Genomic DNA, 72,089 nt, shown 5'->3' with positions numbered 1-72,089 from the left:
TATGTATTCAGTAAAACTTCCTAGTTATCATTAGACAGACATAAACGCATTATACATCCCACAAGTGCACCTATAGCTCCCCTCCACTTGTTCTGGTCATCAAATTTGTGGGCTCCATCTTTATATACAGTCTATGAACTGTAGCTACTAAATATAATGGAGGTCAATGTCACTAACATTGAACGTTTTTTAGGTTATAATAGCCAATGAATAAAACACAAAAATCATCATTCTACTTTTGAGTGGCAGTTTTCCATAAATTAAGCAGCATATGCAAACTGTCAAAACATTTGAAGCATTGTTACTCACATGAACCTGTATTGATACATTTTTTGCTACATTTTCTTATTCCTTCATGAGCTGTGCTGATGTCACTTTATGGCACCTCAGATGTGCTTCATGTCATCAAAGCAAAGATATATAATAGGTTGTGGCCCATTGTACCATCCTCCATTCTCTGCTTGTACTCCTCATAGACCATATGTATTCAGTCAAACTTCCTAGTTATCATTAGACAGACATAAAAAGCCGTGCAGGTGATGCATCATGTCTCAGAGGCAGCTGTTCCACAATGCCGTGCTGCATTATACATCCCACAAGTGCACCTATAGCTCCCCTCCACTTGTTCTGGTCCTCAAATTTCACTGCCTGTGAGATCAAAGAATCAAACTGCTGTAGCGTAATTTACTGATACACGGTCAGCATTGTCCTCTGCAAGAGCACCGCAGCTTATGAGACATTACAGTCATTTTAGCTCTAATCTTTATGGTCATGAATATAAGTGACTTTGCTGTAGCGTTAAGACTGTGAAGTGAGAAGGGTTCATGGGGCACTCTGCTGATTTTACGTATCATGATACGTCTACTAATCAGGAGGAGTTCTACTTGTCCTTTCAGAACATTTGTTATCTGTGGCTCAGGAGGAGCTTTGAGAATAACAGAAAGTAAAACTGTTGCCAATGTTTTGCACATACTCAGGAAAATATGTCAGACATCTCAGCTTCTTTATTTGTCTTATGATGAGTTAATAAGCTATAGTATATTCCAATTAATACTGTAAAATACAGAAACAGATGAGTGACATATTTTACAGTAGTTGATTTTCTAGACACCAACGTGTAATATGTTTTATTTGTAATTTTCTACCATTGCCACACAGATTTTAAGGTTTACCTTAATTTATCGATTGGCTGATAATAATCTGCCGATATGAACCTGTCACAGACATATAGAGCAATATGAAAAAATTTAATTTACAGAATGAACCATGCAGAAAAGATGTGTACATATGTTTAGATTTACATTTTCATAATTCAAGTTTTATATATTTGTTTGTGCTTGTTTTTCATTTCTTCATAGTTTGTTTATAATAACTGTTCATGGTTAAACTGTAAGATATAACATTTTTTGTCAAAAGGGTTTGATAATGACATCACCAAAAACTAATTTTCCCCAACATCACCCACAAAAATCACAAAATGTTGGCTCTGGTTCAGATGTGCATGTCCATACTGTAGTATCAGGTTTATCACAAACCTGCACGGAACCTGTTGGACTGATGATGAGTTACATAAGACAGAATTTTATGTCTTGGGGACACCAGGGGATGATCTCCTCTCATGGATGCAGAGTTTAGGTGTTTATAAGTCTCAGGCCCTGCTGGGTGATTGTTGCTTTGTCATTGTGAGTTATGTGGATCATTTGTGAGGCTTAAAATAACTCAAGAGTCGTCCTTGAAGGCCTTGTGCGTGTGGTAATGGCATAGCAACCCAACCACTGGTAAGCAAATGAAAAAATCTGTGTGTGTGTGTGCGTGTGCGTGCGTGTGTGTGTGTTTTCTGTGAGGCTTAGCATCATTTGTCCCATGTTGCATCTGTATGTCTGACTCAAAACAGCAGGCAAGGTCCACATGTGGCCCTGAAGCAGCAGGCTAGACCGCTCTCAGCTCTGATGATGGCAGGGTCGTCTCTGTGGCAACAGCCCTGACTGACTAGAGAGACGTTTTTTCCTGGGAGGGGTCAGTCAATATCTCTCCACCCAGTGCCTTCTCTCATCACTGCTTTCTACAGCCAAACTCCTTTTAACATAAAAGTAGCTTCCTCACTCCACCTTCAAGCCTTTGCTGTATGCAGTTCAGAGACACAAAAAATCTCACTGTGGAGATGAGTAATAAAGCTTATGAACAAGGACACCTTTTAGACAGCATTATCCCTGCAGTCGCTGCAGGTATTTTTAAGAAACTCTCATGTTGAACAAAGTCTCCTTTAGGAGAATACAGCGTGAGGACACAGATGGGGTTATTGTTCACCTGCAGAGATTTGTGTTCAAGTGTTACAAACAGAGAACAAGCCCCTGAGCGACAGCACATCTGACCATGATGTCTCCCTTGTCACAGTGTCCTACGGCCTCGTGGAGCCATTTTTATAACTGTGTGGGGACTGAGCTGCCAATGTGCAGTTATGTAATTAGCTCATTAATGGCTCACAATTATATTTGAGGGAGAAATTTATGCTGTTGAACATGTGACCATGACAAATCACATGACAGTGACAAAATGATGCTAAGGATAACATGCTGTAAAATCATAGTTTATCCAACTTAAACTGCCTGCTCCCCAAAAGTGAAGCCAAAGCTTCTCGGTTGTTGCTTGGTGGCTGGCTGCAGAACAAATCATAATCTCCACACACTAGTTATCTAATGGGACATGGGCCAAATAAAAGGTCAGAGTATACTTCCCATAAATTGTCAAATAAGGTATGAAGTGCTTATTCTTTCAGTTAGTTTGCTTTAAAGAAGTTATTTGTTGTTATAAAATGAGGTTAACATCATGGCTGACAGCTGAGACTGACTCGTGTCTGTTGAAGACCCTGCTGCCGCTCCTCAATCCCCTCCCTCTCCCATATAGAGGATATTTTAGCTTTGTTTCTGGATAGTGAAAGGAAGTAGGGAAGTGGGGTCCATCTTTATATACAGTCTATGAACTGTAGCTACTAAAAATAATGGAGGTCATGTCGCTATCATTGAAAGTTTTTTAGGTAATAATAGCCAATGACTAAAACACAAAAATCATTCTACTTTTGATTGGCAGTCTTCCATAAATTAAGCAGCATATGCAAACTGTCACAACATTTGTAGCATTGTCACTCACATGGACACGTATTGAATAATTTTTTGCTACATTTTCTTATTCTTTCATGAACTTTCAAAAAGAAACCATTAATAGATGCAGGGATTTTTTGAATGGTTGATGTTAATGAGTGCAAAATTCTGACATTTCTGTCCCTTACACACAGCAGTGTCTACGGTGCAGTGATACAGCAGCAGCTAATGTGTATAACACACACTCTTGGATGTGGACTAGATCTTGAGAAATCAGCCTTACCTTATCTATCTGTGTCATGACATCATTTTTCGGAACAGAGCTGCTGCGTATTTGAGGAACTCGAGGTCACTGCTGTGATGAGTCACTGATGATAGTCACTGCTCCACTTTAGGCAAAGAGAGTATTATTATGCATTAACAGATAATTTATCACTTATGATGTGACACCAATGCAAACCTTATAATTAATGGATTCTCGTAAGAGCAGAGCCTTATTTTTTAAACTAACAACTTTAAACTAATGACATTTATTGTGTCAGGATTTCTGGTGTCAAATGATTGTTTCCCACCTCCTGACTTTTAAAATACTAGTCAATAAACAGCCTAATAAATGATGCCCTCCAGCTTCACCTTTGTCTCTGTGCTCTCTCCAGTCTTCAGTGTGTGTCTCTGTTTCGCCTGGTCTCTGTGTTCTCTCCAGTCCTCAATGTTTATCTCTGTGTCCCCGGGTCTCTGTGTCCTCTCCAGTCCTCTATGTCCCCGGGTGTGGTTCTCTCTTTGGCAGCCGTGCTGCTGTCTTTTGAACCAGAGGATCAATCAGCAAACAGCCTCAGCTGCACTGAGTTTTCCTCTGGTGCAGGTGCGGTAGCTCTCTGAGTCTTCTCCAAGCCCAAAGTTATATGTTTGACTATTCTGACATTACAATTTTTTTTAGTTTTAAATTGTAACTATCCAGTTAAAAATCAGATTTCATGCAATTTACTGGGGTTTATAATTGCTACTGATTGTTACTGTTGTATTTAGATTTTTTCTTTCATTTTATTTATATTTTATTGTATTTTATTGCTTTTCACTTATTGCTCTTGTACTTTAGGTTACCGTCTTAATCTTTCTCCTCGAAATACAGTACTTTATGCATAATAAGCATTAGCTTTTCCCCCATTTTTCTTCGTAACACAAAAGCAAATTCCCTGTGCTGAAAGGCTCCCTGGTAATAAATCTGATTCTTTACGCTACTCAGGTGTATAGGTGATCGTTGTCTCATAAACCTAAACCTACTGTTCAGGTTAATAGAGGTAATCCCAAACTCCATTTTCCTCTATCAGCTCTCTCTTCCTCTCTTCTCCTCATCCCCCTTGTTCTGCTTTGTTTTGTAATTATGGGCATATGTGTGTTTGAGGAGAAACTTGGGTCTATTTTCATCCTGCTTGCTGCAGCAGAAACAGGATATGGGCTTTTTCTTTTTAAGTGAGTGCTTTAATGTCAGCACGTGCGTGACTTTGTTCTTTTATTCACGACACACGTGGCAGACCCCATCTGCATTTTACTTCAACGCTTTTGGTGGGGGACCTGATATTGAACATGATAACGCAGCGTTTTTTGTTTTTTTTCGTCATCAAACATTGCCAAGATTCGCTCACTCTCCCTCTCAGCCCTGATTTTATGTTTGAGCCGTGTTCGCTGTCTGTGTTGAGTCTGTTCCCCTCAGTGGGTCGTTTGCTGCCTGTGTTTTTTCGGCATAACAATAGATTCCCTCCTTCTGAGCTGAGTTTCTGTTGTTTTAATTTGACACATTTACTGGCTTATCTGTCGCCATGTGACAATGAATCATGTAAGCTTGTACCACGACTCCATCTAGCTAATCCGCACCTCCTTCTGACTGAAAAACACCTTGTAGGCTACTTCCAATTCTTCCTTTTTTGTTTAGTTAAACTCGTGCAATGTCAGTTCTAAACCTTTCTGTTAATAATCTTCTGTTTGTGTGGCCTGTGTTAAAGCTCTATGGCTACTTCAGAATTATTCCTTGACACGTCAGTCCTCGTCAAACAGTTAAACAATATATTTTTATTGTTTTTGTGATGGACGTTGTGTGCGGAGCTTTTTACTAACAGTCCATGGTGCAGAGTGAAGTTAGAAAACTTTGTGTTCATCCATCCTGATTTATTTGAAATCAGGATTTTATTTAGCATAAAATGAAACTGAATTTGCCTTATTACAGTTCACGTGTGTGGCTTATAGAGCTTTTATTGATATACCTAACTGCTGTTATTTTTACTTATATTGCATGTTGGCTATTTCAGAGGTCTGCTAAGCAATCTGAACATTCTTCAAACCCCAATTCACAACTTTTCTAAATGACTGCTTTGTAATTTAATTGGATATTATTGATGATAAAAAAATTAAAAATAAAAATATTTTGCTTTTAGTTTGAATAGTAATTGCCAAACAAGGAGAGAATCATGTTTCCATGACAGAGATCATCACCTGTGCTGTTTGTCTGAGTCTGTGTGTGTGTGTCAGTCCGATATGATGAAATCAAAACTATTAGTGCAATCTTGCTACGATTTTGATCGAGTTGCCGACCACTGCTGTAGTTCATCCGAGGACGTAGAAGAAGACATGTTGAACCTGGTCCACAGACTGATGGCACACTGCCTGTCTGTTTCTTCACTTTTACTTTCCCAGGCTATTTACCATACACATGAATGAATGCTCCACATACAGACAGACAGTAGAAAGACGATTGTGGAATTAGTAGGTTGATGAATGTTAGGTTTAAGTGGATCAGTCGATTACTCATTTTATCCCCATTTTTGCTTCTGTTTTGCTCAATTTGAATGCCCAGCATCCATGTGTACACACTGTATATGCCTGTGTTTGCATTAATGCATTTTTCCAACTGTGGTCTTTAGAGCATTCGATTATGCAACATGGTCGATTCAATAAATAAACAACCAGTGAGTAACAGATCCCCCATTTTCCCTCTTTGGTCAGAAAGTAAAGATCAATCCATGGGGGTTTATCCATTTTGAAGGAAAACTGTACGAGCCTAATCCACACAGGGTTATGGATTGAGGAATGGCCCCACCAGGCAGCATGGGAGAGTCGAGCTCAACACCCAATCCCACAAAGCAGTGTAGAGGGATTAATCCAGATTATCTTCCAGTGCTATTCTCAGAAATAAATGAAAAATCTCTGGCCCAGATTAAGGATCAGTTAATGTTTAAAAAAAGAAGCTGATGCCGAAATTACAACTGCTGTTTTAGTGACTTAATGATCAAGACAAAGAAGTCCCTTGATTATGAGATTGGACCTTCTTTTTTTTTTTTAATTGACATTTTTATAGTAAAATATTGAAAAGAAAGTCAGACAATCAGGTTTTCTTTGCCATGCATTCGGGAAAAGTTTTGATTGATAGTAAATTTCTTTCTTTCTCTCACTCTTTTTTTGCCTGATTTCAGTGGGAACACCTTTCAGCACGTTGTCAAATGGCAGCAGTCCTGACCTTAGTGTGGTCAGCAGGTGGCGACAGTGAGAGGAAACGTCTCAATGACTGTCTGACTCCTCTATAGAGGAGCTGTCCGTTCAGCACCACTGTGTTAACTGCTTTAACCTCATCAGGCTAAACAAAGTCAGTCACTATTTTTGACTGAGAGCAGCAATGTGGTGCAGTGGTTATGTCTGCCAACTGTTGTTCTGCATGTTCTTCCCGTGCCTTCGTGAATTTTTTCTGGGTACCCCTGTCTCCTTCCACATTCAAAAAACATGCAGTGGCTCCAGCCACTCCCACCACAACCTTCTTTGATTAAGTGGGATAGATTATGAATGGAATTTTGAGATACAGCAGCATGGTACTTGAAAAATCAAACATTGTCTGACCCATCCTGTCTGCGTTGATAGATTAATTATATAAAGTAAAACAGTATTGACAAAATGTAAACATGCATTCATTGACACTTTAACGTTACTTTATGGCCTTCTGCATGTTTCCAGTCGTGTGTAATGTGACACTGTGAAGGTTCGTCATGGCTCCAGGTATTGTTTTGTGTTTTTTTCCCCTAAAATGATCAGTTCACCTCTGTTAGACGACTAAATGTCCCCTCGCTCGACTGAAGCTCAGGCTACAGCACTCACTGCCTCACCCTGGAAAGGGATTACTGCACTTTCATATCCATGCCTTTTTGCCTACCCTTACCTTTCTCTCCCCACAGTCCAACCGCATTCACACCAGCCTATGGAGAGAGACAATGGTAGCTAACAATAGAGAGAGCGTGTGTGTGTGTGTGTGTGTGTGGGTTTGTGTGTTTGTGTGTGTGTATCCTCCTGTCTTTTTTCGCCCAAGGGGTGGAGATGAAAGATACACTCAGTGGTCCTCGTCCCTCCAAGTGTTTTTTATAATAAAAGTAATCAAAGTGGGGTCTTAGGTGCTTTTAAGAGTCGGCAGCTGTCAGCTCTTGATTACTAGTTATAGCTTGTTGTATGGAGACGTTTGCAAAAACATGTGTGTTTGTCACTTTGGACCAATGCCAACTAAGATGTTGGATACAATATTAAGAATCATGCTAAAATGCATAATAAATTAATAATTTGGAAAAAAAGTGTGCAGTTGTTGGGGCAGTCTTTGGAGATTGTGAACGCATAATCTATATAAACAATTATCTGTTTTATAATTCTCGGTAATCCATGTCTGTCTGTCTGTCTGTCTGTATGTGGACTGGATATCTGGAGAACCTTTCATGTTATCAGAGTCACACTTGTGAATTGTTAACAAATTGCACTGTTGAAATGGGCAATTTCGACACCCGTAGCATTCAGTAATAATAAACGGGTGACAAGTTCTTTAACAGCTTCTGGACTCATGTCATGAACAAGAGCCGGCAACACAAAACACTGAGGTGGTTCACTAATCTCAGTTCTAAACCATGTCCTGAATCCAACATTGGGCCTTAATCTCTGTGACACAAATCTATATCCTCCCAGAATAATATCTTACTGCACTACCTGCTTTCCATTATCTTTTCTGGTTTCTCGCCATCTCTCCATCAGTCAGCACTCTCTCTCTCCTGAAACCATCCTCAGCTGATAAAGCAGAGGGAGTGAATGAAGTTCAGTGAGTCAGCAGGCAAAGCTCACCAGCTATAATAACAACAACTGTATATTGCTGTTACAACATAACTGGTTACTCTGTGCTTTACTGTATGTTGCCTTTATAAAACAAGTAGAAACAAATACCAATAGAATTTTTTCTTATGACAAACAGAATCTGGCAAACCAGACTCTTACTTCTTCTTGACGTAGGACCTAGGTTCCCATTAGCCTTTGTATTAGCCTTCCTCTAATGAGGTGTAATTTGCGTGCAGTGCTCTAGGAAGATTAAATGAGAAGTATGTGCTGCACCCTGACCTGGTGGCTGTGGTCGAGTCAGCCGATGTTTTTGATGACAGCTCCTTTTCAAGTGATCAGTCGGTTGCTCTCTGACCTCCGCGGGTCGAGTTCAGTTTGCATGGTTGATTCATTGGGGGGGGAGGGGTTCTGAGGCCCTTGCAGGTCTGTAATAAACATGACACATCATTTGATTTGGTCCAAATGATTCCTGGCGTACCTGTCTGTCACAATCAACCCACCAGCCTGTGCTCACCCTGCCTGTACTCTGACTGCACATGACCGGAGTCTACTGCTGGAGAGTTGTACACCGGCAGTGATGATAGGCAGAAATTAGCAAAAGAGACACGTAAAAGTTATCTGCTAGCAATTGTCAGGCAGTATCCATTTGTTTTGGGGTATCGTTTTGACCAGAGGGTTCTTTCCTCGTTCCTTTTTTTCAATAACCTTCTCTAATTTGTTTTTCCAGGACAACCAACCATTGCTTTGATGCTGTTACACCTATTAGGGTTTCCACTGTTACACAGCATATAAATTGGGAGGGCGTGTCAGAGCAATGAGGAGATAGGACGCGTCTCGCTGTAGCTCCTACAGATTTACGTTAAAATTACATTTTAAACAAAACCTGTGTAACCTCCGACCTACCGGTTACCGTACTTTTCATTTTAAACTCTCCAAGTGCCCACTGCACAGCGAAAAATGCAGACGCGAGCGGGGAAGTCTTGGGAAACGCCGAACGAAGGTGAAGGCCCGACTGAAGCACCGGTCCATAGTGAGGGAGGAGACCCGGCGCCGAACGCGCCGAACACGCCGAGCACGGACATCCAAGCTGTACTGGCCGCCATAGCATCCCTGCAAACGGGGCTGTCGCAAGCTAAGTCGGATATTTGCAACAAGATTGAGGAGAAGATTGCTGTTGTGAGTACGGCTTTGAGATCTGAAATTGCCGCTCTGAAAGGAGAAAGTGACGCCGCATCTTTAGTGGTAAATGGCCGACTAGACTCCCAAAATGAGACGCTGAAAAGTTTAGAAGCTAACGCTAATGCTACTTCTGATACTGTTGTGGCCCTCGAAGCTACGGTAAAGCAGCTACACACCCAAGTTGAACAACTGTCAGAGAAGTGTTTGGACCTGGAGGGACGATTTAAGCGTCAGAATTTGAGAATCGCGGGAGTGAAGGAAGGGGAGGAGGGAGGCCAGAGACCCAGGGATTTCGTTGCCCAGTTGCTTATGGAGGTTTTACAGTTGGATGAAAAACCAGTGATCGACCGAGCCCACAGAGCCCTGAGACAGCGTCCCGGGGACAACGAGCCACCTCGGCACCTGATTCTAAGGGTGCACTACTGTCACGCGCTGGAGAGCATCCTGCAGAAGGTCATGAGGTCCAAAAGTCTCACATTTCGAGGGCAGCGAATCCAAGTCTTCAGAGATTTCCCACCCACTGTAGTTAAACGCAGAGCCGCCTTCACTCCGGTCAGGAAGTTGCTGCGAGACCAGCCTGGAGTCAAATTTGGTCTCCTATACCCAGCCAAGTTGAGAGTGACACATAATGGTAAAGAGACCACGTTCACAGACCCTGAAGAGGCCCGTCTGTATGCTGAACGCCACTTCGGTCAGGGTCGTACCTGAGGTGCACATCTAAGAGCATGGCCCAGTCACTTCTGATGGAGACTGGAGGTAAACGACATCTAGACCAGAGGAATTGTTAAAACCACTTATAGACAATGACATGATAATAAAATAGCCTCAACCATGGTAATAATATTACTTTGACAGATACAGAGTATTAAGAACACAATGATGCCTTGATATTACAATCAGTATTATTATTCTGACTGCTATAGATCTGGATTTCGGTTCCCCCCCTCCCTATTATAATGTGAAATATTTTTATTTAAAATTATTATTTAGTTTACTTATTTATCTGATTTCTGCCTGCATGTCTGCTAGATTGCATATTTCATTTGGTAGTTTAAGCAATTTCTTTTTTGAACAATTACATTATTTCCGTGGACATTATTGCACAGCAGAGACAGCATGGCTTTAAATCACTCAGAGGAGGGGATACCTTGTTATTTCTAGGGGTTTATGAATAAGTGTAAGCCCTGGAGTTTGTGTTCTGTGTTTATTTCAATAAGGTCTGCTAAGACGTGGAAGTTTACGTATCTTTTCAATGCTGTTAATCAGGGATATTTAATATCTTTTGTAACTGAATAGGTTTTGTTGGGAATTTAATAACTGTAGGCCTACTAGCTATTGTAGGATTAAGAGTTCAACCACAATCGGTTGTTAGAGTTTCTTCTCTGTTAGAGAGGTTAGACTACGCATTTTTGATGTTTTTGTTTTTCTGTTTATCTGTGTCTTGGGTGGGAGGGGGGCGGAAATGGGTGGGAGGGCGGATGGAGTGTCATTTAACTCAGGGTTGCACTTGTCCAGCAGAGTGGGGAGAGAGTCTAAGGATGGATGCCTGCAACCACCCTACATAATGCATAATAATAACAGGATAGATAATATAACATTCTGCTCATGGAATGTTAATGGTGTTAACAAGCCAGTTAAAAGAGGCAAGGTGCTCGCTCACCTCAAATCCATGCAGGCGGATGTCATTTTCTTACAGGAAACCCACCTGAGGAACGACTCGCATGCTAGGCTCAGGTCTAGGTGGATACAACATGTCTACCACTCCAACTTTTCAGTTAAGGCTCGTGGCACAGCCATCTTAATCCGTAGGGGGGTTCCCTTTAAACATCTGTCTACAATAGCCGATAAAGACGGGAGATATGTCATGGTTGTGGGGGAATTCCACTCTACACCTGTAACATTATTAAATATATATGGACCCAATAATGACGATCTAGAATTTTTCAAAGGGGTTTTAAATTTGATTCCAGATGTCTCCAGTACTAATCTAATAATTGTTGGTGATTTCAATCTAGTTTTGGACACTTACTTGGATAGATCTTCTTCACAGAGGGTGGAACCTTCCAAGGCCTCTAATCTTCTGAGATCTTATATTAAAAATATGAATGTTTTTGATGTGTGGCGGCTTTCTAATGCTACTGATAAAGAATATTCCTTTCACTCAAAAGTACATAATAGCTATACCAGGATAGACTTTTTCTTGGTTGATGGTAAATTAATGCCATTTTCCTACAACGCAAAATACCACAATATTATTATCTCTGACCACAGCCCGATATAATTTTCATTACAGCTTGGTGAGAATGCACCTGCCCAGAGAAATTGGAGATTCAATCCTCTGATAAAAGGTTCTGTGAATATCTGGAATCAAACATTAAGTTATTTTTTGAAACTAACGACAATGAAAGCACATCTCCTACACTGTTATGGGAAACCTTTAAGGCCTACTTGAGAGGGCACATTATTTCTTTTCAATCCTCTCTCAAGAAGCGTAACAAGGCAAAACAACTTAAACTTGAAGAGGAAATCCGCCAACTCGATATGGAGAAAGCTCTGCGCCCCTCATTAGATAAACATACTAAAATATCAACTCTTAAATTTAAACTTAACAAGATTTTATCGGATAGGATTTGCAGAGCCTTTATTTTTACTAAACAGTGATATTTTGAATTCGGTGATAAGCCACACAAACTATTGGCGAGACAACTACGGAAACTTGAGAACGACAGGACTATCCACAAAATTAAGTCTGGTTCAGGAAATGTCCTTACATCTCCCAAGGATATTAATGACAGATTTAGACAATTTTATCAAACTCTATACACTTCTGAGGTTAATTCTGTAGGAGAAACAATGCAGACATTTCTAGGTAAATGTGATCTCCCGTCACTGAGTCAAGCGGACCGCGATACCTTGGGGGCAGACATCACATGTAAAGAGCTACTAGCGACCATTGGTTCAATGAAAAACGGTAAAAGTCCCGGTCCTGATGGACTCAGCAATGAGATTTACAAGAGGTTTGGGGGATTGTTGGCTCCTTATCTGCGTAAAATGTACATCCAATCGTACGAGGATGGCATTTTGCCCCAGACGCTGACCGAAGCCACTATTACCCTCCTTCCCAAAAAAGGGAAAGATTTGGAAGAAGTGGGTTCATACAGGCCAATCTCGTTATTAAATTCGGATCAAAAAATTCTAGCCAAGACATTGGCAAGAAGACTTAATGTATTTATGTGCAAGCTGATTCACCCAGACCAAACTGGGTTCATCCCGCAAAGAAATTCCTGTCATAACTTTAGAAGTCTTTTAAATATCATGCACTCTCCAAGACTTTCCCAAAAGGACCTTATTATCCTCAGTTTAGATGCCGAAAAAGCATTTGATCGGGTCGAATGGGCTTACTTATTCTCGGTCTTGCAGAAGTTCAATTGTGGTGATAAATTTGTGTCCTGGACTAAGCTCTTATACAATAGCCCCCGAGCCAGAATACTTACTAATAGAACTCTTTCTGACCCTTTCCGCTTGGGTAGGGGCACGAGGCAGGGCTGCCCACTTAGCCCTCTACTGTTCGCATTAGCCATAGAACTGCTGGCTGAGACCATTCGTTCGCATCCAGATATACATGGTTACAATACAGAATATACCAAGAATAAAATATCATTGTATGCGGACGATATTTTGTTATTTGCCATGCAGCCTAGGATTACAATTCCTTCAATTTTGAAAACTTTTCAACTGTTTGGTAGTTTCTCGGGGTACAAGATTAACTGGGGCAAAAGCGAGCTACTACCAGTACAAATTACAGATCAAGATTGGCTCAAACAGTTTCCTCTCAGAATAGCATCGGACAGTTTAACCTATTTGGGAATAGTAATTACCAAGAAGTATAATGATCTTTACAAGGCCAATTTCCCCATCCTGTTAAATAAGTTAAAAAACAATATACAATTTTGGAAAACACTCCCCATTTCTCTGCTGGGCAGAGTGAATGCTATTAAGATGATTTTTCTCCCTCAGCTACTTTATCTTTTTCAAAATCTACCTATTTACCTTGCCAAATCTTTTTTCATTAAATTGGACTCAATCATTCTCCCCTTTGTATGGAATTGCAAGTCTCATAGAATAAAGAAGGATCATCTTTGTAAAAACAAAACTAATGGGGGGCTGGCACTACCTAATTTTATTTTATATTACTGGGCCACTGGGATACGCTCTATGGTATAATGGTTAGATGACAACCCAATACCCTATGATGGGCTAGAGATGGAACGGGAAGACTGTCTACCTTATACTATTAGAGCGATTGTACTATCTCCCGTTCCAGTCAACAGATCTTGTTTTAAACATAACCCTGTAATTTATTCTTTAATTAAGATTTGGAAACAACTGAGGAATCATTTCAAACTTAAGGCAGTTTCATTCCTGCTGCCTATAACTGCAAACCCCTCTTTCACTCCCTCAGCTCTGGATGAGGCCTTTTCCACCTGGAAACGATTGGGGATTTGTATTGTTGGTAACCTATACATAGAGGGGACTTTTGCCTCCTTCCAGCAACTCCAAGAAAGGTTTAATTTATCGAGGAATCAGTTTTTCAGATATCTTCAGATTAGGAATTATGTCAGAACTCACCTAATTTTGAGAAGGTAAACCCTGACAAGATAGAGAGTTTATTTAATCTGTTGCCCAATCCATGCTACATAGTCTCGCAACTTTATGAGATACTACAAAACTTGTGCCTTCCTAAGATGGACAGGATAAAAGAGGAGTGGGAAAGATAGTTCGGAGCCCTGATACCTCCCAATGTGTGGGAGGAGAGTTTGGAGCACATCCATGAATGTTCTATAAACGCCCGACACTGTTTGATTCAATTTAAAATAGTGCACAGACTACACTACTCCAAAACGAAGCTGCATAAAATATTTCCTGAAGTCTCTCCTTTGTTAGAGAAATGTGACTCCATGGAGGGTACTCTATCTCATAGTTTCGCTCTCTGCCCTTAACTTCAGAACTATTGGCATGAAATATTTGATTTCTTTTCGTTGATTTTGGGGATCCAACTAGATCCAGATCTTATCTTAATAATTCTGGGAACATCTGAGGGGCTAAGGAAGCTAAATAGTGCACAAAAGCACCTTCTGACATATGGCCTTATAATAGCAAAAAAACTGATCCTACTTAACTGGAAGAAGAGAGAGGTTCCTTCATTTAAACATTGGTTGACTGTTTTGACAGACACCTTGCATTTGGAGAGAATTCGATTTATTCTGAAAGACAAGTTGAGGGATTTTGATCAAATCTGGCAACCTTTGGTCTCTCATCTCGAAAGAGAATCTAATTGAGTCCCTGGTTGGATGCACTCCTGGGGGGGGGGGGGGGGGTGATGGGAGGGTATGCACGGTTGTCTTTTTATTTTATTTTTTGTCTTGTCCTTTTTCTTCCATCTGTTTTGTTGATGCAGGGCATTGCTTGTTCACTTGCTATTCTTTTTTGTCATTAGTCTTTTTTTTTGTCAGGGACTACTTTTTCACATAACTGTCGACTGTTAATTTCTCTGCTATGTGATTGGTTTCCCAATAAACATATTTGAAACACAGCATATAAATTATGATAACAGTGATTATGTTGATGATGGTGGCAGATTGGTAATTTTGGCAGCAATTAAGGTCTTAAGTTACACAGAAAAGTAAACAGAAGCAGGAATCCCTTTTGAGCCATTGAACCCAGACTTCGATTGCCACAATGATGAGATTTTACAGATTGTTAGAAATCATTTAAATATTTTAGTCTCATTTACTGAGTCAGAATTTAGAAATCTAAAGTTCAAGTCGGCTGTTCTGGTCAATAAAACGAATGAGAACAATCAAAAAATATCCCAGGTCAGATTCAAACTCTAGATGTTGCGTCAGTATGATGATCATTTGATTCATGTGTTCAAAATAGGTACGCAGAACACAGCCATAAACACAGGGAGTATCCCAGCCCACTCAGTTCATTAAGAGATTAACAAAGAGAGCTGCTGACACTGATCAAGCCAGGAGTCCAATACGAGAGGGAAGAATTGTAGCAGGTCCCCCCCACCACTTAATACCCTTCTTATCCATAGCATTGTAGTCAGAGGTGGGGGTTGGGGGTTATTGCACAGATGATGTTATAGCCAGGGGCTAGCATCCTGCTCTTTTCCTCCCCTGTGGGCCAGCTATAGGCTTATCATAGAGAGAAATAGGGAAATAGAGCCATGTAGGGAAGAGGGCAGAGAGAACAGGAGGGAGGGAGGGAGAGAGGGAGGGAGGGAGGATGGTAGAGATCCTGCCCCTGCTCACTGTGAGCGCAGCAAGTGCAGCTTTCATCCGCAGCAGAGGACTGAGGGAGAGACGAAGGGAGTTTGAGCGAGCAAACGGACACTTTCAGGGACAGTGTTTGAAAGAGCCTGATGGGAAAGACACAGATTTAGACCGAGCTGTTGCCAGGCATGTTGTCATTCATTTGCAATCGCTAGTCGGCCTCCTTCTGCTGCGTGCTGCAGTTTACTTTGTGAAGATTGCACTGCAGGTCACCTCCTTCTCTTTTGGGAAAGCTGAAGATCCCCCAGGGAGGTGTTAATTTCTGGCACATGTGTTTAGCACTGCGGCACATTGTCACAAGCAAAAGAATGTAGCGGAAAAAAAGCGGAGGCAGAGCTGAGGACCATCCTACTGGACTTGGGTCCCCCAGACCATCCATCCATCCGTCTCTGCATCATCCTCTCCTTCCTCCTTCCCTCCGCCGTGTATCCCTCCTGCTCTGTGCATGGGAGGTGAGGGCTCGGCAGGCTGTCAGTCAGCATGCGGCGGTGTGAACGGGCAGCCCAGTGCCCACAACATGCTATGGACGTCAGACACTCCTCGCTGTACTAATGAAAGGCTTCAAGCTCGCCTGGTAAGGCTAAAACACTGAGCAGAGAGTGCTTCTGCTGCTATATTCAATGTAAATTTGTCTGTAGCGTTATGGGCATCATGTATGAACAGCACCACTGACAAATGTCATTTCTTTTTATGCAAGGTTGTGTGGACACATTTTTAAAAGATCATAATATATTCATGTTCATCTCTCCATCCTCACCTGTGCAATTCTGTATGGTAATGTATCTCCCAAAAATCTGCCATGCATTTAATGGAGGCTTGATAAGGACACCACGTAGCTGTGACCAGTGTGTGACCATCCAGTAAAGCCTATGTGGACCAGCGTGTTTTCTTTTTTCTACCGTGACTGTGTCGACCCAGCTCTGCCCCCCCTCTGGCGTGCTCAGTTTGAGCGGAGCAGCTGAGGAGACGCACTCACGTGGCTGCCTGGAAAAGAACAGGCCCATGCTGCCTCTGTGTCTCTGGACAAACAGATCCGACAGACGTCCACTTTCACTTGTCTTTTTCAACCTAATTTGCAACAGTGTTTGTGTGCACTTTTCAGTCGTCCCTCCTTCTATCCTCACCTCCCCTCGTGTTTGTTTATGCTCCTCCTCCTCCTGCTTGGTATTTTTAGTGACAAATTACAGAGCACTGCAGGAAGAATAAAAAAAACTAGAGGGGGATCCGTTTCTGCAACGTGTGTCCCGCTTCCTCCCTTCTCGTTTTCCTGAGGATATCTTTTCCCTACAGGTCCTCGTCTTTTTCCCTAATGTCTCCATCTCTCAATTATTCTCTCTATATTTATCTGTGTCCTCTCTTTAACATTTCCCTCTCTTCTGCTGTCGTCCTATTTTTATTTATACCTAAAATCACTTAATCCTCCAATTGTTTTTTTGTTTCTCTTTAGATTGAGTACTGTAGCTTTGAATGTTTCCTCTCTGTCCTATATAGAATTAATCAGAGTGAGTGCATGTGTGTGTGTGTTGCCCAGTGTGACCTCCTGTTGATGTGTGTGTATCTCAAACATCTTTATCATTCTGCAGCACAGAGAGTGACAGTCAAACAGCAAGTCTGTTCTCACTTAATCTGGTTGCAGCACCAGACAGACACAGGTTACAGTGAACAGCCATCTGTTACCATCCTGTGCTCTACCATGCATGGAGGTGACTTGTCTGGCTGGCTAAATGGGTATAGTTTGCATGCATTCTGTTATGTTATGTAACGGCAATGTACATCTGTAGTTGTGCCATATCCAAGAGGAGGAATCTCCATCGATCCATCTGTTCATCCACAACAAATGCTTTTACCCTTAAATCAAGTATGTGTTTGTAGTAGAAAGGTAGTTTTGAACAGACATTTAAAGGCTTCTTTCTCAGCTTTGCTTTAGCCAGTTTCAAAGAACAAAACAAAATCAATGTTGGAACAAATGATAGTGATAAGGTATCCGCTCTCCCTTGTAGATTCATCAATGAGAGGCTCCAGCAGAAATCTCTCTCCTGTTAATAGTGTTTATAATGCAGCTCTTGGATCTCCCAGGGACAGATCTGCTGCGTTGGCAAAAAATGCTGTGGCCTAAAGGTCTTTCCATCAATCAGGGCCTCAATTACTGCATTTGTTGTCCTGAGCGTAATACACCAAGCTGACATTGGCCATAGTAGCTTATTTATCTGGACTGGATGCAGTGATTTATCTGTTCTAACTGATGAAGACTCCCAGCTGTTTTTACCATATTGTCATCAGATGACAGATGAGATTGCTCAAGATGATAATAATTATATATTTTATGTCATAGTCTCTTTCTAGACACCTATGGACAATTTACAATGTATAAAAAAGAAAAACATGAATAATTACAGAAAAATCAAGTGCTAAAACTACTTGAGGAGATTTCCCTACCTGCACGTGTGTGCCTTTGCATGTCTGTGCATGTGTTTGGGACTAATATATGCATCTTAATCTTAATCTTAACTAATAATAAGGGCTTTCATTTGATACAAACATGTCTTGCCTGTATGGGCACCACAAATTATCATATCATTTCACAAGGTACAGAATGCAACACATGCATTTTTTAATGATAATACTAAATACTAATAGACAAAATAAAAAGACATATCCAAATAATTAACTCTATATAAAATGCTGTGCCGGCAGTGTATGTATAGTGTATAATAGAAAAAAGTGCTGCCCATAGAAAAGCCATCTAAATGTGTGTGAATGTGACTTGAACTGTAAATAAATACAGTAGAGTTACTGTTAGAGTTTCCTTTCCTTCTAGTTATATTTGTTTACTTGGTGAGTTGAAGATATATGATTCCAAAGTCATCCTTACATGTGTAGAACTAGCATCAAAACTTCTGTGAGTGACATGAGGGGAGAAGAAGACCAGGTGTCCCTGTTTGTCACAGTGCATGCAGTGATGGACAGCCAGGGAGGAGGATATTTTTGTACCATTACTTGTCAGAAGACAAGGAAGAGATAAGGGGAAGAGCGAAAGAGAACATGCATGCGGGTGTGTGTGAGTGTGTGCATGGGTGAGAGAGAGATTGCTTGGGATTTGGCCATGATCCCAGTGTGGGGATGTTTGCTCTTGATATGACATTTAGTGTGACTTAAATGTGCACACACTCACGTACACAGCCACAGATGTGCATATACAGCCAACAGCAGCAGCTGTAGCAACAGCAAATCACTGACAGGAGGCCAGAGCTGGAGCTTACTCTCTGCACGTGGCACTGTGCAAAAGCCAATTGTTGCTGCAGGACACTTGGACAGACTGCGAGGGCTGACTTGCATACATAAATGCCTGTGTGCATCTTAAGCCCAAATGTGTCTGGCCAGTTATCCGGCTGGTTTTCTGTATCTTATTGAAAAAAGGTGCTGCTTCATGTCGTGGTCAGAGATCAGTGCAGCAAAGGAGTAGAATCCTCCCATCCATGGTTTCCTCTTCTACACCCCTCTGAGTCTACAGCTTTGAGCTCAGTCACGCCACAAATAAGCAGCAAAAAAACAAAACGTCAAAGACATTTTGAAATGTTCAGGGTTTGCCTCGAGGAATGTTTCACATCCTCTCGTACATAAGTGCAAACCACACTCCCAGACATGTATTATCTATTGCTTTGCTAATAATGTCTCTTCAGGCTGTTTTAAACTGACTTTCTAGACGGACATTTTTGCTGACATTCCTCTATGCAAAACAGTAGAGGAGCAGAAGGGAGGTACCTTCTGCATTCACTACAGGTGAACTGTTGATAATCTAGCTGGTTCTCGGAATCTAATATGGGCATAAGGCCGCTGTCCTTTTTACACTAGTATATTTGTAGTTGCTCAGAAAACAAAATAGTGACATGTCCGGATATAGGAGTTTGTTGGGGGTGTACTTGGAGGCTTGGAACCAACTGCATACTAGTGGATAAAGCACTGCACAATCAAAATGGGGCCACAGTGGTCTTCCAAGTTCACAGCAGGGGCTCTGCAGTGAGGAGGAACTGCAGAATTGTTTCCCTCCTGGCCACAGCTTATTAACTCTCTCTCCTTGCTCTGTCTCTACTCCTGTCCCCCTTTCCCTTTTGTTTTTTATTGCATCTTTCCCACAACCCATTTGTCATCTCTGATTCTGCTCCATATTGTCCCCCTGCCACATTTCTCTGCCTGAGCCTAGTATAACCAACATTTGTTTTCTTATCCTGTCCCTTGGTGAGTTAAGAAGGACTTTGATAAAGTCACCTAAGGGTCTAAATTGACATTAGGTGTTCTTGTTATAAAAGGAGGAAGACCTGGAAAACTACTAAAGAAAGATTGCATTTGTTGTTTTCAGTTAGCGACTACGTTAACACGGACAGCAACAATCTGAATATAGTGATCTGGTTCTGAATAAAAATTAAATTAAACTATGATTTTTACAGGACCTGCTAATAGACTATTCTATTTATATTCCTGTTTACATGTTACAGAGCCAGATTACTCTTGTCAACAATACATCGAGCTACTTGTTTACACTTGAGTAACCGTTGTGTGTTGATGTCGCAAAAGCTGAGGAAACGCCAATAGAACGTTATAATGCGATTAGACATATACATGTCTACGTAATGCGACTAAGATCAGAACAGTCCACATGTATTATCCATTATTTCTTAGTCCGAATACGACCTTGTTCAGGTCCAGGATCATGTATTGCTGCCTTTACGTACAAAAAGAGATGTGTTGATGTACAATGTATCCGTCACTGCCATGCATCCTTTATGTTGCCATGCTTGTCAAGTGATACATCCACTACAGGTCAGCACAGAGTCAGGATTTTCCGACAACAATAAACATAACGTAGGGGAAAGAGGTTGTGATAATGTACCTTTTAAGATAGAGGCATACTGTGGCCATGTTATAGACTGAAGTGGTGCAACTTACCATTTTCAAAAAATGTCTTTAAAACGTCAAGCCGTTCTTGACATTTCTTCCTTGTGTACTATATGCATCTCTCAACAGCTACACTACCCCTCACAATTTTTCTGGTGGTACTGCTCCATTAAGTTTAAGTTTTGTTCTAAAAGCTTTCACATGATGTCCACAAATTCAGATAAGATGAACGCAGGCTATGGACCAAAGGCTCCGTCCATATCCCTATACGTATAGGGACAACTAAATGTAAAATCTGATATCTACCAATTTGCATGTTTATATTTAAACAACTTATTATTTGACCAATTCGCTGGGCAGTGAAATACAAGACTAAGTTTAATTCAGGCGGCCCTGCTTTCATTAGAGTAAGGGCCTTTTCTGATGTGTTCTGTTGTAAATTTAAAGTACTCATCAAAGGCATTTATCATGTCGACAGTACCCTGAAGATCCTCACAGTCTCCAGAAGTAGACGGGGAACAAGCGGAGAAAGAGAAGAGGGAGGGGTGTGTGATATGCAACACTGGTCCCAGGCTGGCATGGAACAGTGACAGTTGCAGATATTGACATGCGCTGCCTTTACGTGCGCTGCCAAGTGGCAAAGTCCAGAGTGAACTTATATGGAAGTGACACATATTCATCCATCTGATATTGATATACCTGGTGAACATCATAGTTTCCTGTGTGTGATGTATATTTGTGAAGTGACAACCGGTATCCATAGTGCCCAATGAAATGAAATGAAAAGTCTCATCTGAAAGGTCAGAGAAACTAGTTGTTGTCATATTGTGTTCAGGCCAAAGGGCTCTGACATTGATTCATGTATTTTAGGGAAATTATTCAACCCATGCCTTATTTGAGAGATGGAGTTCAATGCAAATGTGACATGGTTTTGATGATTGAGAATGATTTAAACAAAAGGATCTATTTCAAAGATAGTTTGGGGGACTTTTGCCTTTTTTAAGAGTTCAGTGCAAACATTAACTGGGGTGGGAGAATGGGGGAAGTTACGCAGCAAAGGGCCGGGTCAGAACTGAACCTGCTGACAGTGTGCTGGAATCCAACCCATTTTCCTTTTTTGGGCCTTTGTTAAACACTGCAGCACTTTTATTTTGTGTGACAAATGTTACAATATTTGAGTTGTAAAAGAAATGTACCCTCATATTTCCTCAATCCACCTGATTTGTCTTTCCTCACACTGAGAACACATATGCACACTCACTTTTCGTCTACCCTCTCACCGTCTCTCTGCCCACAGCTTTGTGTCACCCTGCCTGCTTCCTTCCGCCTGTATATCCCCTGCAGACGTTGGTGGCTGTGTCCGTCCCACTGTTACAAAGTATCCCACAGGGGCTTAATCCGCTTCTCAGTTTCCTGTCCCCTACTGCCACTCTCCGACATCTCCACCGGGTACTTAAATTACCTCTGAATCGCCACCTGAATTTAAATCAGTTAGTTTATTTATAGCTGCTTTTTAACAGGTTCTTCTATCCAGAGGTAAGAGGGTCACAGCTTCAATGAGAACCCAAAAATTGTAACAGGCTTGTCTATGTTAGGTTTCTACAAAGTGAGGGTAATTAAGCATTTTAATTAAGTCTGGGAGTACAAGACTAAAGTTATGCTCTTTGGCCTGGATTTAAATAGTTTTAGGAAATGTAAAAACAGTCAGTGGTTTCACTCTTTATTAGCTTTTTTTAATTCCTACACACACAGCTATCAACACTAGAAAGTGTTGTGATGTCTTTTCTCAAACTGTTTTCTGGCTGTGAGGAAAATATCAGCCACCAGGACATGTTCAAAGCAAAGTGCACTTAAACTCTAGGTCTTTGTACATAACTAATCGTGTGTTAATGCTTTATGCAGAAGCATCACCCCCTGATACACACACACACTCCATCTCCTCCTCCAGCACTCTCTTTCTCACTGGAGTTGTGAACATTTCAAGTGGTGGGGCACATGAATGGTTTGACAGGCTGCCATGGTAACTGCACGCCCGAGACATAGCAGGGTGTCGCCACATTGGTGTTGCCATGACAGCTTGGTAAACAGCACACCCTCCTCTCAAATAGATAGAGAATTGTCTATAACTTTGGGTGCGTTCGGCTCAAATCTACACCGCTATTAAAATGAAACTGAAACTATTCAATCCTGTCAAGCATGCCAGTCCTCAGTCGTTAAGATGAATGAATCAACTGCCCACAGCTGTTATTTACATATCACGTCTGTGATTGTGTGGTCCATTTGACCATCTCTGTCCCACGGGTGCAACAACAATGAGAACAGGTCTCCTAAGTAGGTCAGTTGTTGGTGTGAGGCTGGGCTGGCTTATCTGGGCACACAGTTGTCCAGCTCAGTGGTCCAGCTCCCTTTGTTCCACAGCACGGCTCCGCTCAGCGCTCCCACAGAGGCAGCCAGCACTGCCGCAGCCCCAGGGTCAAGTCTTTCCAGCAGCAGAGCTCGGGGCTCCTTTTGCTTAATAATTGAGACACATGGGTGATTACTGACTGCGGTAATCTTTATGTATGTTTGAATGGATTCATTGATTAATTAACCTTTTCTGGCATGTTCAGACAACCAGCCAGGGTTGGTTTAGTGTTAATAGGATGTCACTCAAAAAAGAATGAGCAGTGGAAATGCTGTTTTTTAATAGTAGCACAGATTTTAGCTGATTCCATTTAAATGATGCATATTCTGCTCATATTCAGGTTTGTAATTTTTATTTGTATTAATACTTGAAAAGGTTTACATGCTTACATGCTTGTTAACATACATCTTCAGAAAACACATCACTCTCCTCATACTGTTCATTGCTCCCTCTTTCTAAAACACCTGCTTATAGCTCCTGTCTCTTTAAGGCCCCCCTCCTGATAAAGCCCATTCTGCTCTGATTGGCCTGCTGGCCCACTCTTTTGTGATTGGTCGACCACCTCCACCATATGTAGGAATTGACGGCCTCCGCTTTCACTTTACCGGGTTTTGTTAGGTAGCATGTCTGAAGGGGGAGCTCCCTTGTCAAGGACTTCGGTATTTTTTAATTTGCAGACCTTTTAGATACAAAAAAAAAAAAAACGACATAAAAATATATCTGTATTTCTAGGTTTCTCGTTTCTAGAAACATTTTCATCAATAAGCTCATAAATGCTACAGTAAATGTGAAATGAAAGTGTGTAAGACTGGTAAGCCAGTAATGGGCACCCAGTTCCAGTCCTGGGTAAAGCCTGTCAGGGTTTGTCCATAGGAAGGTGACATTTACAGCAGGGGGCTGATTGATTGAAGGAGGTAGAAAAGCTGATGAATCACTAAAATCAAAATGTACAAAACACATGGCTCATAACTCAGCTTGTAGATGAATCAAGTGACTATTTAGTCACTGAAGCTTAGCCACTTAGGAGATTTGAAAATTCAGGCAGATAAAAACAGATAAATACATGACATATGGCAGTGGATGGATTTGCATTTTCTCTTGCCAGTTTACTGAAAATGTATGGTGGATGACAAGGAAGCCTGACTAGACCCTAAAACCTAAGCAGTTAGATGGAATTAAGTAATTGTTGTTAATGAAAACTGGATAATAAAAATTCACAATCTACTCTTTTAATATCGAAATCCTCCATAAAAAGGAATAACAAGATGGATAATTCTAAAAATCATTATCTCTATAAATTAAATCTCATAATCCTCACAGAAAATGTTTTTAGTAAAGTCCAACCACCATAGGAGAAAGTCGGTGCAGTGTTTAAATAATTTCTATATGCACAATATGTAGCAGCAAATCAGGTTAAAAATTAATTAACTCCCCCCTCCTATTTGCCATGGCTATTGAATCTCTGGCCATCTGGCTACGCCAGGAGAATGGGTTTGAGGGCATCATCAGAGCTGGGAAAGTTCACAAATTATCGTTGTATGCCGATGACCTCCTCTTATACATGTCTAATCCAGCTGCCTCTCTCCCTGTGGTTCTAGATATCTTTGACAAATTTGGGTCCTATTCAGGTTATAAACTTAATATCCACAAGAGTGAAGTTCTTCCCATTAATTCTGCGTCAAAAAATATACCTCAGTCCTTATTCCCTTTCAAACATGCTACAGGTGGATTTAAATATCTGGGGGTGCATATTACTGATTCAATGAGTCATCTTTTCTCTAAAAATTTCTCTCCTCTAGTTGAGAAATGTAAACTAGATTTTGTCAGATGGTCTGGTCTTCCACTATCCCTTGTGGGTCGAGTTCATTTGGTTAAGATGGTTGTTTTACCGCAGTTTTTATATCTTGTTTCACATATCCCTGTCCTTATTAAAAAGTCCTTTTTTAGCTCGCTCGACCAACTAATAGGTTCTTTCCTCTGGAGCAATAAAAATCCACGTATCAGAAGATCAGTGCTACAGCTCCCGAAGGCTCTTGGTGGCTTAGCTTTGCCTAATTTCCTACACTATTACTGGTCCTATAATATTTATAAACTTTTATACTGGATTAATAACACAGCAGATGACCAGTGCCCCGTGTGGGTGGATATGGAACTTGCATCTTCCAAGCTCTCTCTTCATTCCCTGGTTTGCTCCCAGCTCCCTCTAGCTGCCCCCAACTTTACCTCCAATCCAGTGGTAACTAATTCTGTTAGAATCTGGATTCAAATGAGGAAGAACCTAGGCCTTCATAGGGGCTCAAACCTCTCTCAATTACTAACAATCACCTATTTCCGCCTTCTTGCACTGACTTGAACTTTCGGACATGGTTCAACAAAGGGATAACAAATTTTAAGGACCTTTACAACCAAGGGACTTTTATGTCGTTTTTAGAGCTCTCAAGAAAATTTGACCTGCCTAATTCCCATCTATTTCGTTTTTTTCAGACAAGGCATTTTGTTCAGAATCAGAACCCCAAATTCCCCAGTCGTCCCCCAGAAACATTGATTGATTCAATACTGGCTCTTGATCCCGGACAAAAGCGGCTAATTTCTAGCATTTACAGCCTTATCAACTCTTCTCTCGATAGCCCAGCATCAGGCCCCAAGTATTCTTGGGAGCAAGAGCTTGGAGTCACACTACCTGATGATTATTGGGAACAAGTATTACGGTTGGTTCATTCCTCTTCAATCTGTGTGAGGCATGGCCTCCTACAATGTAAAGTAGTGCACAAAGTTCACTACACTAACTTGAGGCTATCTCGAATTTATGCCAATGTAACTGACTCCTGTAACAGGTGCAAACAATCCCCAGCAGATCATTCTCATATGTTCTGGTCCTGTCCCGGGCTTGCCACATTCTGGTCTGAAATCTTTAAAACTCTTGGCACAGCATATAACACTACGATCTCTCCTCAACCTCTCTTGGCTTTGTTTGGGGCCCCCCTACAGCCTTTTGCCTCTAGAGTTATACAGAATGTCCTTGCCTTTACCACCCTGTTGGCCAGACGCCTTATACTCTTTAAACAGAAACACCCTCAACCCCCATCTCACAGTAGGTGGGTTGAAGAGGTTTTACTGTTCATGAGTCTTGAAAAGCTTAGATTTTCCCTGAATGGTTCCTGAAATTCATTTGAAAAGACTTGGAGACCTCTCTTAAGTCATATTGAGTCTTTGACATCTCTGCGTTATGGTGATGACTGAGCCCCCCCCTCCCCCCCATTTATTTTATTTTTAATAACAATTCACCCTTCCCCTTTAATTATTTATTTTATTTTATTTTATTTATTTATTTATTTTTATATTTGGTTGTTTTTTCGTGTTTATAGGTTTGTTATGGGTGCTGGGGATGGGAATGTGGGAGGGATAAAAAGATGGGAAAAAATGTAAGATGGAAGTATTCCCTGTTATATTGTTGTATCTCGTGAAACTACTCCCAATAAACAAAAATATAAAAAAAAAAAAAAATAATTAACTTAGTGGTTAATCCTTTCAAATATGAATACAAAGTAAATATTTTGCTGAAATCAACTGATGTCAACACTGCAGCAGGAAACAGTATTGACCAAAAGTGCATTTGACAATGCATTAAAGTGCAGTTTGAATGGTCGAGGGTCTGAATATCACACAGTTTAAAATAGATCATGAATTAAAATTATTAAAAAAAAAAAAGGGTTAGGGTTAATTTTATTAGATGGACTATACGTGTTTAGGGGGCTGAATCAAAAAAAGTTAATATTGGTTTAGTAATTGTGTATTCATTGTAATTATTGGTTGCATTGGTGTCAAGGCACTGGCAACATCTACTGTACAAACACACACTGCATGTATATGTACTTGTATAAATATATTTGCTTGTGTGTATATGTATGGATGTTTATATTTTTGTTACATATATACAGGCACATATATTTATATATAGGGGAGAGAGGGGTAATGTGGGACATTTTTTACATTTGCTCCCCTCTAGGCGAGCTTAAATGATATATTAGTAAAATTTACACATTTCCCATTAATTCAGGATGTTTTCTAGCCACGGAAATGATCAGAATGTCTTCAGGACAAAGGGCAGTGAAAATATGATTGTTTTAAAAAAAGTGATCTTGTGTCCCACTTTACCCCAGTTAAGGGGTAAAGTGGTCCACTTACATTTTCCACTTTAAAACTACCATAACAACAAATGTTGTAATAGCTTAAATCCTGACAGCTAGATTAAAACAACAACTAATATCGGACTAGTAACAGAATCATGGGGATTGGTCAACTAAGCACATTTATGATTATTATGATTCATGTGATCTCTTTCACACCCTAGCTTACCTGCACATTGTTTCTCTGTCTAATTGGCAGGGACAGGGATATTGTTTTTCTCTGCGTATTCAAATGCCAGTTCACGGCACTTAACTGGAGCAAGGCCATGGAACTGGTCAGCTAGTTGTTTCAAGTGTTTGGCAAGCTCCTCCTCCATTTCATCTGTGAATATTCTCTTTACCTCAGCTACTGCACCCCAGGCTACTGATTTTACTTTCCCTTTCTCTTTTTTCTTTATGAATCTTTTGAGGGTTATCTTATCAATATTTCTATCCCTTCCAGCTTTTCTTGAGGACTTCTTTTATTGCATGACCTCAGCGGCTACACTCTCCATCTCTGCGAGGGGTGTTTGGCCCCTGGTTGTCTTCCTGGAGTATAGTTTCTTGGCATGATGGCTTTTCTACAATGTTTAATAAAACATATATAATGTAATATAACCCTAGAATATGTTTAAGACTAAACTTAAGTTGTGCTTCATGGTGGGTAAAGTGAGACACTGTCTCACTCTACCCCACAGCATCTGTCCCACTTTACCCCACAGCCACCGTTTTAGAAAAAACAACATATCTTAGCAATTCAGGCTAATCTTCAGCTAGCATCAATCACATGGTTTAATATGTTGGAAGTTCACCAACATATATGATGTAAGTTTTCTACCTGAATCAATTTGTTTTGACACAACAGTTGATTAAGTTCAAAGCAAGAAAATCTACTTTTACATGCAAAAAAACACATTTTTGTGAAAAAAACATACTTTCCACAGCACCAACTTTTCCTTCCTGGCAAGCGGGGAATGGGAGGGGCTTGAAAACATAATGGTCACATGACCACAGATGTGATCCGTTGCCTAGATACAGGGGGTGTCTCACATTACCCGCTCTTCCCTACTGCTAAATGAAAGATACATATATATATATAGGGTGTGTGTGTAGCTATCTATATATGTATATTTCTGTATATACATACATATTTATAAAGATATACATGTTTCACGGTTGTGTGTATTTGTGTTTGTGTGTTTGTGTGTATGTGCGTGTAGCTCGTTTATTGTGTGATTTAGTGGGAGATTCAAATGTAAAGTGACCTGAATGCTGGTGATGTCAGCCCCTCCATTCATGAAGCACATGAATAATTGAGGAAGCAGCAGGCTCAGTGCACTAGCAGCAAGTAGAGGTGGAATGCAAAGTGAAAGCCATCTCTTTTTCTCTCTCTCCTTCTCTCTCTCTCATTTGCTCTGCCGCTGTGCCTCACCCCCCCCCCCCCCCCCTCTCTCTCTCTCTCTCTCTCTCTCTCGGTCCACTTGCACATTCTCCCTCAATCTCACTCCATCTATTGTCAGTCTGCAGCCGTGAGCAGCAATCACCAGAAAAGGGCCTTTACTATAACGGATGTAGCAATCAGACAGACGAAGAGAACGGGGGAATGGAAAAGTGCAGGATGCCAAGATAGAACAGGAGCTTATCAGCCTTAATTAGACAAAAGGGAAGAGAGTGAATGATAGAGAGAGGACGAGGGGGAAAAAAACTGATCCGGATCGTCTGTGGTTTCTCTCCGTCTGTCGGGAAAGCCCGTTCGTGTTATCTTCCTCTACTGCGCTAGATTCCACCTCCTTTTCCTCCCATCCTTCTGGCATGCTCCGGAACTCATCCACCCTCCTCCCCCTTATCCTTCATCCCTCTCTCATCTCTCCTGTTCCCCCCTCCTCCTCCTCTCTTTCCTCCTATGCCTCATCCACGGCTCCCATTGCGTGAATGAAGCCGTTTGAAAAGGGCTGATCGCTGTGGAGCGGCTCTCTACATGGCTACGACCAGGTTAGTGCTAGGAACCACTGACTGCCTACCTGCCTGCACTAGGGCAAAATTGCACGGAGGCTGCATAATGATTAGTTTCCATGCTTGGCAAGATCAGCATGAGCTATTTAGAAAGAGAGTCCAAGGAAGGGGAGGAGGAGGAGGGGCAGCTGCACTTCAGACCACCAATGCCTTTTCTTTGGCAGGTGGTGTTAAGGGTGATGTAAGCTGGTTATTAGGAGATCAGAGCTAGCAGGGCAAGATCAGTGGCCCTAAGCCTGCTAAAGAAAATCTCCCTGCGTGCCTCTTCCATCTTCTCTCTCTCACTCTCTCACTCTCTATCTTTCCATTCTATTTGTCCATCTACCTTTTCTCTTCTACACGGAGAGAGGAAGGACGAGTTCAGTGCACAGTCTGTTGAATGATCCAGTGGATGAACAGCTCATTGCTTGGGGCTGCCTACGAGGACATGGTGGTGTTTGAGTGTGTGGCGGTGACCAATGAGGGCTGTCGCTGTCTGGACGGCTGTTACGGCGAGGTGTTGAGGGACTGTGTCTTTCAGCAGCGGTATGGTGGCAACAGTGTTTGTGTGTGTGTATGTGTGTGTGTTGAACGTGTGTGTGTGTGTGTTATTGCTGACAGAGGAGATGAGTGGGGTAGGATGGGTCCGGTTATATAATACATGCATTTCATGGGTGTATTTAAATGTGAGCGTGTTTCGAGTTTGCAGTATTTTGTAGATAATGTATGACATCACTAGTGTGACGTTTCATTTGAAGCAAATGGAACTGTAATTTAGTTATGTAATACATGAGCACATGTGCTTGGCGTCCACACGCATGCCCATGTTTATGTCTGCCTCTGTGTACTGCATGCACATTCCTGTGCGTACATGCGCAGTGATTGCTCTTGCTCCTCGTGGCCTTTTCAAACCAAGCGGAGCTGAGGGGCCAATGCCAGATGGGATTTTTCCAGGGTCAGCAAAACTGAGAAAACAAGTGGGGCCCTCGGAAAGGCCCGGAACGGCCCGGAACTCTGTTCTATTGTGAAGCCGAGCATTTGGACAGCTTGAGCCCGTTGGATTTAGGGCTTTAGAGCTTATTTAAAGAAAAGACTGTAACAAAGTGGCACAAGCAGCTTGCTTGTTTCCCTCTGTGTTTTTTTCATGCTTTCTATATGTGAGAACTTGACCTATTTTATTGATCGACATGTAGGGATCCTGTTTGATCAGCACCTAGAAGTTGTCTGTCTGTCTGTCTGTCTGTCTGTCTGTCTGTCTGACTGTGTAGAGCTCTGCAGATGAATTCTGTGCTCAAGTCAACAGGACATTTCATTTGGTCACCTAGATTGCATCAAATCCACTTTACCCAGGGTTTTTCCGTCTCTGCTTTACCGTTCATGATATTATGACAGAAAAACAAACTGCTAGCCAGTTAGCAGTTTTTCCCTCCACTATTGATCACTCATAATAGATCATGATTATGTGTTTCTGTTTGCTGTGTAATGTTAATAAAACTTGAACACCTCATCTGTGAATATGATTTGTGCCTGAGAAGCATCAATTAGATTTTTATTGGCAATGGTGGTGAAGCCAACAAGTTTTGTTATTATTTTGAGTGAGAGACCCCTTGTGGCCAAAGTTACATATTTATGTTAAATTACAGCACTGGGTAGTGAGAATTTCCTCAGTTATTAGTTTCTATCCATCTCATTTTTCAAACTGTTCAAAGTCACTTTTGGTACCTGAAATGATTGTATATAGGGTCCCATGCAGAATGTATTATAACTGATTTATTATATATTACTATGAGAGATATTATAGAATTAGTTATTACAACCTTTTTTTGGAGCAACTTGAATCAAGGAGGTCTTAATTCGCTTGCACGTCAAACCAGATAATCTAAACAACTACAGAATGAATACCATAGTGAACAAAGGTGTTATGAAATACCCATAAATATGACATTGTGGCAAGACAAGGAAAGGCAGAGACGCAGGTACTGTTTACTGTCGTTTATTCAGTAGCAAGGAAGAACTGGCACATGTTCCCCATACGGGAAGTATATATAGCTACAGCCTCTAACATTACCCATCAACCCACTGGGTGAGAGGACACACCCATGAGTGCACGCCACACAGCCCCCCCCCCCCCCCCCGAACACCCAGAGGGAAAAAAAAAATTGGACAAAAGTCAGAACCTTCCAGGGGGTTTAACGAGGCGACCATAACGGCTACGCCGACCCCCGTCTGCAAACGCAGGGGTGGAACAGGCAGAAGGGACATCATTTACAACAGGCACAGGATCAGGAGGCACAACTGGAGAAAACAACACAGGTGTCTTAGAAGGGGGGCGACCACGACGGGGAACCCGGGCCGGTAGCACCTCTTCGCCGGCCAACAGATGAGCTGGCTTAAGCCTGTCTAACGAAACGCGCTCCCTGCGCCCGCCCATGTCCAGAATGAAACTTTTAGAACCCGCCTCTAACACTCTAAACGGGCCGTCATACGGGGGCTGGAGGGGAAACCGTTGAGCATCGTGACGCACGAAAACAAACCGAGTGGTCGCGAGATCCGTTGGCACGAAAGACCGAGGAGAAAAATGATGCACGGGCACCGGTGCACAAGCGGCCTGCGACGCAGGACGCGCAACAGGAACCGGAAAGGGGGCCGAGCTCTGAGGCAGAAACTCCCCTGGGACGCGGAGCGGCTGACAGAGCACCAACTCTGCAGGCGAGGCATCCAGGTCAGCCTTAGGAGCCGAGCGCAACCCGAGCATCACCCACGGCAACCGATCCCACCAGTTTGCATCTGAGAGCGCAGCCTGCAATGACGCCTTAAGCGACCGGTGAAAACGTTCACACAAACCGTTAGCCTGGGGGTGGTGGGCAGTGGTACGGTGAACCTGTGTGCCCAAAGACTTTGCTAGCGCCGACCAGAGATCCGAAATGAACTGCGGGCCTCTGTCAGAGTGACATCAGACGGTGCACCAAAACGCGAGACCCAAGCTGAAAGAAAAGCGCGTGCCACGTGCGCAGATGTCGTGGAAAACAGAGGAACCGCCTCTGGCCACCTAGTGGTCCGATCTACCATGGTAAGGAGATGTGTAAAACCCTGGGAAGGGGGAAGAGGCCCCACAAGGTCGATATGCACATGATCAAAACGCTTGGCCGGAATCAAAAATGGATCGAGGGGCGCTCTAGTGTGCTGGTGAACTTTTGCGCGCTGACACGCCACACATGTGGCCGCCCACTCTTTGACCTCTTTGCGAAGGCCAGGCCACACAAACTTCGAAGACACCAACTTCACCGACGCCCGGACACCCGGATGAGAAAGAGAGTGCACCATATCAAAGACCCGACGGCGCCAAGCAACTGGCACCACCGGGCGGGGGCGGCCCGTGGAGACGTCGCAAAGGAGGGCAGGCCCACCATTTTGCACCACTGCCGCACCACATGTTGGATGTCCGTTGTGAATTCGGAGATCGCCGCTAGATGGCACTGCTGGCGAGCAGACCATGGCTCTGTCACCTTCGCCATAGCAAACGTCAATGGTTTGTGGTCAACATAGGCTGTGAAAGGGCGGCCTTCCAGCAGGAAACGGAAATGACGCGTAGCCAGGTACAACGCTAACAGTTCTCGGTCAAACACGCTGTATTTTCGCTCACTGTCTCGCAAACCGCGGCTAAAAAATGCAAGGGGCTGCCACGCACCCGCAACACGCTGATCCACAACTGCACCGACAGCCACATCCGAAGCATCGGTCGTGAGGGCGATGGGCGCCCGAGACGCGGGGTGCGCCAGAAGCGCCGCGTTAGCCAGGGCAGCCTTAGCCCCCTCAAAAGCCTGGATCCTCCCAGGGGTCCAGTCAACCTGGTCCTTGGCTTTCTTAAGCTTCAAAGCACCATACAATGGTTGCAGGAGTTGGGCCGCACGAGGCAAGAAACAATTGTAAAAGTTTACCATGCCCAAAAACTCCTGTAGCGACCTGACCGAGACCGGACGGGGAAAATCCGCAACTGCATGCACCTTCGAGGGCAAAGGAACCGCACCCTGCGACGAAATGCGATGGCCCAAAAAGTCTATGACAGACAGCCCAAACTGGCACTTGGCTTGTGTTGACAATGAGACCATGTCCATCAAGGCGCTGGAAAACCTGCCTAAGGTGCGACAAATGCTCATCAACCGACGGGCTGGCCACCAAGATGTCGTCCAAATAGACGAAAACAAACGCGCGGTCACGTAACACTGAGTCCATCAAGCGCTGAAACGTCTGCGCTGCGCCTTTAAGGCCGAACGGCATTCGCAGGAACTCGAAAAGCCCAAATGGTGTAATGACTGCAGTCTTGGGCACGCCTCTGACCGCACAGGCACCTGATGATAATCTCTTACCAAATCGATTTTAGAAAAAATTGTCATGCCCGCCAGGCGAATCGAAAAATCCTGAACATGCGGAATGGGATAACGGTCATGGGCCGTAATGTTATTTAAACAGCGGAAGTCCTCGCACGGCCGCCAAGACCCTTCCGCCTTGGGCACCATGTGGAGCGGCGAAGCCCACGGGCTGTTGGACCGCCTAACGATCCACAAACGCTCCATGGTAGCAAACTCCTCCTTCGCGGTGGCTAACTTCACGGTGCCGAGGCGACGCGAACGTGCGAAAACGGGCGTACCCGCAGTGGGAATGAAATGTTCCACGCCGTGTTTAGTAACCCTGGCAGAAAATGCGGGCGTTGTTAGCGAAGGAAATTCCGCCAGTAAGCGCTGGAAGACATCCTTTGACTCCGCGAAATTAGCGTGTGTTAACGGCCCGGGTCCCCCTGTCTGACACGGAAAAGACGCAAAAGACACAGCATCAATGAGCCTGCGATTAGCTACATCCACTAACAACCCATTAGTGCACAGAAAATCTGCTCCGATAATAGGAACCGTAATGGAGGCTACAACAAAGTCACACAGAAATTTGCGTCCATTGAAACACACAGTCACAAACTTGGTACCAAACGTCTCTATAGCCGAACCGTTAGCCGCTGTCAGACGCGGACCACTGCCACAGGCCGAGAGGTCCGTAGCTGCAGGAGGGAGAAGGCTCTTCTGCTAGCCAGAGTCCACCAGGAACTGATTACCTGATATGGAGTCATGAACGAACAGCAGCTCCTCTTGCTCGCCAGCGCCCACGGCTGCTACCGAGCGCCGGCTCTTCCGTTTCCCGGTGCCTCGAACGCGCACGGAGGAACGCAGCGGCGCGCCTTGCTGCCGAAGCGCTGATGGAAGAAACACAGCTGGCCACGCTGTCTGCGGGTGGAAACTGCAGCCGTCAATGCCGGAACCTCGTCTTCCAACGTCGGCTGCAAGGACTCCACGGCCACACTTTGCACGGAGACGTTCCTCGAAGTCAGCAGGATCCGGTCCGCCTGCTCAGCCAATCCACGGAAGTCGCCGGCCGCCAAACAAGAAGAGTTGGCGAGGGCTGCGCGCACCTGCAGCGGGAGCTGGCGCAGAAAGATGTGCGGGAACAGGAAACCATCATCCTCGGAGCCCAGCAACGACAGCATCTCGTCCATCAGGTCCACTGCCGAACCATCGCCCAAACCGGGAAGCGACAGTAGCTTGTCCGCTCTCTCCGCGGCTGACAAGCTGTAGCGCCGGAGGAGAAGCTGCTTGAGGGCGGCGTACTTTCCGCGCAGCGGCGGGGCTCGCAGGAGCTGCATCACGCACCGGGTGGATTGCTGGTCCAAAGCCGCGACCACCAAAAAAACCTGGAGTCATCTGCCGTTACTCCTCGCAGATGGAAAAGAGCCTTGACGTGCAGAAACCACGGCGCGGGGTCGTTCTGCCAAAACTCCGGCAGTTTAACGTGCTCCGCGGAGCTGGTTGGTCGCGGAAGCTGCGGCGCCATGGTCGTTGTGGAGACACGGTCCACGGGCGCCGGGGAAGAAAATACGTCTTCCCCCGATGAGGAAGGGACACTATCCTCCTCTACCTCGAACATGTCCAAAAAACGGGGTCACCAATGTTGCAAGACAAGGAAAGGCAGAGACGCAGGTACTGTTTACTGCTGTTTATTCAGTAGCAAGGAAGAACTGGCACATGTTCCCCATACGGGAAGTATGTATAGCTACAGCCTCTAACATTACCCATCAACCCACTGGGTGAGAGGACACACCCATGAGTGCACGCCACAATATATGGATAATTGTATAAAGAGGTTCAGAAATCATTCATCAAACGCGCAATGTCCGAGCCACTGTGGGCCTTGATGCATTTTCAGTCAGTTCACTGTTGCTATAGCAATATTATTGTAGTGTGTATGTAGCAGCAGCTGCTTGTGTCAGCTGGGTGCTCGCTCCCTCCATCCACCCATACAGGTTAGAAGAGCTATCTACTGTGTGAATGGGTCTGCAGGGGAGGGAAAATTGCCTAATTTGTGTTTTAGTTTTTTTACGAGTATGTATGAGCAGCATGGACCCCCACATGGTCACAGCCATAATTTTCGGGAATACATTCCTGAATTTGTCTTGCATTGTCTTGTAATATTTGCTCATCTACATCATGCAAGATTGTCATTTCATTATGCAAAACTATTGCAAGGTAATCGAATACATATTGTGAGATAATGCAAAAAATATTGCAAGAGTGACTCAGCATGGGCTCTGTAACATTATTATTATTATTCTTTGGAGTGATCGACTGTGGTTTTGGGAAGCATGTTCAGTTGCTCTTGGGTTAGATGGGAGGTAGGTGAAGATCTTCAAACATTTTCCATAAAGTCCGGCAGTCCCAGGTTCAAATGAAAACTAAATATGATTAGATTCTCTTCATAGTCCCATTGCTTCTAATTTCTTCAAACTGGTATCCATATAACTAAGATTTATTGATTTTATTTTGATATAGCTATGCTATTACTGAATTGAATCATGTAGAACTCAGTTTACCTCGTACTTTCACAAAATCCTTTCTAAGAAAGACAGTTACGTAAATCAAATCCTAAGTCTATCTGTGGATTAGCAGAAAGCACATCAAACTTGCACATTTTCCATGATGTGATTCAGAGAAATGTTTATCCTCTTTGCCAGGCTGCAACTCTCATGATCTTCCCTGTCATGGTTGAAATTTGTGAAAAGGAGCTGATCATAAGCTTTGATTTAAAAATTCACATGTGTAGTCACCTTTCTCTGACAAGTTGCACATTGTGCAACACAAGGTACTATACTACAGCATAATTGGTAAATACATACTGCAGCATAATTGGTAAAACATAAAATGAACATAAAAGGTAGGGAGAATGCTTTACCAGTGAGCGTGATACTTCATTCATTTCCAACTTTCCTTTGCCCATTCACATACACTCTTCCTCTTACCACTTACTCACAAAGTATAGCCTAGTGTGAGTGCAAAACGTAGTGACAGAACCCTATATAACCTAATAGTCAAAATAACTGTTTAATTAAATTTAATAATAATTGATATCCCTACATTTATATGGCCTGGTTTGATCTGTCCAAAATGTAGCTTTGGGCATAATTAGATGCTTTAGAAAGTATGATACTGAGAAAAATGAGTCTTTCTCACCTAGTGGTGCTCATTTTTTCTTATAATTGAAATATGAAGTCCCCAATTTGATTCAGTTCAATACAAAAACAACAGGGGTTCCCTATGTGTGCCTTTCTGCTAGAAATACATCAGCTCTCAAGGCCCATAAGGTGTCTCTTATTATATATATATATATATATTATATATATATATATAATATATATATTTGAACGCAAACAATTTTCTCTTCCTGTAAAACTAGTCTGTAATGTAAATGATCCTGGAAGGAGATAACACGTTTTTATTTTTGTGTTACTGTGACCAAGGAGAACTTTGAGCCTGTGAGAAATGGTTCAGAGATATTTGGAAAAAAATCTGTAACAATGGGGTTCCCCCAGCTGATATCAAGGGGATGTCTTCAATCTGTTGAATTGTAAACACTACTGAATGGCAGTCACTTGCATTATAGCTGCACACGTATACATGCACAGTGATTTGTGTGAAAGTAGCTAAAACAAAATAGGTCCCCTCCTCTGATTTAATTCAAACACCAATAGGCCTTCACAATCAAATTGCATTGTTATTTAATAAAAACTGACATACCCGGTACAATATCTGAGGTCCCATATCAGTACAGTCTCTAAAGAGATTATAATTTTGCTAAATATCAAGGCATTGTGCTCCTCCATGGGTTTTTACTGAGTAATACACTAATCGATGTGACATACAGCTTTAAAATTCAGAAATCGCTATAAAAAAATATGAAACAATGCTTATAGTTAGGGTTGGTAATCCTGGAAAAGCTAGCAAGAGCAAGCTACACTTAAAAAACAATGCAACCGATATATCCCACCCCCTCTTATACACCCCGTCAAAGGTACGCCCCCAAAACACATGAATGTGTACTGACTGACAGCTGCTATAGATAACTTTACCATGACTCCGGTCATGTACATTGACAGACAAGTATGCCAGCCAATCATGTCATTTGGACCGAATGAAATAATTTACATTTTTAATCTTACAGTGGTCTGAGTGTCATGGACACCAAACCTAAAGTTGACATTATTAATTGATGGTTATCGGAACGTAAAAAGTATTCCAATAGATAAGATAGTGTTTCATAAAACCCTCCTTTGCTCTGAACGATACCATCATCTCAAATAATACTTTTTTTGACCAATTTACTCCTAATCAGGTCAGCAGGGACTATAAGACTACAAGCGTTGTGTAGGGAACACAACGTACTGAACAGTCACAATGTCCATCCCCTGGAAAGCAAACCATTTGTCAATCCCATCTATTGATATCAGTGATACCACAACACACAAGCACTATCCAGCCCCCTGTATTAATCAGCTGTGAATATTCTGTAATGCCCTTCCCTTTTAATATCAAGCAGCTACTGGTACTGCCGAGTTGGACTGTCGGACAGAGGCTGTCAGCGCTGTTCTCTATGATTCACTGCTCTAAGCTGCAATGAAGCCCAGAATGCAACAGTAGATCAGTAATTCATGGCCACTAACAGCGACCATTGGCTGGCACTGATGTAATGGCTTTCATAACACCATGTCAAGTAACCAAGCTTGGCGGGCACACTACATCCAAGATCACTTGCAAAGCCTTTTGTTGGCCTCTGTCATTTTGAGGAGAAGTCTTCTTTCTGAGTGTGTATAAGAGTCTAGTCCTGGATCTAAGAGGCTCGCTGAGAGTAAATTAGTGTAAATGAAAGTACAAGGACAACCTGTCTTAAGACATTCGGTTAGAGACCTGTCAGTGGAGGTATTAAAGCAAATCCCTATGTAAAAGTCAACAGGTTACCTTCATTTGACATAACAGAATCACATGCTATGGGAATACTTGGATGGTTGGAGTTACAGTATGCCTTCCACCTGGCACTGTGTCTCTGATCATTTAATCCTTGTTATGTCTTCCACTCTGGCTCATTGGCTTTGCTGTAGACATGGAAACAGTTTCAGTACAGGAAAGAGATCTTACATGGTCGCTTGGCCACATTTTTTATGGGATCTGAACGACGCACCTCTATAAATGTCAGGGTCGAGTCAACCTGAGTTGGTTGTTTTTTATCTGGCTTGGTACATTTCTTAATTAAATTGACCGTAGGCTTACAAAACAAACATATTGATGTCCCTGTTCTTTTGTAAGTCTAAACAGTAATGCGTGTAAATGTGTTTCCCTCGCTGCTGCTGCTGCTGGTGTTGTTGTTGTTGTGTGACTGCATTAGCTTAGCTGTTATTAGCCAAGTTAGCACATGCTGCTTCAAGCCTGTTAGGCTTCAAGTGATGTAACTGGAAGGAAACTCGTATGTGTGTGTGCGTGCGCGCGTGCGTGCGCTGTGCTGCTGTGAAGACTGATCTGTAAACGACATTACATTGCATGTTGCTTTCATCAATATATCCAAGGAGTGATTGTGTGATTTCCGTGATGTATGTTGTCCTTTATGTTTGATTTAAGGTGAGGTAACATTAAAATGAATAAGTACATGTTTTTTCTCTTTCTTTACTTGTAGCACTGCCAGTAACTCAAACAAGAGCACACCTGCCTGCTCACCAGTCCTACGCAAACGCTCACGCTCTCCCACGCCACAGACCCAGGAGGGTGAGAACATGGTGGAGAAGGGTTCGGACCACTCCTCTGACAAGTCCCCCTCCACACCCGAGCAGGTCGTCCAGAGAACGTACTCCCTGCAGTCAGCACGAAGCGGGGGAAAGAACTCGAAGGTGAGTGACCAGGAGATGCTCCTCCGCACTTGATTGAGGACCTGTGAGCACAAAAATAGAGCCCCACATTTTAAACTGTGAGGCTCTATTTTTATTAGAGGGTAAAACTTATTTTGTGTCTTGCTCTCTGGCTCGCTCTGTGTCTTTTTAACTCTAAAGCTGCATCCGTACTGATTCGTTTTCGTACTCGTACTAAAGCCATCTCTGTCCACACAAGCATTTTGGCTCTCTATTAGTTAAATACTCGGTCCATAAGACGCTTAACATAAAACAATTCACATAAACTGAGCATCCACATGCTGGTGTAAACAGGAAGCACTTTGTTGTTGGTTGCAGAGAGCTAGGCTACAAATGAGAAGCAGCAATTGTGAATAATAAAATGTAAATGCACAACAGCTGTTAGCAAAAACAACCTGGTCAACAACACTTTTAATAGATTATCCATGTTGTTTTTTACACTGGTGGCCGAGGCTAATGCCTGGTCTCTTTCTTCTGGAAGGGGGTCATGTGATAGGAGCCTTACGAATCAGGCTACATCTTGACTGAAAAGATCCAACGAGCAAGCAGTTGTTAGTTTCTGTGTCATCGTTTCCAAACGTGGTAGTATGATGTAGCTAAATAGCGCAATACATTCTCAGTTGGATCAAGAACGTTCAATGAAATGCTTTTATGAGAAGAGTTTTCTGGGACAGAAAAACCATGAGGCACTCTGTGGTGCACAGAGGTGCTTCGACAATGAATGTTGTGATAGGCCGTCTTTGAAACTATGAGTAATATCTCACTATAAACATAACAGCGGACATGACATGCAGACATAGACTTGTTACATTAATTTAGATGCAAATTCTGCAAGACCACATGAAAGTGAGGGTTTGACATTAACATAAATGTGGATTTTAAGTCAGAATGTGTCATGTTTTCTTTTTAAAGTAGAAAACAAGTACATAAGACAACGGTAGAAAATAGGTTTGGCTGCTGCTTTTCTCATACTCTTGGTCTGGCGTACTGCGTTAGATAACATATCTATCTGTCTCCTGCACGAGATGATGTGTAAGCTCTTGTGTGCAGCCATCCATTAACTGTGACTGCACAAACACGTTAAAGTTGTGCAGTGACGTATGTGTTATGATTAGTTATTGATTTGTACATACTGACATGTAACTTGTGTAGCTATCACTCTCCCCCCTCAGGAGAGATTTAACCCTTCTCCTCCTCCATTCCAGCCTTTCATTTATCACATCTCGAGTTCTCCCCCCTATTCTCTGAACTCTTTATTCATCCTGCTAAGAACAAGAGGTGAATGATAAACGGGACAGTTAGGGTTAGGGTTAGGGTTAACTAACGAAGTAGTAAGCCAGTTTTAACCAATCACACAGCAGAGATGGAGTTATCCCAAACAATGAGTCGTGTTGACAAATCTTGGGTAATTATTCACCCGCTGGAATTAAAGGTCGGGCCAGTGATGTAGGATGAAGTTTGTTCCACAATTTAAATAAGGTGCAGCCCAGTGTGAATTTCGTTGACGAAAACGATGACGAAATATATTCCTTAACGACCCTTTTTCCATGACGAAGACGAGACGAAGACGTAACGAAAACAGATCTTTGAAAATAAAAACTATGACTAAATCTATTTTTAACTTTCGTTGACGAGACGAGACGAGACGAGACGAGACGAAAATGTTGGTGGTTGACTAAGTCACAATAATTTGTGTGTGTGTGTGTGCCTGTGCCTGTGCGCTCCCAGATAGCGCACCGGTCCCGAGGCTCCGCCCCCCGCCCCGCTCACTCGCTCAGAGACACAAGATCAGAGCTAGTACACGTGAAGAAGCCTCTCAGTGACCGACTGCTTCTTAACTCAGCTTTTTGATCAGAGCAGAAGCTGCAGTTGGTTCTACCGAGCTGCAGTTTCTGTGTTCGCCTCCAGTCTGACCTGCTCTCACTTTTTGTTTTCACATTTAAAACTAAATATATATTTTTAAAGCTATTAGGCTGCAGCTATATATTTTTGTAGAAAAGGAGTTTAATTTGGCTATTAAATGTGACTTAAACTAGCCTACATTTGGAATTCGTTTTCGTCGACTAAAACTAGACTAAAATGTAATTTGTTTTAGTTGACTAAAACTAGACTAAAACTAAGAAGGATAAAAATGACTAAATGTGACTAAAACTAAAAAGCATTTTCGTCAAAAGACTAACACTAAATAAAAATAGCTGCCAAAATTAACACTGGTGCAGCCACTGTCAGCAGCAGTAAACTCTCTCCAAAGTACTGTTACAATGAAGACAGGTTTATGTCAAAGAGTTAGATTCTACACCTTATTAAAAAAAACACCACATCCCTTCTCCTCTAGTGACACTAGTTACCTCAGTGTTAATGTTGTTTTAGACTCTTTTAGTTTTTTTCGTTATTGGTATGGTTCAATTGTATAGATGTTTTTTTTTAACAAGATGCATAGACAGGTCATGGATGAAAGGGTTAGGGTTAGGGTTAGGGTTAGGGTTTTACTGTTACTCCAGGAAGGATTTTGGACATTCAAGAAATTCCAACCTAAAAATGTATGGATAATGGTGTGGGAGTTAAGGTTTATGGGATAAATGCATGTATTTTAAGTCTTAAAGCAGTTGCTTATATAAATATGAAGAAGGTGCCTGTGGCTAAAATGTTTATCCTTATGAATTTGTTTGTTTGATTGTTAATTAGCAGGATTACAGTAAAACTACTGAACCTATTTGCCTATCATTTTGTGGAGGTATTATTAGATTTACCAGAAATCAGACGGCTGCAGGGTTTACCCCCCTCTACTTTTTTTCTTGAGTCTTTATTGCTATAATTCAAATATATAATAACATAGCATCACAACAAAGCAAACAACTTGAGAGAGGGTTTGCATTTTACATTTGCTAGTTTAATTCATATTAATCCAGAAATGTATCCAATAATTCACTTGTCAGTAGCAGTATACAGTTTGTTCACCTGCTTTAACAAGGTGGGAGAGGGCATTGGTGGAGGTATGTTCTCTCCAAGCACCCTCGTTGTTACTCTTGTTACAACTTGCTATCAATTCATCCCTTCTTAATGAGGTTCCCATTTAACTTCACAACAAACATTCTTTGGGTCACTCTGCGTATTTGGTCCCATATTACACATTGGCAGTGCATTAGAAGGGATCTCTTAAGTATGGAGCAAAATCTCTAAATCTGAACACAGCATATTCATGAGATTATTGTTTTAAGACTGTAGACATTGAACAGCGAATTGGAGATCTCTTTGGAGAGGTTTGCTGGCTGTTCTCTGGTGACTGAAGATAAACATCAGTGACTGTTGCTTGTTGTTATACGCTGTGTCTATTATGAAAGTGTAAGGATGGCCCATAAAGCTCCTGGGTCTTAACTCTTCATAAATAAGTAAGGACAACAACAGAAAGAGCAGCCAATTGCATCTGTGGTCATTCCCGATGCGTATTGACTAAAACCCGATGTTTTTGGTGTTTAGCTGAATTGATCTGCATCGTCTTCCTTCTCAGCTGAAGTTCAAATTGAATCTCTCACACGTTCAGGTTATTTCTCAGAAGGAGCATATGGCTCTTTTATATGCTCGGCATTCATTTAGTGTTAGAAATGATCCATGACTCTCCTTCCATCTTTGACCTCTGTCTTCATCTGTCTCTGCTGTTTTAAATCACTTGTTGGTTTGTTTTTTGGCTCTTTGATTTGTTTTGTGTCCACACCACAGTGTGCACGTCTTCTCTCTCTGCTGTTGATGCTACATGCCATGTGATAACATGTGCCATCTGATAAAGACTGTTCAGTTCCTCTGTTGGTTCTTTCAGCTGTTTCTTCTTGCAGTTTGTTTTTTCTTTTCAGTTTCATTTTTTTTCTATCTGATTTTTTCTTTGTTCTTCTCCTGACTGCATGCTAGTCTCACAAGCGACTTTCCAAAGTAAGCATTACTCTTTTTTCTGTTCTTTCGAATATTTCTGTGCCCAGGTTTTTCTAACCCACCCCGATGCCCCACTTCTTGTCTTGTGAGCTGTTCTGTGGAAATGTCCAAACCTTGTTTGCAATGCTTCACCCCTCTGAACCCAGCTTGTTCCTTGGTACATTGCAACTGTTACGAACCCCCATCTGCACCCACAATCATAGCAGATGGGCATTCCTTGAGACTGACACCGAACCTCACTCACTTCCCTTCCTTTTTTCTCTCCTGTCTTTTCCTTACTGGTGATATGCAATGTAGCAACTCCTGATTACTTTTACAAATATCTCAATTAAGATAAGCATAGACACAATTTCATGTCAGGATATACTGTTTTAAGTTTTTTCAAATGTAAAGAAATATAAAAAACTGAATTAAAAGCAAACAAACACAGATATAATCAAATATAATTTAGCATAAACACACAAAAAAACGTGATTTACCCCTTTCCCATTTGCCTCTCTGTTTTTATTTCCCGGTGTGTCACACTCGACTCGCTGAGGGGTTCTCTTACCTCTCTGTCTTGCCAAATTAGCACGTTTAACCAGATGTCATGAGTCCGTCACAACTGATAGGAGCTGGAGCTGATAAAAACCTAGTCTATTCCAGAGTCATTTGACCCAGGAGTGAATGCCAATTGTGTCCATTCGCATTGCAGATAAAAGCCAGGTGTATTGGTGTTTTTTGACCAGGACTTCAAAATTGGAAGAAAAAAACCTTTCTTTCACAAACTTATCCATGTGTTACATTTTGGCAGTGAGAGCTTTATGTCCTTCATGCTGTGTGACATGCCCGGCTGCAGAGGTATAAACTCTTAAAAAATATAGTTGCCAAGTTCCCATTCCAAAGCTGCAAGGCGACATCACTATTTGAACTTGCCTCTCTGTTGCCACATGAGATAGTGCTGTCCCACTTTTTAAACCACCACCGGTGCACCACAGGTCCAAAATCCCTCCCAACCCCCTCCACCGTCCCGTCCCCGTCCTATACATGTGCGATTGGTGTCACGTTTTAGTTAATCGCCCTCACTGTTGCTTCATCCGTCTAATTTTCTATTCCTCAGACTTCATCTCATGTTCTTCTTGCTATTTTGTCACATGGCAAATTTATTGCTGAGCATAAAGGGAGGCCATATATATATATATATAAGTTCACCTTATATAGGGACAAACAGAAAAAGGACAGACAGTGAAACACATGGAGACAGTAAATGTGAGTTTGGCGTGATTAACAGACTCATGATGCTCCGTTACCAAGTTCCTCAAGCAGTTTTCATGCACACAGGGACCCATATCCCAATTGATTACATCACTCCTCGTTTCTGTGCCACAGTCTGTGCATCTGCACCCCCACCAAACTCTCCCTCCCTCCCCCACTCGTGAGCCTCTGTGGTCAGCAGCAGTCACGTGACTCTAGATGGCATGAGGTCGTCAAAGCAACGTGAGCTTGATCACCCTAGCCCTAATGCAATCCAAATAATAGAGTGCATTCAGCGAAATAACAGGGGTGCCGCCCCTCCTGCGCCGAAAGGGCCCATATGATGATAACACAATGTCAAGTCAGGATTCATGTGTAACACACACACAAGCTAGAGTTGGCTTCAGTAGTAGTTTTCTATTTCTTCATGTCCCTGTTGCTCACTGCTTTGGTTGACGTTTTGCTTTCTCTTTAATTTTCTTTTCAGTATGACAGACTAAACCTGATTAAAGTAAGAATTTCTTCTTGTTTTCATTTGACCCATTCACAATCCCTCGCTGGCCCCCATGAAACCACCACCTACCCACCCTGGCCCCGGCCCTCAACTTCCTCTGTATCTATGCGACAGTAGGATCTCTCTCTGATAGTTCCAGTCTATCGTGTCCTTTCCAGTGCCTCCCATCCCCCGAGCCAATCTGATTGGACGGTGATTCGTGACCAGTGTAAAACTCTTTATTTTGAAATGTCATGTAATCTGACATTCACACATGAAATGACAACTTGACATGAAAACAGACCTCACCCTAGTATGTGTCTGCAACGGCAGGACAGGATTTAAAACCATCACATTTCCTGTGTGAGGCTTTATCTTCTGCTAGTACATTTGTCAACAAGAAGGGCACTTGGAAAGCATATACCTCCACCAATGCTGGTTGCCACTTTATCACCATATTTTATATACTTGTATTGCATCAAACACATAGTGTGTACCATGTACACAAAAAATGTGAACGCCGCTATCTCACAATGTTGAAGAAATAGAAAAAAACGGAAACAATTACTCTGCATGATTCAGTTCCGCATCAAAATGTACTGGATTCTACCCTGACCCATAATCACATCCCGCCACCAGGTTTCGTTGGAATCAGTCCAGTAGTTTTTGCATAATGTGGCTGAATAACTGACAAACAAAGGCTCCTTGGCGAAGGTTATGTTTCATACAAATATTTTAAAGGCTCTTTATACCATTATGAGATCTTTCTAATTCATACATATGAGGTGACCTGCATTATTCAGTTTAGAGTCGTACAATCACTATTTATATCTCTCCATTTGTTTGATCTCTAATCACAATGAAAAATCTGTCTCTCTCTCTGTGCCTCTCTCTCCCTTCATGAAAACAATGCCATCATAAAGCTCACAAACTTGCATGCAGTCAAACACAGTGACACACGTACACCTTATCCAGACACTGGCCTCAAAGTAATTCCTCTCTCGTGTCTCTGTCACCTTCAAATCAGATTAGCCCACATCAGCAAGGCTATCGTCACAACCAGGCCTCGGGTCCTGCCACTGCAGCTGGCTGCTCACTAACATGGCACACTGTGCGTAACCAAACCCTGTCAGAGGAACAGGAAACCAACACAGCCCCAGGGCACAGCAATAGATAAATGATATCAGGGTTTTGAAAGAAGACATTCGCCCAAATGAAAAATAGCATTACAATTTGAAGCTGACTTTCCAACAGGTCAAAATAAGACAGTTATTCAAACTTGTTTAAGTATAGCTCAGAAAAGTCCAAATATTACACATCATAAAAGTTTAAAACAAAAGTTTAAACAGTTTTATTATTTTTTACTTTACGTTTAAATGTTGTGCTTTCATTTAATGTAGTGCTGTAATCAGACACTAGATATCACTTTTTATCCCCCTCTTCTCCCTCTGAACACCTTCCTCCCTCTGTCACCCTCTGAATGATCACCTGCATGTTTCCCCTCTGGAACCTTTTCTCTCAGACTGTTGGAGCAGAGTGTGTTCATGTGGCTGGAACATGTTGTAATGTCATAGTCATGACTAAGATACAACTCTTCTGCCCCCTGCTGTTATATAAGTGCAACAGAAATTATTGTAAGTGCAACAGAAATGAGTAATGAAGGAAATCACCTTGGAAATATTTCATGAATATCAACAGCCATTATCATTAATTAAATTTATTTTAGGGCATTGAATATTATCTTCTCTCACACAACTGCTAAGAATTTGAAATAATTTCACATGTTATTATTTTAATTGTTTCATTATTGAAAATACGTTTTACAAAATTCTTAGAATAATTTCACCTCACATGTTGTATGGACCAACTTTCATGTAAAATGTGAGACATATTGTATGTTTAATAGTAGCCTTCATATGACTCTACCGTTTATCTAATACGCTAATGCAGGGTATGGTACATTTGGAGTGAAATTGCTTTCAGTTTTTTCCACAACAGGAAACATATTTTTCTTTGAAATCCTTTTATTTTGAAAGTTTCTTATAGTTGAATAATTAATGTGTAAAAGTGGGTGAACTGAAAGAAAATTTCACCCTGCATCGACCTCAGACACGCGTCTGTGCTATTTAAACAGTGTGGATAACTTGCTGTGATTTCTGGCAGGAAGGAATGTGAGGTCCAGCTCGACCGTCACGCCTGCTGGTACTTGTTATAATCGAGTGTTTCACCCCCTCAGTGTGTCTGTCTGAGCCCACAAGCCTTCCAGTGTATTTTCTGTCTTCACATCCTCACTGTCTCTGTCTCTCTCTCTCTCCACAGAAGAGCCAAAGCTGGTACAATGTAAGTCCTACTTTGTATTTATTTCTATGTGATTTGGTACGTAGAGTTTAAGTGTGTGTATGTTCACGTTGTGTGGGTGACTCCTGCTAGTGTCCTGGAGTTGTTTAAGTGAAGATTGCTACTCTCGGGATGAAAGGTCATTGTCTTTGACCCTGTTTACTGGAGCACCAGATCACTAATGTTGGTTAGTAGTCCTACAGGCGTGGATAAGCATGGATTTAAAAGAGCGACAGGTGGAGTTTCTCTTGCAGAATGGAAATACAACTGTAGGATTTAAGAAATGAAGATTAGAGCATGAACCAAAGTTACTTCATTATAAAAGTAAACAAAATACAGAGATGCAAACCCAGAACCCCAGGGTGTTGCAGTACTATATTTCACCACAAGATAGAGTGCTAACACTCTTTCTTACCACACAATGATTAACAGTGGTGGTCATTGATTAAATGTATATTCAAATACCCAGAGTTGACAGGATTGAGTTTAAAACCACCCCCATTTTTTTCTTTAAATGTCTTTATCAGACTTTTTTTCCCTATTTTATGTTGTTTTATTTCTTCTTTTATTATATTCCCTTTGTGTATACTCTTCCCTTTTCTCCCCAGCATGAAAGACAGCACATCCTGAGAGTAAGCATGACTTGTATTCTTGTGCAACCTAGAGTATCTCTCTGTGTCTTGGTTCTCATGGAGGGATGATGATATCCCTCCTGCCTGCCTGTTACTCATTCCATTGACTTCACTCAGCGCTGTTACCACCAGATAGCGAAGCCACAATTATCAAGGTGACATATGTAAGATATTTGTCTCCATAAAGCCCTATACTTCCAATCATGGAATGGTCATCAGATCATTCCTGGTGCTAATGCTCTCATTTGCTGCATCAGAGCTTGTGTTAAAGGAGAGACTATATTTTCATGAGTCCCTAAGATGTATTGAATGCTCGACGCTGCAACCAAACATCTAAACCTGGTTCACAACTGGTGGTAGCAAGCGCGCTGAGTTTCTTACTTGTACTAAACAAATCAACAAACCATCACAGGGGCCTCTGGAATAGCCTTGAATGGCTTTTGAGCAGCAGGGGAATGGAGCATGGTGCTAAGTCCCAGCATGCCTCCCTCCTGTCCAGCTCTGCTTCACATGTCCTAACAAACATGGACACTGGGACACTTCAGGGTTTTTAGGGTTGGGGTTTGAGATTTAAAAAAAGAAAATACAGGGACATCTGTGCCTGTATGAAAATGTAGAAAAGCTATTTAGCTGTTGAAAAAAGTGTATTCATTTCTCTAACTCAGATATAACAAACTCACATTTTATCTTGTTTAAAAATGAGCATCATGTAACACACTGACTCTGTTTATGTCTAACAGATGTAAATGTAAATGTGATTTCCCACTCCAGCAGGGTATATTACAGCCCTGAGGAACTCCTATGTGTCCATGACACATTAATATAATTTTATTAAGCATGACCCAACTTAAGTAACATATTGAGCAAGACCAATTTAGGCCGTAGCAGCAAAACCTCTGAATCTACGTGAGCTGCTCTTTTTATATTTATTAGTATTTTTTTGATGAATGAAAAAATATAGATTACCATCAGCTTCATCCATTAAACAAATAAAGGTTATTATTATATATTATAATTATCAAACCACATGGACAGGTTTTATTTCTGGCCTACAGGACATACTCTTGAAAATTCTTGGCTTGTTTACAGTGTGGAGTTTGCAATTTGAATATGACTTCACCATTCATCACAGTAGATTTACAACGGTGAATGTACCTTCAGTCTTAACCAAATAGGAGCAGGGGTCACATTTTGAAGTGTTAAAACATGTATTGTTCATACAATGGTTCTGATATCTTGTACACACATCCTCACTCATACCATTAATTAGTGCACTAGTTTCGGTTGATTCTCTGCGTTAAGTTGGCTCTGAATTCACATAGGGTTCTAATCTATGAAGCACTTGAGATTAAATGTGTGGTTCGTCTGTAAGTGCAACTCTATGATGACCTCCTGTGGAGCTGAAATCACACTCATTAAAGCTCTATCTGTCCTAATGTGAGTTCTGAGCCTGTTCAATTTTTGCATCCTGCCCCGTTTGTTCACTTTTTATCTAGAAAGGTTTGTTGCATATTTTCCAATGGCGACTGACCCACAGGCTCTGTGCACTGGAGGAAAAGCCTAACAAATGCAATGGATAAGTGAGGTCGGGACTTAAAGCAGCACTATGCTTCTGAACGATAACGTGGTCTATCACGTGCTGACTGGACCTCTGACTACTTAATCTCACTCGAGCTGTCTTCATACATGAACTCTGGAAAATGTCCTCACAATGGGGTCTGGATCTATCCATAGTTTTACCTTTCACACGTAAACAATCCAGCAGGAGATTCTCTTTCCTGGCACAGCATGCAGGAAGCAGGACATCATTGGTCAATTCTGCTGCGGAGATCATGTGTTTTGTAATTATTCCACATCGATGAGAAATTTACATTCTCACACACAGCCCCTCAGTCTCACTGAATTGAAACAACAATGGATAGTCCTCATGATCCCTGGCTTTCTGAACCAACAGAGCTACTTCTGTGTCAAATAGACCAAACTCTGTTTAGAATTCTTCATACTTTAAAGGTTTCCTCACTAAATATCGAAGATAAACCCAGTTTTTTAAGACTTCTAAGTCTTCTTAACTGATCTACAGTTCAGCCTTACCCTTGAATTTGCTAAAGCCTGATTCTGTCAATTTAACCTGCACATTACTCAGAGGTGATGTATCTGCTCACCAAAGTTACACAGAGCAAGAACAGACTTGGCTCTTGGCTCCATCCTCCTTATTTCATGTCAGTGAACCATCAAACACATGTTAAAGCTCTTATTAAGTTAAAAGAACAATTGCGTAGTGTTGCTTTAACACGGCAAATTAATTGCATTTGTTTCGATGTACATGCAGCAGTGAGTGTACGGGGCACCATTCACATTGATTCACTCAGATCGATGTTTTTAATTAGACTTTTCATCAAATTAAGACTGAGAATGCACTTAACTGGATGTAAACACCTCCAGTCCTCACCTCATTTAACACACTAAAATACTGTCCTAGTTTACAGTACCAGTCTCTTCCATCCCCTGATGTTTGTCCAGCAAGTTAATAGTTAACCAGATCCATAAAATCTGTGTATTAACCTCATCACAAGTCTCCTACTGTCACCTGAACGACGGGCAGCCGTTCCATCCCAATGGCCGCCTTCTTTGCTTCATTCATAACTGCAAAATGAAAGAAATCAGCAGGTATTAAACAATTACTGTTGAACACAAGATGCCACATGTAATTTTGAGGAACAATTTTTTTACTCTGGTGTCACTTCTTAGCAGATGCAACCTCATTCTGCTGGAATTTCATCCAGATGATGTAAAGGGGTCCCCAGTGTGTGTGAGAGCCTTGTCCGAGCAGCATGTGATTGATTACAACTGTTTTCAAAGAGGATAGAAGACGAAGATTATTTCCAAGACGCATCGATTTTTTTTCAGCTTTCAGTGTCTGACTTACGCTGAGGGTTGGGAGACAGTCCAGAGGAAAGATGGATTTGGAGTGAGTGTGCATATGTGGGCTGCACATTTGTTTTATCCAGAACGACGCAGCTGTAGTAAAACTGGTGCTTGTTTTTATTTAATGCAGCTGGTTCCCCCATCACTATGCCCACCTTCTTGACTCTTCAAATACTACAGTTAAGAATAGGGGGAGGACCAAACAACAATTGTTTGCTAAGCGCTGCTAAAATAGAATCTGCAATCTCTGCATCTCTCTGCTTGCATTCATACCTTAAAATATTCAGGGGTCAGCACTTAGTTAGACCCAGGAATCTTTTTACACATAAATAAAAGTCAAATAGATAAATAATGACATTGTCAACCCGAGCAGTGGCAGGCAAAAAACAGCGAAGACCCTGTAAAGATTGATGGTGTTGTTTTGCAGGCGAAGGTAACTGGAGGTCATGCTCACATCTGATCTCTGTAACTCGATCACTAAGGCAGAGGAGAGCAAGACCGACTTGACGCATACTTCAACTCAAAACATTCACTCCTTTCTTCTAGCCCACCCTGTTTATTTCCTTTTTTCACTCCATCTTTGTTTGTATCAGTCCTTTTCTCTGCAGAGTAAACTCGCCTCATTCTTTTCTGGTCATAAACAGGGTAATTACCAGGCATTCAGACCTGGACAGCACACACACACACACACACACACACACACACACACACACACACACACACACACACACACACACACACACACACAGAGCTCACACACTTACTAGGAGGAGTATGCTTTTGAAAAAAGGAAAGAGCTACTGGCATGATAATAAAGGACTTGTTGGCCGGGGTTACTAGAGGGCAACGGCCGTAACTCCTCTCCCTGTGTGTGTGTGAAAGTGAGAGAGAGCCAGAGTACGACAGAGCAAGACAAGGATCATGTGGCTAGAGTATGCAGAGTCCACGGCTCTGACACTGGTGGGGAGCAGCACCCAGAACGGGGGGGTGGATTTTGCACGTCCAAACCAAATCGCTGTACTCAATAGCTCTTATTTTCCAAATCTGCTGCAACTGACAAGTCCACCAACTCGAGAGGGAATCCACCCGAGCTCCCAAAAAAAAAAAAAAGATTTGGCTCAATAAATGTGGAGCTGGATGAGGACTGCACAATGTCGGACTGGGAGGCTGTTCTGGAGCTGGATGAGGCATTGGCAGGGTGGCTTTTGCAGGGTCCGGCTAGAGGGGAATGGGGTTGTGAGTTGGGCTGGGCAGCCTCAGACCTTCAGGATCCGGAGTTGGACACGGAGGACTTCCCTGCTGTAAGTTGTGAGGAGGGGAACGGACAAAACAATGTTGGGAAGTTAAGAAATGTCGTGGTTAGGGACAGCGAACAGGCTTTGTGTTTACTGTACGCTGCTGTAAGTATAGTTCTGTGGAAATTCTCCACCACTAAAAAAAGCAACTGGTTTGGTTATGAGTCATAGTTATTTGAAAGCTCCCAGAGCTCTGTGCAGATGGCTGTTATTTGGAGTGATCATCAGGATTCTTTGTGAGTGACGTTGTGTAAACAGCATTAGGTGGGTTTTGGTTGTTTCTATTTTAACATTTATATCAATTCCTGGCAAATAGTAAAAGCTTTCAGAATTGTCATTCATGTGAGTGTTAGCTCCACACTTTCCTCAAGGACAGATATAAGCAGCAACACATTCTACTAAACATTATTTCACTCTTTCAACTCCTTGATTTACAGAGGAAACTTTTATTTTAAAGTGTTATTTTCTTCTACCAGCCCTGATCCAAAGAAATGTTTCTCTCATTTGTTTCAGTTATACATTGTGTTACTCTATTGGCAGTTATTGTTTCCTGTGGCTTTCCTGTGGAAGGAAAGCCTCTGCCCAGTCAGTGAGAGCCCTCACCTGGCCGCTTATTAAAATATTTTACACATTGCTCTGCAGATAGTCAATCCTGCAGAAAGAGCCAAGCTAAAGAGAAAATGTGATCATATTGAATTCCCCGATGCTGGAAAAACAATGTTAGTCAAACCCCTGTATAGGGTCTTGTTTACTCTTGAGATTTGATCAGTTGTTCTTTCCCTGATCACTGAACAGAAGCCTCATTGTCCGAAACACGCTGGTGTGTGATGCAAATCAGAGAATGTGACTCATTCCACAGTAAATGCTCCACAGCATGCGTTTTGAATGATCTGCAGTGGGCTGACGTTTGGAATTGCGCTTCAAATCATCAATGACTACACAAAAGTCGGTCCACATGCCTCTGCTTAAACATAAATCACCATATGTCCATTGCCAAAACTTCTCACACGTTGAAATGCATCAAAACTTTGGTTGGTTTTTACAAAATTATCTCACGGAAACAAATGACCTGTGCTGGTGGACTGAGACAAGATTTGTAAGCGAGCGAGAGAGAGCATGAAGCGTGTGTTTGTCTGTGTGTGTTTCTGTGTGGGGATGTTTCTGATTCTGCCTCTCCCTGCAGGTGCTGAGCCCGACTTACAAGCAGCGCAATGAGGACTTTAGGAAACTCTTCAAGCAGCTCCCCGACACAGAGAGGCTCATTGTGGGTGAGTGGACACACTCGTTAATCATTGGAAAATGATTCACCCTTCCTCAACAGAGAGGTGAAACAAACAGATACTTCACATTCCTGTGTCTAGATTTGTTAATTTACAGTGTAAAAACTAGAACCACAGTCCTCTAATGAAACCAATTCTAAAATCACTACATTCTGAATACTTGTTTAAATTATTTTGATCTGCACCACATTGCACACACTCATACATAGCAGTTCCCTGCTGTCATGCCGGATTTCATCATTTATCTTTTCACCCATAACTTAGATAAACTTAGTTCAGACCTGTTATTAACATCCATCCTGAGTGATCTGATCATAGGTAGTCAGCTAGTCCACATCTGAACAAACACAGCATCTGGAGATCTGATCACAATCAGTGGGACGCATGTGGTCACATTCTCTCAAATGTATCCTGTGCCGAATGTGAGGACCAACTCCTCAGCTTACATTCTGTGACCCGCTACACTTTCACATTGAATCAAATGTACTTTTACTCTTCTCAGTATCCATACGTTGATTTGTCTCTGGCAACAATATCCACACTAACCACCAAATAAGGATTTCTATTCAAGTCTTTTTTCATAGCAGATCTGCAATTCATTCATTCGCCCTTATTGACTCCACTCTTTCGTTCTTACTTGCAAGACCCACAGACATAAATGCGCAAACATTGTCATTAGGCACATCTGTTAACACATCTGTTAGCATGCTGAGGTAACAATACCTCAGCATGCTCCTTTGAGGATAACGCAGCTTCAGCAGCTCTCTGCCATCAACACTCAGCGTCCAAAGTTTAGTTAATTAGTTGTTGCATGATTTTCCTTGTGTCTAACCTTAGTATGACTTGGTAATGGAGACCTCGCAGCCTATATCGAACCTATACACACAAGAATTGGAATGCACTGTGGTGAGGTTTGTGTGCGAGCGCCACCAGCTGAATTGTTTATGTCCATGTCAGAGAGAACGTTTGATTGAATTCTAGCAGTCTGTTATGTCTGGTGTATTGATGAATATGCCACTAATGAATAACTTGTATGTGTTAATGATGTTTTTTTCTCAGTGATATAATTTGAACATTGCATATTCTTCGTGTCTCAGACTACTCCTGTGCTCTTCAACGGGACATCCTCCTGCAGGGACGACTCTACCTCTCTGAGAACTGGATCTGTTTCTATAGCAACATCTTCCGCTGGGAAACACTGGTACGTTCAAAAACGCTCTGCGTTCCTTTGTTTTCATTTTGGCAGCTCTGGTTCGCGTTCTGAACTATTATTTGTGTGTGATTATACACTCAAATGCATGTGCTTTGTGTTTGCATGTAGCTGACAGTGCGGTTAAAGGACATCTGCTCAATGACTAAAGAGAAGACTGCCCGCCTCATTCCCAACGCCATCCAGGTCTGCACAGACACTGAGAAGGTAAAACACAGAATCTTGTTTTCAGTCAAAAACTCTGGAAAATGTCCCGAAAATGGGAGAGTTACCCTTTCACATATGAAGAACGTAGCAGGAGACTATGTCAGGTCCGACGCTTTCTTAACAGGCACATTTCTAGAACATGCAGGTGAGGGATGGTGCCTGAGAAGTGCATGTAGGAGGCAGGACATGACTTATAAATTCCACAGAAATCACATATTTTTCTTCACAGTAGATCATCACTGTGAAGGAGAGTGTGGCCTAGGGGATAGAGCGGGTGTTCTGCAACAAGAAGGTTGCCGGTTCGAATCCCACTCTTTCCCATCTGCATGCCTAAGTGTCCATGGCAAGATACTGAACCCCTAAAATGGCCCCTCATAAAATGCTGAGTGTTCTAAAACTGTAAGTCGCTTTGGACAAAAGCGTCAGCTAAATTACATGTAATGTAATGTAATCACTGGCATAGGCCTGTATCACCAAATGTGTTATCCTCTTTTTTATCATGAGATATCAGGATTATTACAGTCTGTCGCCTGTCATCAACACACCTACTCGCTCGGCGATATTTTCTGCTATGTTTTTACATGGGTTCACTCAGATATTTTCCGGACATTTTACAAGGGGTCTGGCAGGAAAAGTTGCACTGCAATTTTCCTCGCTCAAGAAAGCAAATGTCTTATTTGCCTCCTCGCTCTCTCAGATTGGAAGTGAATGGGAGTTAAAGGTTCTCCTCTGAAACATATGCGCAAAAAAGACTGTGACTAAAATTAATGACACCTTAGGGGAAAGCTTGAGGTACTGAGGTACAAAGTCAAAAAGGCTAGTTGCTAACAGGAATAATTAATTTAATTTTTTTTTTTTCTTCAATGGTGAAGTTAATTTAGACATGACCTGTCGTTCTTCACAGCACTTTTTCACCTCATTTGGAGCCAGGGACAGGACGTACATGATGATGTTCAGACTGTGGCAGAACGCACTGCTCGACAAGGTAAGCAAGTCTGATCTTCATCTTATACAGTAGGTTGATGGGACTTACTTTACTGCAGTGTTTTCCCATCCCCTCAGTCTGATTGTCTGATTGGCGTCTGCCTCTTGCAGCCCCTGTGTCCCAAAGAACTTTGGCACTTTGTACATCAGTGCTATGGCAACGAGCTCGGCCTCACCAGTGATGATGAGGACTACGTTCCACCTGATGACGACTTCAACACCATGGGGTGGGTCTGGTTTTTTTGCTGCATAAGTTACCATGGCTACCACATTAAACAATTTTCCAATTACCTAATTAGCAATTTACAAATAATAAGAGAGCCTGGAATGACCTGTAACAAATATACTCACATGCTTGGTTCATACAAGCATACACATAATCTATTGTTGTGCAATTGATATATTGATCGTGAAACGTGTGCCTTTTGGCATTCAATAAATTTGGTTCTCAGGAAAGATATTGAATATTAATATAAAAAATATTAATATTAAATAACAACTTTAATTGAATAAAGCTACCTCGGGGCACCACCCTAATAAAGAAGGGAAAAGATAACCAATAGATTGATTAAGCCTCATAAAAGTACTAACTACAAATTTGAAACTCTGATTAACCATAAAATGTATAACTATAACCTAAATTACCATAGACAGATAGTTAGCTAAGTTGAAGGATATAGAGATTCTTGACAGTCTAGAGGTTGTCAGGTTGAGCGTGCTTTGAAAAGGCGGCAGGTCATTATTTAGATAACGGGACCCTCCCCCCCCCCACACTCCCTTTGGAATGTTTACAACATGTGGCGGGGGTCAGAGAGATGTGTGGGGATATATGCGTGTGTGTTGGTGCCAAGTTAGCGAAAGTAGTTTGTTGCATGCAAAGAAAGACTGTGAAGATCATAACATAATTAACGATGACTTTCAAATAACTTATAACTAAAATATCACAGCAACACAAATCAAACTTATAAACATCACACGGAATCGAATAACCATTCTGTGCTTAGCGTAGTATAATTATTAAGCCCAGTTGTGTTACATGTCCATGAAAAGGGATTTGTGGCTCCTGTTTTTGTGGTTCAGCCCTGTGATGCAGCTCTTGTGCTGTTCAAAGTTCTTAGGTAGGCTCTTGCGTCGCTGCCTTTTGGAAGGTTTCAGCAGTCTGCTCAAGGCAGGCCTGCTTGAAGGTTTTTAGAGCTTATTGTGGGGAGGTTGTTTCCCTCGCTGGGTCGCTGGGGGAACTACACCTTTCCTCCCGTTGGGTTGAAAAGAAGATGAGTCGAAATAGAGATAGTGAGCTGGACAGCCACACCTGTCCTCTCGGAGAGTTGAGTAGAAAGATGCTGAGTCGAAAAGAGGAAGAAGAGAAGGGGGACTCGGCTCATATTGGCCTGGTTACCTAATGGGTCATGGGCCCAGAGTGACCAATAGTGGTTGACAGTTGTGTCCCCGGTCGTTTTTCACAACTCTGTGTGATGTGGGAGATTGAGCTCTAGAGGCTCTGGTTTGTCTCCAGAACAAAGAAAAACGTGTGATCAAGGCTTTGACTACAAATGTAGGCCGAACAGTAGTTCACAAATACCAGGTCCCAACTTAAATTATATTAACAATTACACACGTAAAAAAGCTGAATCAACTCAATCAAATCAATCAATCAAATTTTATTTGTATAGCCCATATTCACAAATTACAATTCATCTCATAGGGCTTTAACAGGGTGTGACATCCTCTGTCCTTAACCCTCAGCAAGAGTAAGGAAAAACTACAAAAAACCCTTTTAACAGGGTAAAAATATGTAGAAACCTCAGAGAGAGCCACATGTGAGGGATCCCTCTCCCAGGACGGACAGAAGTGCAATAGATGCCACGTGCAGGAGAACATCATCAATAATCAAAGTCTCTAGCAGCATTGATGAAGCACAGTCCATGCTCAGCAACCATCTAGACCACGATCCACCATCCAGACCAGACGCCACTTCAGTCCTCAGTCACCGTCCACCGCCGCCCACCAGGAGGACCCATCACAAGCCACCACTGCGGTCCTGGTCCACCGCCCGTGCCCAATGCCAACGCGACACAGGGTCCGCCACCAGCACCACGATCAGCCCACATGACTCAGAATCCGCCACACTGGATCCAACACCGCGACCCCCGGTGCGCGATCCACAAACCGTAATCCATGGTGCGGCCACAGAGGCCCTGGATCTGCGGGTGATAAAGCAAAGGGATTCCGGGGAAGGGGGATAGGGATGGAGAAGAGGAAGGAGAAGCTGGAAAGAGAAGCTCTGTGTGTCATGTGTCATAAAATAGAACAAGTAACGTTCTGGCGCACTAATTAGCTCTAACTATAAGCTTTATCAAAAAGGAAGGTTTTGAGCCTACTTTTAAACGAACAGATGGTGACTGCCTCCCGATCTGAAAGTGGTAGATTATTCCACAGCCGAGGGGCTTGATGGCTAAAAGCTCTGGCTCCTACTCTACTTTTAGAGAATTTAGGGACGACAAGTAGGCTTGAATTCTGGGAGCGGAGTGCTCTAGTGGGTTTATAAGGTATTAACAGCTCTTTAAGGTATAAAGGCGCTATATTATTGAGGGCCTTGAAGGTGAGGAGGAGAATTTTAAATTCTATTCTAGATTTAACTGGAAGCCAGTGTAGCGATGCTAATATTGGAGAAATGTGCTCTCTTCTCTTTGTTCTCGTCAGGACACGTGCTGCAGCATTTTGGACAAGCTGTAGAGTCTTTAACGACTTCCTGCTGGAGCCTGATAATAATGAATTACAATAGTCCAGTCTCGATGTAACAAAGGCGTGGACTAGTTTTTCTGCATCTTTTTGTGAAAGGACATGTCTAATTTTTGAAATATTACGCAAGTGGAAAAAAGCGGTCCTAGAAATTTGTTTTAAGTGACTATTAAAGGATAAATCAGGATCGAAGATCACTCCCAAGTTCCTGACTGTTTCATTGGAAGCAAGGGCAATGTCGTCTAGCGCAGCTATATCATTAGATAATGCATCTCTAAGGTGTTTGGGGCCAAGTATTATAACCTCTGTTTTGTCTGAGTTTAATAAGAGAAAATTGCGGGTAATCCAGGTTTTTATGTCCTTGAGACATGTTCGAAGTTTAGTTAATTGATTACTTTGTTCAGGTTTTATTGACAAATATAACTGGGTGTCATCCGCATAGCAGTGGAAATTTACCGAGTGTGTCCTGATAATGTTTCCTAGTGGAAGCATATATAATGAGAATAAAATTGGGCCGAGCACAGAGCCCTGTGGAACACCATGATTAACTTTGGTGCGCACAGATGACTCATCATTAATTTGCACAAATTGGGAGCGATCAGAAAAATACGATTTAAACCAGTTAAGGGCGGTTCCATTAATGTTAATTAACTGTTTTAGTCTTTGTAATAAAATTTGATGGTCAATTGTGTCGAATGCTGCACTGAGATCTAACAGAACGAGGACAGACACAAGTCCCTGATCTGAGGCTATTAAAAGGTCATTAGTGACTTTTGCCAAGGCTGTCTCTGTACTGTGATTGGCTCTAAACCCCGATTGAAAGTCTTCATATATATTATTTTCCTGGAGAAACTCACACAGCTGATTGGCTACCACTTTTTCTAAGATTTTAGAAATGAAGGAGAGGTTAGATATTGGTCTGTAATTGGCTAAAACCTCTGGGTCTAGGGTGGGTTTTTTGAGTAGGGGTTTGATGACAGCTATTTTAAAAGACTGTGGTACATAACCTGATGATAATGACAGATTGATAATGTTAAGTAACGAACTATCAATTAGGGGCAGAATGTCTTTAAGTAAGTTGGTAGGAATGGGATCTAAGATACAGGTTGTTGGTTTAGAACCTGAGATTAATTTGGTAAACTGATCACGGGTGATCAGAGAGAAGCTGTCTAAGTAATGGGTAGGATTCTCAGCCGTTTCTGAGATCTCTGTTGTTGGGAGGGTATTAGTGCCAATTGAGGGCAGGAGATGGTTGATTTTATTTCTAATAGTTTGAATTTTATCATTAAAAAAGGTCATAAAGATATTGCTATTTAGGGATGGAGGAATACTGGGTTCGGTGGAGGTGTGACTCTCTGTCAGCCTGGCTACAGTGCAGAAGAGAAACCTGGGGTTATTTTTATTCTCTTCTATTAGTTTTGAATAGTAGGCGGCTCTTACTTTGTGGAGAGCCTTTTTATATTCTTTAACACTATTCTTCCAGTCTATGAGGTTTTCAACATTGTTGCTGGAGCGCCACTTCCTTTCTAGTTTTCTTGATAATTGTTTTAACTCATTTGTCTGGGAATTATACCACGGAGCTAATTTACTATGTTTGACATTTTTCTTTTTTAGAGGCGCTATTGAGTCTAATGTTTATCGTAATGAGTCTGCAGAGCTATCGACGAGGTGGTCGATCTCAATGGAGCTCAGGATTTTAAAGAATTTGTTGTTTATATCTACTGCTAATACGGGTTTAAATGTAATTGGGATTATTTCCTTAAATTTAGCTACAGCACTATCAGGTAGACATCTAGAAAATGAATTTTTTATTAGTGGCATATATTCAGTTATTGAAAAATCAAAGGTTATTAAATTATGGTCTGATAGAACTGGATTGCGCGGAAGTACTGTTAAATTTTCAATTGCGACACCGTACGATAATACAAGGTCAAGTGTGTGGTTACCACAATGAGTAGGTTTGTGCACACACTGACTGAAACCAATAGAGTCTAGTATTGAAATAAATGCTACGCTAAGGCAATCTTTATTATTATCAACATGAATATTAAAGTCACCAACAATAATAATTTTATCGGTCTTTAGGACTAAGTTTGATAAAAACTCAGGGAATTCCTTTAAAAATTCAGTATAAGCCCTGGGAGCACGGTAAACTACGGCAAATATGATTGGCTGTTGGTGGTTCCTGGATTGGCGTGGAAGACTAAGAACCAGACATTCAAATGACTTGTAGCTGAGTTTAGGTTTAGGATTAATTGATAGACTGGAGTTAAAAATAGCAGCAACTCCACCTCCTCGCCCAATTTCTCTAGGAACCTGTGAATTGATATGACTGGGGGGAGTAGATTCATTTAGACTGACATAATCATCAGGATGCAGCCACGTCTCAGTGAGGGACAATAAATCTATGTTGTAATCAGAGACTATTTCATTAACTAAAAGAGCCTTTTTTTCCAGTGATCTAATGTTTAAAAGACCACATTTAAAAGTCTGGGTTTCCTGTATTGTTTCAGAGGTTGTTAAAAATTTGTATTAAATTTTTGTGTGGAGTTCTCGCTCTATTATTGTTTAATTTCAATAATTTAATCGGACGGTGAACTCTGTGAATTTACACTGTAGATTGAAGGATTTATTTCAAATCTGAAAAACATGTAACTCTGAAAACAGAGCATTTGTTTGAAGGTTACATTTACTTACTTACTTATGTTTAAAATGGATATCGTTTCAAAATCAATACAAGGTCATGATCAGGAACATATTTTGTTCATAGGCTGAGCAGAGGTCAAGAGTGCATACACACAAAGTAAGACAGTATAATCATTTTCTGTTGTTTCCGACATATATCAGCTTGCTTTAAGAATCACAAAGAGCTCACTTCACCATGAGTTTTTGTTGCTGTCATGTGTGCACCAAACTCAGAGCCCATCATCTATCGTCTGAACTGTTTACAGTGCTAACAGTTTTTTTTATCACCAGTCGAACAATTTTTCACACAAAAGCCAATAGTCAATGCAATTCAGTCAATGTTTTCCGTCTCTGTTGCTCTCCACATGTTAACCTGCAGGCAACCAAAGCATGCCCAAATATGTTTGGTCAAATTTGAAACAAACCAGAAGGTTTCCGGCCCGAAGATTTTTGCCCTTACCTACATGTTTGACATATTCCCTTGCACAAGCTGTTTATAGAGATTATGTGCACACAGATTTAGATGCACCAAAGCTAAATAAAGCATGATGATAATATATTTCTTTTATTATGATAATATAATAAAAGAAATTCCAACCATCACTCAGATAAATAGACAATGGCTGGTCTGATGTGATGTTTATAACATATACTAAGCTGATCCTTTAATAATAAAAATCATACCATAAAATATATTTTTAACAGTACTTCAGCAAAGTTTTGCAATGGCCCTATCCAGGATGAGTGATAAGTAGACATGTAAAGTTCTTGCCTCTTGCTGTTTTCTGGTGCCTTCAGGTTCAGTGAAGAGATTCCCAATGAAGAGAATGAGATCAACAATGATAGCTTGTCTAAGAGCAGCACTGAGGCCAAGCCTGACGGAAGCCCTCTCCCCATTCATAAGAGCGTAGTCCCTAACAGCACCATCCCCAGCCCAGGCAACCATGACACGCCCATCACAGTAAGTTACACACACACATTTACACTGCACTTAGCTTGGCAGCCTTTATAATGGAAACATTTTTAATGTCATCAGTGTCCCTTTCCCTCTTTCACCCAGTTCGACCTCCCAGCAGAGGAATATGCAGACTGCCTACCAGACAGTGAGTTGCTGGCTCTGCCCCTGATGGTGGAAGAGAGGGACTATGATACCAGCAGGGCTGGTGGTCCTGTACCCTCACCCTCACTCGACTTCAACGACAACGAAGACATCCCCACCGAGCTCAGCGACTCCTCGGAAACACACGATGAGGGTAAACTGCTCAAAATGCTTGTAAAAATGTATCATTGTATTTCAGCAGGCAGTTCGATTTTTGTATTGACCTCACCGACATCTCTCACGTTGACGTGTAGGCGAGGTCCAGGCATTCCATGAAGATCTGAATGGCAGGCAGCACATCAACGAGATCTACAAGTTCAGCGTGGACAAGCTCTATGACATCCTCTTCACCGAGTCACAGTTCATGAGTGACTTCATGGACCAGCGGCGGTTTTCAGGTTTGTGTTTGCGATGCTTATGCAGGTGACCTCTGATATCTGTCCACTCTAGAGATGGCACAAGCATAAATATGGTCTCTACTGCAGTGGTTATTAAATCATTCATGTTCCTGTCTCCCCATCTCCTCGTTTAGATGTGGTCTACCATCCATGGAAGAAGGAGGATACTGGAAACCAGACCAGAGAGATCATGTACACCATCTCTCTGTCTAACCCCCTAGCCCCCAAAACAGCCACAGTTACTGAGACACAGGTACAGTCAGCTCTAATGATTCAGACAGGGATTTGTGAAATGAGGACGTGAAGTTTTCCCGAACGCAGCAGAAGATTATGTGGTTCAGACACTTTCTCACCAGGAAAATGTACAGAACATTCAGGCAAGGGGGGTGCCTAGGCAGAGCATGCAGGAAGCAGGACATGACGTATACACATTTTTGTTACCGAACATCAACTACAGCACTGGCCTTTATCAAAAGACTTGAATCCTGTTCTCTTTCCAAGCTGATGTCTTCTTTGGTGACTTGTACATGTATGGTTCCTCATTACATGTTACATAACATATCATTTAGATGACGCTTTTATCCAAGGCGTCTTCAAATAATTGCATTCAACCACAAGCCCAGAACAGCAAGAATCATGAAAGTACATTAGCTTAAAAAAAAAGCCAAACTACAAAGTGCATATAAATGCAACTCAAGCTTTTTCTCTCTGCCTCTTTTTTTCTCTTTAGATATTGGTATTCTTCCAATTTCACCTCTGTCCTCACAACGCCCCTCAAACATTGTCAATTTTATGGACATTTTCCTGCTAGAAATTAACTCACTGTGACATTTTCCAGACAATTTACTAAGGGGGTGGCAGCAAAAGTTATAGAAAATATCCGTAGCAGCTGACATTTGCGTTCCCAGATACAGTAAAATACCCAGACTTCCATGCATATCTGAAAGCAGCTTTAAGAAACATTAATTATTATTAGAACTATCATTATTATTATTTATATTTTTAAAATTTTGATGTGATTTAAAGACGCAACATGATCTCTGTCATTTGTCAGACTCTGTACAAAGCCAGTCAGGAGAGCGAATGTTACATCATCGATGCTGAGGTCATCACGCATGACGTGCCCTACCACGATTATTTCTACACTCTGAACCGCTACATGCTCACCAGGGTGGCCAAGAATAAATGTCGGTTACGGTGAGTGAGACGTGATCAGATATTTACAGCACATGCATGGAAAATGAGATGTAGGAAACATCCATGTATTTTTTATCTACATCTACTCATATTTGAATCCTGTTTTTACATCTTATTCCGAAAGACTGTATCTATATCCAGTATAGCAATGTTGTCTCTCTCTCAGGATATCAACGGAGCTGCGCTACAGAAAACAGCCGTGGGGGTTGGTCAAAGGTTTCATAGAGAAAAACTTCTGGAGTGGGCTTGAAGAAAACTTCCGCCGTCTTGGTAAATTGTTGATTGGTTTTTCTGTTCTGACAGTTTTTCTAATTTTCTGATTCCTAAATTACATTTAGTAACAGGGTGGGTTGGCAAATGGTTTCTGAAACACTTTTCCTTTCATTTGTTGAAACCCTCTTCTTGCCAGATAGTCATCAATACATGAAGTTGTCTGAAAGTTTGATTCAGACTGAATGAAATGATTAGTAGGCGTATCTGTCTGTCAACAGACCAGCCTGCCTGTGCATATCCTCCCAGTGCTCACACTGCCCATGACCGCAGAGAAGATACAGAGAAGTTAGTGAGCAAGTCAAGGCTTCTAGCAGTTGTCAGGTTGTCATTTGGCCTAGGCTTCGATTAGAGGGGTTTGGATGTTTTAGTCGCAAGCATGCTTAATAGATAATAGAGACACAATTAGTGAGTTCTTTTTGAGATGGTTGACAAAACAACATTATCGATGAATTTTGGAAATCAACCATCCGGATCAGAGAAGAACAGTATTTATAGCTGCTATTAAAGGGAGCTGAGGGGGAATGAAGATAAGTTTAAATAACAACTGTGTTCTTCCCCTTTCAGAGCTGGAACTGTCAAAGCTTGAGGAGTTCCTCACCGAGACCCACCAGCTCTCTCCGAAGGCTAAGGTGATGAAGAACTCCACAGTGAGGCGGAAGAAGAGGCAGCTACCCCACATGCGCAGCCAGCATCTGGACGAGGCGCTCAGCCCCGTTACCACGCCGACGGACGACGAAGTGATCCAGAGGATCAAACAAGTGGCAGGATCCACACAGACCAGACACCAGAGTCCAGAGCACCATCACCTGTCCGGTGGCCTCGCCCTGTACAGTGTCTCCAAACTGCTGCTCATCATCAGCTTTGTGTATGTCCCAGAAACACACACACAGACACACACATGCTGACATGACACAGGGAAATACACACATGCTCGTGTCACAAGGAAATTTCCCTTGTTGCATGATTTCATCCATTGCTCCAGTCTACTCTGTGTTGTCTGTGTAGAATGTAAATTTAAGTCTTCATTGTTGTTTTCTGTCCTCTCCTTTCATCGCCATCCATAGGATCTGTTTAAGGTACATTTAATATCGGATAAGCCGGCATAGCAAGATTCATATATTGACAAAGTGTTCCCATTAATATTTAAATATTCCTACCATTTACATACCAGCTAATTGAGGACATTAGAATGCAAAGAGATTGACTTGTTTGCTGTGTTTCGTTAGCTTGGTGCTGCTGGTGTTCCTCAACATGATGCTCTTCTACAAGCTGTGGATGCTGGAGTACTCAGCACAGTCCTTAACAACATGGCAAGGTCTACGGCTACACGAAAGGTACACACACAGGCACCGATACACCTTCAACCCTGGTAACAGACATACACACACACATGCACACCGCCGCTGTTAAATACACACTAAACTGTATCCATATGGTAGTTGACATGTTTGACAGACCTTCTAAAATTACCCTAAATAGCTCTGGTCTCACTGAAACAACTGACCAAACTGCCTGTTGTCATGCTTCAGTGGCTGCACCCCAATGTTGCTAAATGTGTGTGTGTGTGTGTTTGTGTTTGATTGTGTGTGTGTTTGTGTGTGTGTGTGTGTGTGTGTGTGTGTGTGTGGGTGTGTGTGTGTGTGTGTATGTGTGTGTGTGTGTGTGTTCCTCAGTAAACTGCCTCAGACGCAGATGGAGTGGGCCCAGCTCCTGGAGTCGCAGCAGCGTTACCATGACACAGAGCTGCAGAAGTGGAGAGAGATTATCAAGTCGTCAGTGGTGCTACTAGACCAGGTACTTAGACACAAGACCATGATCAGACCTGGTTACAAGTGGGCAGCTCCAATTACACTTATTCTTGCTCAACGACAAGTCTCACTCACAACTGTGCAGCAGCTTATTTGTCCCTCCTCAGCTTCTTACATCTTTCTCTCTCTTGTTTGATCTTCCGTTTGTAGGAGCTCTTCATACTTATACTCTGGATGTAACAAGTAGGGCCAGCCATTAAAGTCAAATGTTTCGACATTATCAACATCAGAAAAAGATTTGCCTATAGTATTTTCTTTGAGTAAAATCTAAATTCCTCTCTCCAGCTCTCACTCTTTCTAACTTTTGCCTTATGCACGAGACTTGCAAATTAAGCCTGAAACATGCTTCTGCGACTGCGTCTGCGTCTTTTCGCGCCGCTGTGGCGCAAGACTCGTTTTCATTCATGCTTCCCCAACCGTTGCGCGTCTTACAAAGCAATTCCGCGCCAGAACACTAGGCGGAGTAATGCTTTTTGTCGAGACGACCTTAGAGACGCCTTCTTTCTTCTTCGTCGATTGTTTATTTACATAGCCACTGCGGCTCCTCGTAGCCTTTTTCTGGTGGACAAATCCGCCAGTCAGTGACAGGTTATACAAGTGATCATACTATCGGATATCTTCTGCCAAGTGCTCTTCTATTTGGTCCATATTCGTTCTTCTAAATCTTCCGTGATTTCTGCCGGTATTATGGGGCATGAAACCGGAAATGTAGCTCCAGAAGGGATGTAGAGGAGACCATTCACAGCCTTGCGGGCTGAGTGAGCTTGCGGAGCTTTGCCGTAAATTTTAGAAAAGGGGGTCGACACCCGTCAGCACGTAAGGAGGGATACATAAGCACGTAAGGGACCCGGAAGGGCTCTAGCGCTTACGGGCCCGTGAAAACGCAGAAGCATGTTTCAGGCTTTAGACTTGAAGCGAGATGTGTGAAGTTGCCAGAATATAAGCAACGACCTAGAATAATAACCAGTCTTTCATCGGTGATAAAAATGTACTGGACTGTCATATTTTCCACATAATGGTGTGTTCACAACGAATGTTTGCATCTCTCGCCCTGAGGGTCACGCTTGGTGCAGTGCAATAGATGCAAATTTCGATGCTCCAAATGCATGAATTGCGTATAATGCTCAAGTTGAAATATTTCAACTCAGGCGTCAGATTCGCTTGACTCAATATTGCGTAAGCCATTCAGCTCTGAAAATGGGAGATAGAACCAGTCACTGGTTGGCCTCAGGTAGCGGTGGAAACGACTGTCATCCAGACACAGCTACTGAAGTAGCCAGTTTAAGTCCCTGAGCTGTGTGCTCGTCCTGGTGGGCTTGTGGACCCACACACAACAGCGCTGGCTACTCTTAGTGTTTCTACTTCATGTACAACGCAACTACTTCAACCAGTAGTCCTGTGTTCCAGAGAATAGGCGAATACTTCCCGGTTATGTTTACTTGTGCATAACGAGCTTTACAAATGATGTATAATAATAATCACAAATGACCCCGCTGCACAAATATTGCATTTAGGTGTGAACACACTATAAGAATACTTTGTAGCAGAGGAGACCTACTGATTTCGTTCCAAAAGTATGATTCATTTACACAGTGACATTTATAAATATAGGGCCCAGGTTGTAAAATACCAGAATTCCCCTTTCAGGAGAGCTGTTCAAAAACTGTCAAACATGGCATGTAGATGCATTTCATTATCTTAAAGGAAGTGGGAGAATAGTTTCTTGTTCCATGCATAATTGTTGGTCAGTGTAAATTCAATAAACAAGTTGTTTCTTCTTGTTTCTCCTCTTTAGATGAAAGACTCTTTATTGAACCTCCAGAGAGGCATCGGTTTAAATGACTTCGAGGCTGAAGAGAAGAGAAATCGTTACCACTAACACACCACCATAAGGCCATGAGGGCGTGCTGTGCAATATAGGACCTGTTTCGTTTGTGAACCAGTATGCAGGCAGCAGCGAGTCAGAGCGAAGATCAGGACCAACGGTGAGCTGGTCCAACAGAGACAAAGAGAGGGCCGAGGGTAACCAGCCCACAGATGGGTAAAAAACCCTTAGGAGGAAGTCATTGACAGAAAGTGCCCCTATCACACACAGGAACTGAGTTGTCCCCAACATCACTGAGGAATTGTAGGAAGGTGCAAGTCTCTTCTCTAAACTCGTGGGATAACCGTTTTCTTTTACTCTCTGTATGTCCAAGTGCACCCTACTGTAAGCCATGTCGACAAGGAGAGTAGCAGAGAGGACGAAGGAAATCTACTGCATGCATTTAGACAACCTAGCTCTCCTCAGTCAGTGTTAATGGTGTCCAGTTCCAGTCTATGTCTGTCAAAAAAGAAGAACAGAAGAAGACGAGAGATCAAGTCAAAGAAGAGGGGGGTCCTTTCGAGTCTTAATGGCTTTCTACACACTCTCGACTGTTCCAAACCAATCGTCCCCAAGAGGGCCTCGCTGCAGCGTCCCTTTAATAAACCTCCAGCCAATCAGAGTGCAGTATCGCGCCACAACTGAAAAGCAAAGGAAGTATTGTAGCTGGAGGCTTGTTGCCTGGTCAGGGCTGGTTCCCTGTCAGAGCGCTATGGTGAAATATTTAGAAGTAGAATCTATAGCTTGAGACCTACACCAGTATTTTTACCTTCATACACAGTTCACATGATCGGTTGCCCCTGCCTCGGTGTTCGATTCCATACAGTACGTTTTTCCTCATCTTTCTAATAAAGTCGAATGTATTATGTAGCCTGAACAAAAGGCCAGAGTTATTCTTCTTTGAAAAAGGGATGCTGCAGCCAGACCAGTAGGGAGACCTGTGTTCTTACTTGTTTTATTACTAAACTGTGACTATATCTCTTGAAAAATGTTTGAAATTAGAAAGAATTATATGAATATATTTGAAATATATAAGAATATTTCATTATTTAATATATATATTTCAAAATATATAAACATTAACTATATTTATTGTTAATTTATGTATATAAAGAAATTATCAGATCTCAAGACCAGTTAAAGCATTTCTAACAAAACGTGTTTTCTTCTAAAAATGCATGCCAGATATGTCTGTGACATGTCCAGTGTGCAAGAATGATTCTGCATTTGCGCAATTATCTTCGCGCATGTGTGTGTGTTTGTGAGTGAGTGCGAGTGTGTGTGTGCTGTAAAGTGTGACATTTTTACCATACAAGACTTAAATGTTTTTTAATTTGTTTTATTTTCTGGCTTCTGCAGCCAGACTGCCTTTTTTTAATGCGAATGCATTTGTATGCTGCCTTGCATTATCCCCAAAAGGGTACAGTTTACAACCGAAGAGTTTTGTTCCAAAATGACATATCCAGCATTAGAAAAAATATATACATCTCTATTTACATCAACGTGTCCAAAGTGATTGATGTCACTTTTTGAGGCATGCTAATTAGCTTAAAGACAAAATCTAGAAAGAACCGAGAAGACAGACTAGATCCTCTAAATATTTAATATTGAAAGAACCTGAACTTGATGATTTTTCTCTTGTAAATGGATATATAACATTTTGGAGATGAACCCTTCATCTTCCCTCTGTGATCAACTGTTGATCCATGTTACCATTGACTGCTAAAAAAACAAACTGTTTGACAATTTGAGAAATACATTTGTTTGCTTCTGCTTAAATAGCAAGTTGGTTTGCAGTAATTGCCAAATACAAATACGAACGCTGACATCTTGCACATTTGGAGCCAAAGTATGTGCAGTAGCAAGTGCTGTGGTATGAAGGTCCCATAGATACATGCACTTGACCTATCGCAAGTCGGTCTTGGCTGTCAATCAACCGTAAAACCAAACTTACCAGAAAAATAACCAATTGAATATAAATCGGTGTAATATTAACTACCTTAGATGACATAAGCCGTATTTGAGAAAAATTAAATTGACCCTTCAGTTTGGTCCATGTCCCTTTCATTAAGATGGAGGAGGCCGGCTTTATGACATATACAACAGCCAGCCACCAGGGGCCAATTGAGACCCTTTGGCCTCACATTTAGGAAACTGGCAATTTGTAAATCTCTGTTTACAATCTATAGTTTCTTTGCGCAATTGAATGAGCTAAATGGCTCAAGCATCATGTTTATCATACCGATATGATATGAGTGGTATCAAATCTCTCAGCAAGAACGTAAACAAGTATATTTTTCAAAATGTTAAACATTTCTTTTTAAAACACCTTATTCAACCCAAATTATACTCTCCCTTCCCCCATTTCAAGTGTCTGTCTTGGATGCAATGAAAGCATGAGAATTTACCTAACGCATTTGAATTTTACCAAAAGAGAGAAGTAGAAATGTACCTTCACAATATTCACGTTGTTTTGAATACAGTATTTATCATGTATGTCATATATTATATACAGGATTAGGTGTGGTAAAGAGCATCTTTTAAGAGTTTGTCAACAGAGACCCCATTACATAGCTGACATGCTTCAGCAATGATAAGGACTTCCAAATTGAGAAAAACTTACTTCTGTAGAAGAAAAAAGAGAAAGAGAAGCACTTTAAGGCCTTTTCAGGTAGAGAATTAAACCGAGGAGTGTCAGTGGTGTAGTTTGGAGGGGAACGCAGGGAATGGGAAATACCTTTACTGGTGTGTTTCAGGAAATGTAACAACCACACTGGTGATTTTCAACTTCCAAACTCATTAGAAATAGCTGGATTTTTATCCCGCTGGTTGTTACTACTCGAAATTAGCAATTGCCTAAATGAAAGATCATCGAAGTGATGACATGTGAATCTTCCCAAACACATCCCACATAAAGCAACTCCAAAATGAGGTCTGACACACTTTCTTGTCTTCTTCAGGGCCAGGGAAGAATGAGTGACTTGTATAAGGGAATATGTATCTTTACTGTGTGCCTGTCCGGCGTGTTACCAAACGACTCAGTGAACAGCCGAAAAGCTTCAGGATGGGCCCCCTGCTGTTTTTGTGTGTGTTACATTTTCAGAAGGCAGAGAAATGACAACACATGAAAACCTTAAGATCTGAATGTGAGCGGTTTGAAACGTTTTCTGTTTTATAGAAATCACTTTCACAATCCTGACGACACTGAACGATTAGAGGGAAGTTCTGCTTCCTGAATCTGATGGTACAGAGATGTATATATGAAAATGTGATTGAAATGCTTTAAAGTTAGTTTTTTTTTCAGATGCTTGAATCACATTGTTGTTTTGTTTTTTGGTCAAAAAACGTCAAACATTCTTAACAGTAACGAAAATGTTTAATTTGGATTTATTTCCCAGCTTTGGTTTGATACCTTTGATCCTAGTCTTGGGTCAACTGTGTCGTTTTGACAAGGCTGAGTGAAATGGTCCACAGTGACAGACACATTTTAACTGAATGACAGTAAAACGCACCTCCTCCTCAGTCCAAATAAAATATGCACTCTAACAAACTTTAATTTCATCAATTACTGCAAGTATGCAATTTAAGCTTTTTTGTTTGTTTTGGCCTTCATCATTCCCTTCAAAACTCCCATGATTTTCCTTGTTACCATGGACTGTGTATGTAGATTGAAAACACTGGGGGTAACTTGGAAAACTGGGGGTAGTTGCATATATAGCAAACTGGTTCCCATTGTTTCTATTTTGTATGCTAGCAAACTAAATGTATATACACATGGACAATTCATTTCATTTCCTCCCACTATCCAGAAGTGAAACCAAAATATCCCAGACAAGAATGCCTCCATCTACCGATGTAGAGCCAGAGTCTTGTTTTTAAAGTATCAAATAAAAAATGTGATTAAACATTAGTGGAATAATGAAAAAATCTCCAACCATTAACATGGAGAGGTCTGGGTTTATGGCCTCTACTGCAGCCAGCCACCAGGAGGCGATGGAAACATTTTGGCATCACTTTTGGGGGGCAGTCATTTTTTCCA

The 72,089-nt window shown here is 41.9% G+C and overlaps 1 protein-coding gene across 3 annotated transcripts; it reads left to right on the top strand.

Annotated features, from left to right (window-relative positions):
* The first annotated feature begins 15,823 nt into the window (after positions 1-15,823).
* Positions 15,824-70,601, top strand: gramd1bb (GRAM domain containing 1Bb). Of its 3 annotated transcripts, XM_062385582.1 has the most exons (19): positions 15,824-16,319; positions 39,239-39,449; positions 47,437-47,457; positions 48,063-48,086; positions 53,490-53,574; positions 54,684-54,787; positions 54,908-55,003; positions 55,908-55,988; positions 56,099-56,214; positions 62,210-62,372; positions 62,472-62,664; positions 62,765-62,908; positions 63,043-63,161; positions 63,963-64,105; positions 64,272-64,375; positions 64,943-65,243; positions 65,605-65,712; positions 66,052-66,172; positions 67,982-70,601. In XM_062385582.1, the coding sequence occupies exons 1-19, from the start codon at positions 16,297-16,299 to the stop codon at positions 68,063-68,065; spliced, it is 2,241 nt and encodes a 746-aa protein (XP_062241566.1). In that variant the 5' UTR covers positions 15,824-16,296; the 3' UTR covers positions 68,066-70,601. The 3 variants fall into 3 exon arrangements, with proteins under 3 accessions (XP_062241566.1, XP_062241567.1, XP_062241568.1); XM_062385583.1 differs by lacking the exon at positions 48,063-48,086; XM_062385584.1 differs by lacking the exons at positions 15,824-16,319; positions 39,239-39,449; positions 47,437-47,457; positions 48,063-48,086 and adding an exon at positions 51,756-52,312.
* The last annotated feature ends 1,488 nt before the right edge of the window (positions 70,602-72,089 follow it).

Source organism: Platichthys flesus, chromosome 4 (genome assembly GCF_949316205.1).
Source record: "Platichthys flesus chromosome 4, fPlaFle2.1, whole genome shotgun sequence".
In the NCBI taxonomy this organism is placed as follows: Eukaryota; Metazoa; Chordata; class Actinopteri; order Pleuronectiformes; family Pleuronectidae; genus Platichthys; species Platichthys flesus.
The sequence above is the reverse complement of the archived record's forward strand: the minus strand, read 5'-3'. Positions and strand labels throughout refer to the sequence as shown.

What these genes read in the sequence shown, in the direction of transcription:
- gramd1bb (XM_062385582.1), top strand. Translation starts at nt 16,297, where the DNA reads ATGAAAGGCTTCAAGCTCGCCTG. An exon ending in TCTTCCGCTGGGAAACACTG is followed by an intron (nt 54,788 to 54,907) that starts GTACGTTCAAAA and finishes GTTTGCATGTAG; the next exon opens with CTGACAGTGCGGTTAAAGGA. An exon ending in CTGCTCATCATCAGCTTTGT is followed by an intron (nt 65,244 to 65,604) that starts GTATGTCCCAGA and finishes GTGTTTCGTTAG; the next exon opens with CTTGGTGCTGCTGGTGTTCC.